Source organism: Leopardus geoffroyi, chromosome A1 (assembly GCF_018350155.1).
Source record: "Leopardus geoffroyi isolate Oge1 chromosome A1, O.geoffroyi_Oge1_pat1.0, whole genome shotgun sequence".
In the NCBI taxonomy this organism is placed as follows: domain Eukaryota; kingdom Metazoa; phylum Chordata; class Mammalia; order Carnivora; family Felidae; genus Leopardus; species Leopardus geoffroyi.
This window is the reverse complement of record NC_059326.1, coordinates 69243271-69315359: the sequence shown is the minus strand read 5'-3', so window position 1 is coordinate 69315359 and position 72089 is coordinate 69243271. Positions and strand designations below refer to the sequence as shown.

Below are 72089 nucleotides of genomic sequence, written 5' to 3'. Positions count from 1 at the left end.
AGCCCCCCAGGCGCCCCAGAAATTGTATTTTAAATTAAAAGTTAAGATCTGTACATATTTTAGAGAATTATTTCCACTTAAATTCTCTAAGCAACTACTAGTCTCCATTGTGTTGGAAAATAGGATTTTTATACTAAATGAATTTTTTAAATCTGTAAGAGGGGTTCTGGGGCGGGCATGGGAATATAATGTAAAATTTAAGATGTCAGCACTTAAAGACCAGAGCTACAGATGAAATCTGCCCAACTGAAAACTCTAATGTGTCTAGAGACCTAGAGGCATTTTTCTCATTACTTATAGGCATGACTCTATAATAGAAATTAATGTTGTCTTTGTAATCATAAGCTTGCCTTGCTCAAATAGTGAGTTTGCCTCCTGAGCCTGAATGCAGCCTGACAGAGAGGGTTTTCCGGCTTTGGGCTCCTTGAATCTGATTTTTGGCTTTCCAGATACCAGGACCACATTGGTACATCAGCTAGTGGTCGTTTGACTAGAAGTCTGCCAGAATTGACAGTAATAATCTAACTTGAGTTCTGTCATGTTTGTTTGATTTTTAAAAATCTTCCTGTATGTTCAAAAATTTCTAAAAGGGGGATTTTGATTTTAGTAACCAGAAAATAAGTTTTTTAAATAATAAATAACCTCTACAGACTTGGAAACGCTCTGCTGTTTGCAAAGTGCTTTTAGAACCGCCATCTCCGGTGACGGCCACAACTACCTGTCCGCTCCGTGTACTTTCTCTCTCTGTCCGCCTTCTAATACTTTGGTCTCCAGCTTACGGTCTTTTTCTTACTGACCCTCTTACTCGACTATAGACCCGAACAGTTAAAACCAGAAATACAGAAGACTGCTTACATCGTGCTCTGAGACCCATTGCATTTATTCTTTACTACGCTTTGAGTCACTGAAGGTGGTTTGCAACAACCCAGAACATACCAAACAGCCGACCAGAAAAGCCCGGACAGCCACGGAATGCCTAGAAGACCACATCCCCCACGTCACCTTCTCTGACCTTGATCACGGGCTGCATGCACTGACTCCCACCCTTGATCATGTGCTCCCTGCCTCCTCTCCTGCACGAACCTGCCTGAACCTTTCTGTAAAACTCTGGGTGTCTACCTTGCGGAATCAGAGGTGGGTTATTAAGGCTTGGGCCTGCCACCTCCCTCGCTGCCGGCACCTGGGATACATTTCTCCCTTTCTCTTGTCCAAACCCTCCTCTCTTGAGTTTTTGGCTTCTCTTGCGAGGAGTTTACCAGAGTTTGTTTGGCCACAGTGTTGGCAGACAGAGTCAGCAGCTGTGCTTTTGATCAGTCCGGCCCCCTGGGGTTCCCTCGGATGGAGCTCACCTGTTCTTTTCCTGAGTCAGCGGTGGTGATAGATGGTTGGGTAACATTTTTTTCCGTGTGTCCTGCTCCATGGTTCTCTGACCTCCTCAAACCCAGACACCTTCACCTCTGCTCCAGTTCTATCAGTCTCTTCTGCCGTGGACTCTTAATCAGTTACGGGTCGCAAGCTCTTTTGGAATTTAGATGAAAGTTGTGAATGGTCTCTCAGGGAAATATGCTCTTTTGGAGAGCACATGATATTTTGCATTCAGGGTCAAGGGGTTCTGGGAACCCGTGGAGCCCATCCATTCGCTCCTGCCCTAGCCTGGAATTTCTCTAACTCTGAGATCTCATTGGTTGATCGATCACTCTGAAGCCACGACTTATGGTTACAAGCCTCCCTTACTAGCTTACTACACATTTACACATGGTCTTCGACTTCATCACGATTTCCAGGCTCTTGCTTCTGCCTTTGCTATCCGTGTATCGGAACACACCGGTCTTAATTTCCTTCCCCAAGTAGTTTAGACACCCCTTAAAGGGTGTTCTGCACGTCCAGTTCCAATGTGTGGGGTGTTGGTGGTGTGGGTTTCCCCTGCACCAAAAGCGATTCTCTGATACCAGCCAGGTGTCCGACAATTCACCTCAATTCTGACGCTATCCAGACAGATTGTCAGATCAGGCGAAGGGTTCAGCCCTACCAGACTGCCTTTCCTTCACATGCCAATTGCAAGCCTGGGTTATCACCTGTGGATCTGAACAATGGGTTACAGAGTGGAGATTCCCATGAATGCCCTTTGGGTTCGATTAACTTGCTAGAGTGGCTCGCAGAACTCAGGAAACCCGTTTACTCACTGGATTACTAGTCTGTATTACAAGATATTTAAAAGCTATGAATCAACAGCCAGATCAAGAGATACAGAGGGTGAGGTCCTGAGGAAAGGAGCTTCTGCTCTGGGTCTTGGAAGCTCTGGTTCCCCAAACGGGAAGCTCTCAGACACCCCTCATTTTGGGTTTTTATAAAGGCTTTATTACATAGGCATGATGGATTAACTCATTGGGTATTGATGATGGATTCAACCTCCAACCTCTCTCCTCATCAGGAAATCAGAGGGTGGGACTGAAAGTTCCAATTCTCTATCCAGGGTTGGTTGTTTTTTAATTAATTAATTGATTGATTATTTTAAGTGCGTTCTGTGCCCAGCGTGGGGCTTGAACTCATGACCCCGAGATCAAGATTGCACACTCCACTAACTGAGCCAGCCAGGTGCCCCCCGGGGTTGATTCTTCCGCCAGCCCTCCTGCTTAAAAGCTTTCCAAAAGTCACCTCATTAACATAAACCCAGTTGTAGTGGAAAGGCACGTGTTACCAGTACCACGATACACATTGCACCTTTAAGGCTCTGGAGCTTCTCAGGCACTGAGGAAAAGAGACGAGATTGTGAGGAAAGATGTTCCCATTACTCTTCTTGCTCAAGATAGTCCGAGGATGTTGGGAGCTGTGAGCCAGGAATCACGACAAAGACCAAATATATATGAGAAATATACTTTGGTCATCTGAGTGATCAAATATGGATTTCTTGTAATCCAAAATAGCACACCACTGTCCCACATTTCACCTCCTTTTGCTCTCCTTCTTTTTATTCAACGATTAGGAAAAGTCTAATCCTTGACCTAAACCACTGTTCCCATTCTCTGTTATGCCCGCACTTCCTCGTCCTGCTAGGGAGAATCAGACAACTGGAAACATTTTGCCACCACAAAGGTATCATCTCCAATCTCATCCACATTCTTTTTTTTTTTATTTTATTTAAATTTTTTTTTTCAACGTTTATTTATTTTTGGGACAGAGAGAGACAGAGCATGAACGGGGGAGGGGCAGAGAGAGAGACACAGAATCGGAAACAGGCTCCAGGCTTTGAGCCATCAGCCCAGAGCCCGACGCGGGGCTCGAACTCACGGACCGCGAGATCGTGACCTGGCTGAAGTCGGACGCTTAACCGACTGCGCCACCCAGGCGCCCCTCATCCACATTCTTAAAATAACCAGCCATGCGCCCATGAACCCCTAGTCTGGGTTTTCTCTTCTTTTCTACCACAACTATTTCATGGTTTTGTTTGCTTGTTTGAGAGAGAGAGAGTGTGCGAGTCGGGGAGGGGCAGAGAGAGAGGGACACACAGAATCCGAAGCAGGCTCCAGGCTCCGAGCTGTCAGCACAGAGCCCAGAGTGGGGCTCAAACCCGTGAACTGTGAGATCGTGACCTGAGCCGAAGTTAGACGTCTGACCGACTGAGCCACCCAGGGCTCCAAAAGTATTCCCCCTACCAAAAGTATTTCAAAATGTCTTCACTCTCAAGGCCTCACACGCCCTCCTGACCCTCAGTCACAGCCTTAGCTCTCTACAGACACCACGTGCTTCTCACTGCATCCACAGCTTACCTCCAGAAGCCTTCCATTTCTTTCCATTATCCAAGGCATTGAGGACGACGAAGAAAGATCTGAGAACAGTGATTTTCAAAGTCCGGGGAACCAACAGCATCAGCATCTCCTGGAACCTTGTAGCCTAATGCTCATGCCCCACCCCAGATGCATTAAATCAGAAACCCTGGGGGTTGGCCCCAGGGCTCTGGGTTTCAAGAAGCCCTCCAGGTGATGCAGGTGCACGCTAAATTACTGCGACAATGATTGTCTTAAGAGGCAGCTTCTGCTGACTTCTTCGGCCTTCTGTCTTGTCAACCTTGGCAGCTCCATTTTGTTGTACCTTTGTGGTGTTAATCATTGCCTAATCTGACCAAGCTTTCTCTTCGTTCAGGGATTTGCAAAAGCTGTCACCTCAGCTTGGAAGAGCCTGCTGCTCTGTAGTCTCCATTACCCCTCGTCTCTCAACATTAGGAACTTTAGGGACTTCCCACATCTTAGAGCTAATCTAGATGTGTGTGTCTTTTCCTTATTGTTTTGCAATAAAGGAAAGCTAAGTTATAACCCAGTCCGCATTTCAAATGTCATTCTGTGGAATTCTTGCGTATTTGTTTGGCTCTTGTTACACGGATGGGTCGTCAGCTTGGTGGGACACGGGAGAGCTTCGAGTCAGCGGGAGGGAAGGCAAGGCAAGCTTTGTGTTCAGGTGACGTGGTAGCCCCTGTGTTTCCAGCTTAGGATTTCACAAAGTAGCTGTCACAAATGCATTGGGCCTTCCTAGGCTGGATGGCCGACTTGTGTCATTCAAATCAATTCTAGGAGGAAGAGGTCTGAAGGAAGAAATTAATTTGAGAAAAATGACTCACCTCTTTTGGGTAAAATTGCCCCTATTATGAAGCCAAGCAATCAGCTAGAGCTAAGAAAATTACTTCCATGTGAGTACGTCACTTTGGAATAATGTGTTTTCTTCTGTAGGGAATTCGTTTCACCTGGTTGCACTGGAAAACCAGGTTCATCCATTTTCAATGGTCATTCACCAGGAATTTTTAACTTGATTAATTTCCTTATGGTTTCTACCCAATAAGCTAGCCCATTTTTGTTGTTGTTGTTGTTGTTTGTCTCGAACATATTTTGGTTCCCTGTAAATAGGAGACATACCTATGTTAGAACCTGATGGAATTCTTTAGTATTTTCTGTGCAATTTTCAAGGCTGGTGGTGAAGTTGCCTGAGACCTGGATACTAAATGAACACACATGCATCATATAGCCACTACAACCCATCAATTTGAGTTGAACTCACGATTTTCCAGTTGTTCCAAGCTACAATCACATGATCTTTCCACTCTGGTATTATCCTATAAGGATATTTCAGAATTTTCACAATAATGTTATCTATAAACTACAGACATAGAAGAAGAACCCATGGGGTTTCATATTTCGAAGCTTCCTGAATACTTAGTATGTAGCCTTTTCCAATTCTTCTTAAAAATGTTGCTTTTGTATCAAGATATGCTCCTGGATTTCTTTAAGCATAATCTCACAATTTCCTTTTGTTTAAGATTAAAGCTTACTTGAGTAAATCAAGTTCAATGGTTTCTACTTGTACTGTTAACATTGTAATTGCATGTTCAGATTTTCTCATCCTACTTTTTGTCTGCTTAATCTATCAGTTATTGAGAAGTTTCTTAAATTTTCCTCTCAGTGATTCCTTAAAAATTTTTTTAGATGTTTGTTTTTTCTTGAGAGAGAAAGAGAGAGAGAGAGAGAGAGAGAGAGAGAGAGAGAGAGAGAGATTGAGAGAGAGCATGAGCAGGGGAGGGGCAGAGCAAAAGAGGGACACAGAATCTGAAGCAGGCTCCAGGCTCTGAGCTGTCAGCACAGAGCCTGACTCAGGGCTCGAACTCACAGACCGTGAGATCATCACCTACACCCAAGTCAGATGCTTAACCAACTAAACCACCCAGGTGCCCCACTCAGTGATTCTTTTATGTTTGCTTTACGTATATTAAGGCAATGTTATTCAAGGACACACAGGTGCAGAATTTTTATAACATTGGAGTTACTGTTAGGTGTTAACCAGTTTATCCTTACTAATTTAGTTGGATACAAAGGATATTTAACTTTATATTGATGTAGTTGTATTAGTTTTGTTTTGGTGTTGCAACAAATCACTATAAATTTAGTGGCTTAAAACAACATAACTTATTATCTGAAAAATCTGACCTGGGTATCTAGAGGCTACGATTGAAGTGTTGACAGGGCTGTATCCCTTTTTGGAGGCCCCAGCAGTGAATCCATTTTCTTGCCCTTTTGGGCTCCTGAAGGCCACTTACATTCTTCAGCTCACGTCTCCCTTCTTCCACCTTTGAAATTAGCAATGTCACATTTCTTTGTGCAGGTATGTTCACAGTCACATGTTTCTCTGACAGGCCCTCTTCCACTTTTCAGGTCCCTTGTGATTACACTGCGCCCACTTGAATAATCCAGGATAATCTCCCTATTTAAGGGGTGGGAGATTAGCAACCTAAATTCCATTTGCAACCTAATTTGCGTTTGCCATGCAACCCAGCATATTCACAGGTCCTGGCGATTAGGACATGGCTATTTTCGGGGGGCCATCATTCCTTCCCAAAACAGTTGTGATGGTTTCTTTTTAGTATGTGTATAGTAAATATCTTCAGTTGTAATCATCGTGAGTCCTCATGTTGTAGGTGTGTCTCTTGAAAAAAGCATATAACTGGATTGAGTCCCTCCTCCTCTGCTTAAATAACAGATTTATTGTCTCACAGCTGTGGACCCTGAAAGTCCAAGATCAAGGCAGGATTGTTCCTTCTAGTGGCTGTGAGAGAAACTTTTCCATGCTTCTCGCCAGCTTCTGGTGGCTTTCTGCCAAGCTTTGGTGTTCCTTGGTTTGCAAAGGCATCATCCTGGTCTCTGCCTTTACCTTCACATGGTCTTCTCCCTGTGTGCCTGTCACTGTGTCCAAATTTCCCCCTCTTACGAGGACATCAGTCATTTTGAGTTAGGGTGTGCTGTAATGACCTCATTTTAATCTAACAAATTCCATCTGCAATGACTCTGTCCAAATAAGGTCACATTCTGAGGTGCTGAGGGTTAGGGACTCCAACATATGAAATTTGGGGAGACACAATTCACTCCGTAACAGCTCACTTTCTTATTTTTGCACACTTGAAGTCAGTCCTTATGTTAGCTTTATTTATTTGCTTTCTCAGTATTGTGTTCTCCTTTACTTCTTGAAGCTTACTCTCTACTTCTGCCTTCAATTTTCTTCTACCTCAACTACACCCAGTCTTGACTTGTTTGAAAATGTCTTTATTATGTCCTCACTCTTGGACGGCCTTTTAGCTGGGTCTAGAATCCCAGGTTGACGGTTAGTTTCGTGTAATAATTTGAAGATATCATTTCAGTGTCTTATAGTTTCTTTCGTTCCCATTGGGAAGTCTCCATCTCATTGGGTTCCCATTGGGAAATAATCCATCTCAGTGTGGTTTCTTTGTAGACGATGTTTCTTTTTTTCTTGCCGGGGGCTTTAAAGATCCCTCTGTTGTTTGCTGCAGGTTTACTACACTGGGTCCACGTGTGGATTTTGTATTACTCTGCTTGGGATCCACTGTCCTGAGTCTGTAGCATCATGCCTTCCGTCATTTCCTGAGAAATGTCAGCCTTTACATTCAAGAATATTGCTTTTTCCCATTTTCTCTATTCTATCTCAAGGTTTTTCCCCCCTCCCTACACACGTAAATTTTATGAAAGTACCAAATACATGCAAAATGCATGTGTCATAAGTGTTCAGTTTGATAAATATTCACTAGTTGAACACCTGTTTCACCAGCACCTTGATCAAGAAACAGAACAGTCCCAGGATTTCAAGTGCCCCCTCAGGCTCCTTTCAGTCACTGTGTACCTCTGTGATCAAGAATAAACCCTATCTTCACATCTATCTGTGTAGATTAGTTTTTCCCAGTTTTGACCTTTAGAAAAATGGAACTATATGATATATACACTTCTGTTTCTCTTTCACTCAATGATGTTTATGAAATTCATCTATATTGTTGTATGGAGTTGCCATTTTTTGTTTAAATATATCTATCGATATAGATATAGATATAGATATAGATATAGATATAGATATAGATACAGATATAGAGAGAGCAAGTGGGGAAGAGGGGCAGAGGGAGAGAGAGAGAGAATCAATTTTAAGCAGGCTCCACACTCAGCGCTGAGCCTGATTTGGGGTTAGATCCCATGACCCTGGGATCACGACATGAGCCAAAATCAAGAGTCAGACGCTTAACCGACTGAGCCACCGAGGCCCCCTGAGGTTGTCATTTTATACATTCTTGTCACAGGATGGTACTCCATTGTGTGAGTTCCATTTAGAATTTTTATTAGAAACATGTTGGACCATCCTTCCTGTCCTTCACGTCTTTTAACCTCTCTCTTCCATTTTCCATCTTTTCAATTCTTTGTGTTTCATGCTATGTAAATTTCTCAGGTTTCTCTTCCTGTTCTCTAAGTCTCTACTCAGCCACATTGAATTTGCTGCTTAGCCCTTCAACTGAATTTTGTATTTCAATGACAGTCTTTTTCCTAACTTTAAAAGCTCTATTTGGCCCTTTTAAAAATATGCCCGTTCTTTTTTTTTTTTCCAGAGTGTTTATGTGTTTAATTTTTCTTCTGTGTTTTATTCATCTTAAGCATACTTATTTAAATTCATGCGACTCTTAAATAAAGCTTCAGAGTATCTAATGTTGGTATTTGTTGCATATGCTTACTTTTGTTTTTGGTGCATTTTTTCCCTTATCAATAATTTTGGATTGAGAACTGATCGTTCAGGGGGGTCTTATGTGTGGGACTGTAGTGCACTCTTGGAGGATTTGTTCTTCAGAATGATTTCGTGTATGCTTCTGCCGGGAGTCTCAGAGGAATCATAAGGTCAGGGCTAGTTTTCATATTAATTTCTGGGCTTGGAGGTTTCTGGATTATAAAGGCAATATACATTAGAATATATATATATATATATATATATATATATATATATATATATATATATATATATATGGCTTGAGTAAGGTCCAAACTGTGGTTCTGAATTCTCGGGAGAGATTCTTTTCCTGCCCAGAGTCCAATGCTGAGACAGATGACAACCTTTGCCCAATAAACTATGTGTGATCGAGGGAAGTTTACACAACGAGGCAGCCTTACAGCTGGGTCAGCAACTCCATGACAGAAGAGGTAGACTTGGAGTCTAAGGCTGAGTTCCAAGACTGGGATTTCAGTGAATCCTGTTGGAGAAATGGGGGTAGGTGGGAGAGAAACTGGAAATTGAGCAAGGATTCGTAATGGGATATCAGAGAGGCAGAACAACATATGAGTAGGTGAAATCATCAGGAAGGGGTGGTCCTGGGGCTAACTTTCAGTAATCTGATTTTAGTCCTGGTGTTACATAAAAACCATCTTTTTGCTTAGCTTGAACCCTTCTCTGGACTGAGGCAGGTTCTTAATGGCACACTGGCTGACCAGTCTCATTTTCAAAATGCTGAATTATGGCAAGTTATCTTTAGTACTATCCTGTCATCCCGACTCTCCCCATCCTACCTGCTGGAGCCACTCTCCTTCCTCTCCCAGTTCAAGGCCTCTAGGACCAGGTTCTTAACCACAAATGTCTATGGGGAGTGGGTGATGAGGCAGCTCGCTCACGCTAATAAAATGAGATGGAACGGTGGCTGCAGAGAAGACGTGGGGTGGGGGTGGGGCATGGCTTCTCAGCTCCAGCTTATTGTTGTTAAGTGGAAATGCACAGGCTGGACCAGAAATTTGGATTTTTTCAAAAAGAAAACATTAAAAAATGTGAGCAATTCATTCGATTATAAAAATATTCTGTGCTAACCAAAAACACATCCGTGGGCCATCGGTTTGCAACTGCTACCCTGAGCTGCCTTCCAGAATCTTCCAATTGCCTGAATTCCCTCATCCCATGGCAACCCCTATTCTCCCTCCAGGCTTACTTGTCAAATACTCTGTCTTTCCAAATTATCTGCATTCTCAATTCTCCACCGAATACCACATTCCTTGAATGACCATATTTGAACAAATTCTCAGTAGTGCGTGAAAGATGGATGGTTCCTCCCAAAGTATGTTGCACCAAATCAGGGCATGTACCCCTGGCAGTGGAGCCCAAGGAGCAGTGTCTTTGTGCATGACTGATACAGGAATATGGGGTATCAACGAGCGTGGGCTTTGTAGCCAGATGTTCCTGCCTCCTGGCTCTCCACTTACAAATGGAGTGATCCTGTCAAAGAGGGTTCATCCCTCTGGACCTTGGTTTTCTTATCTGTACAATTGGAATAAGAATACCTGGCAGCGTTGTTGCAAGGCTGTTTTAATTTCTGTTTTATACTCAATGCTTATTTTTGTTCAGATTATGGGAATCCTGCAGTTGTGGGAGCCTCAAGTGAAGCCCCTCACTGTGCTGATTTTGTAGACATGGAAGATTTGGGTTCAAGGGATCTGCCCAAGGTCTCAGCTAGCCAAACTGGGAATTCATTTGCAATATTTATTTTTAATTACTGTTTTTATAATGGAGTTGACTGTAATATCCCATAGTTCAGCTGTGAGGCAATATGAATTAATTATTAAAGCAAGACTATGGCTCCAAAACATATCAGGTTAAAGTATTGGGAAAAGGACCGGGTGCCTCTAGTCCTTTCATTTATTGTCTGTGTAATAACACAGTCCTTTCATTTATTGTCTGTGTAACAGTTACTTAATCTCTTTAAGCCTCAGTGTGTCACAAGGAAAAAGGCATAGCAGTATCTGCTTTGCCCAACGGAGTATTATTCTGAGTGTTAATGGTATGACTTACTTCCCAAACCGGGGGTGCAAACACGGTCGCATCTTTTTCAAGTATTAAAACTAACCCAAGATCATATGTTCCTGACTCACAGAAAGGTCAGTATTTCCTTCTCGACCCCTCTCCAAATTGTTTAAGAACCCGAGAATTATAGAGTCCTAAGGTTGGGGTGGGGGTAGGTGGTTGGGGGCAAAACCGAAGTTTAATCAGTTTGCTGTGGCCGCTGCTCCTTTTTGCTGCACGTTATCACCATCAGAGCCACGTCCAAGCCCCGCAGAGACTTTCTGCCATCCAGGAAAGGATGCCTCCTTTGGGAAGACACAGCCCTGTGGACGCTTCAGCCCTCACATGCATTCCCGTGGCTGCCCTGGTCAGTGAGGACACCGGGTCCTGCACCTCCTGAGAGAGGGATGCTGGAGTGATACTAGCTGAGGTCCGCGACCATCACCGTGGATCGCTGTGGGAGGCTGGCCCCCGCCTTCCTTGGGTTTGTCGGGACACGACTACTTGCTGCTCAGCTAATTCAACTCTCGTGGCTGCCGTTCGAGGAGGCACCTGGGGAGCACTTGGGTGATCTCCTCCTTCTCTCTGGACAGCCACACACTTCACTCGCAGAATGCAGAAGGTCAGAGATCTGCCCTTTTTGTGAACACCAGGAGAATCTGCCCTCCTCACTCCTGCCCTTATTTTAGAGCCCTGCTGGTGACTTAGCCAGCCATTCTTGAATCAAGAATTTCAAGAACGTGCTATGATTGAATGACACAAAAATGCAAGTTAATGGGAAAAAGACAGTCTCTTGAACAAATGGCACTGGGAAAATTGGGCAGCTACATGCAGAAGAATGAAACTAGACCACACACAAAAATAAACTCAAAATGCATTAAAGACCTAAATATGAGACACGAAACCATAAAATTCCAAGAGGAGAATGTAGGCATCTCTATGACATTAGCCATAGAAACATTTTTTAAAGATATGTCCCCTTTGGCAAAGTTAAGCTATTGGGAATATTTCAAAATAAAAAGCTTTTGCACAGCATGGAAAATCATCAATAAAACAAAAAGATAACCCACCGAATGAAGAAGATATTTGCAAATGATACATCCAATAAGGGGTTAACACCCCAAGTATATAAAGAACTTGTACAACTCATCACCAAAAAATCAAATAATCCAGTTAAAAAATGGGCAGAAGACATGAACATTTTCTCAAAGAAGACATACGGAAGACCAACAGACACCTGAAAAGATGTTCAGCATCACTCATCATCAGGGATGCAAATCAAAACCACAAGGAGGTATCACCTCACACTTGTCAGAATGGCTAAAATCAAGAGCATAAGAAAAAAACAAGTGTTGGTGAGGATGTGGAGAAAAAGGAACCCTTGTACACTGTTGATGGAAATGCAAACTGGAACAGCCACTGTGGAAGACTGTATGGAGGTTCCTCAAAGACTTAAAAATGGAATTACCATATGATCCAGTAATTCCTCTAGTGGGTATTTACCCAAAGAAAATGAAAACACTAATTCAAAAAGATATATGCACCTCTCTGCGTTTTGCAGCATTATTTACAATAGCTATGATCTAGAAGCAGCCCAGGTGTCCACTGATAGATTAATGGATAAAGAAGATTTGGTGTATACATACAATAGGATGTTAGCCATATAAAAAGTGAAATCTTGCCATTTGCAACAACCTGGATGGATCCAGAGAGTATATTGCTAAACGAAGTAAGTCAGTCAGAGAAAGATAAATGCCATATGATTTCACTCATATGTGGAATTTAAGAAACAAAACAAATGAGCAAAGAAGAAAAGGGACAAACCAGAAAACAAACTCTGTAACTATGGAGAACAAACAGATGGTTACCAGAGGGGAGGTGGGTGGGGGGATGGGTGAAATACATAAAGAGGATTAAAAGTGCACTTATTGTGATGAGCAGTGGGGAATGTACAGAATTGTTCAATGACTACATTGTACACCTGAAACTAACATCACACTGTATGTTAATTATACTGGAGTAATAAAAAAAGAACAAGTTAGAGTTCCCTAGAGACGTCTTGAGACATGTGTGCATCGTATTGTATTATGATCTATTTCTTTAACTTGCAGTTATGCTATAAATCAGATTGATTGTGAAATAAGCTGATGGCTGCATAATCTTTAGCAGAAGCCTCCAAAGATCCGGACCTTTCAGGAAACTCAGCCGGGTGGATTAGCCTCGGCTGTCATTTGCATATGAACTTGAGGCGCTGACTCACTCTCCCAGTCTCCGGTAGCAGGAACCGGTTGCCGCAACTCTCAGCTGGCCTCCCTTGTGACATATGACTTAGGCAATCAGATGCTGAGACTTAGGGCCCAGCCTGGGGTCACGGACTGGAATTGCTACACCTCCCACCTGCCGGTCTTTCCTTCCTTGGCATTAGCTGCTTTCTACTCGTCTGAGCTAAGCAGCCCCCACGAGCCAGTGCCCCTGTCAGAATCCACAGAGCCACTGGCCCCACCTCGGATGATGATAAACAAGCAGGCTTATATTTCTTTGTTTAGAATTCTAGCAAGACAGACCAGTTTTTTTGTTTTTTTGTTTTTTTTTTTTTAATTACCAAAGCTCAGTTAAATCAAACCGAGGATTAAGTGAAAATATCAGCCAACAAGATCAATAAATCATTAACTCGAGTGGCCCTTAGAGACCCGTTGCCTGGTTTGCTTTGCCACATGACAGGGGTTTCAGCGACCTCTGACGTGGAAGGAAGGTTGGTAATGGTTTAGCTGAGCGTGAATGCATGTGTTTTCCGCGTGCTCGGGTGGGGAAGGGCCGAGAGCGATACTGTACCACCACCTAGTGCTAAATACACGCACATCACCCACAATGCACACATGTGCTTCCGGAAGGTCGGGACAGCCTCCAAATAACATAGCGCTGGGTGATGAAACCTAAGGGCAACAGATCTCGTTATTCCTCATGCATGCCTTTTGCTTATTACTTCTGGGGTTTCCCTGTCGTGGCTGAGGCACAAAAAGTTTCAGGACTTTGCGGGCATTTTGGCGTGTCCTTGGCTTACCCGGCCTGGCCTGAGATATCACTGGCAACAGGTAACTTTTAGGAAGTGCCCCTGGCTCATGCTGCCAGGGGTCATGCTGCCATGACCACGGTGGGAGCTGGCTTCTTAGTGGCTCCCCGGCGGTGACGTGAGCCACGGTGTAAAGGTCTACTGTCCCATGGGATGAAATTTGGCTGGTGAGAAACAGGAGATCGGAGGGAGCTGGTGGTGAGTTATCACCCCGCCTCCTCCCTGATGGACTGTTATGACGCACAGTGTCCACACCGTGTCTCCGAAGATGCCCTTCATGACAACCAGAGTTTTGGTGGCGCTGTGGCCAGCTCGGTACCGGACCACCTTCTTTTTGCCTTTCTTCCTTTTGAGTCCTATTCTCTTTTTCCCCCTCCTCTTGGGCTTTGGGATTGCATTCCTTATCAGTGTGTTCACATCTGTGTTTTGCCTCAGGCTCTTTTTCCTCAGGGCCTTGAGCTAAGACATGCCCATCTCCGAACCAATTACCGTGTCCAGGGTTTCTAGGTGTCTATTCGTTTGCCAGTGGGGAGTGAGGTGCTGTGATTGAGGTTCCCACCGAGATCAGATGTAAAGGGGGTGGAGGTCCCCAGAGGAACGAGCAGAAGGATGGGAAAGAATGCTGGGTGGATGGAAATACACGTGCCGTGGTCTGCTTCCCATTCCTCTTACCACCTGGATGGTGTTCATGAAGCGGCCAAACAATTTTTAGGTCGTTAAAGACACATTGTCCTACCTTAACCATGAGATCCAACTTAGTATCACCACGGAGGGACCACCTGACATCATGCGCCTTCGATGTGATACGGTATGAGGCACACAGAAGCATCCATGAAAGAGTCTCAGCAAAAATCTTTGGTTTAATTTCACTTGAGCCTTTAGATGTAACTTGCAAGTTATAGGAAATATAGGAGAAAGAGGGGCAAGTTAAACAACATCACAAAGAAAACACTTTCAAATCTACACTGTGGAATATTCTACAAGACAACTGGCCTGCTGTATTCATTTTCTAGGGCAGTAGTAACAAAGCATCACAAACTTGGTGGCTAAAATGACAGAAATGTGTTGTTCACAGTAAGTACTAGTTGGATTTCAGAATTTTGTTATTTTTAAACAATTTATAACAGAACCAATTTCAGTTATGCTTTTTGATACAATATGTCGTAGGAAGAATATTCAACTTATGACACAGAGGAGGTGTGAAATGTGTTCTATGAATAAATTGGAAACTTGTCTGCTTGATCTGAAGACAGATTGGGACATCCATCAATAACACTAGAGAAAAATTTCTCCCTGGCCTTATAAGCAAGTAAAGTTTTCTAATTTATCTCTCCAGGATGTGGAGGCTGTCAATTCTGACAGATTCGTGAAAATCAGTATTTCATACAGAGTTTGAGTTGAGGTCCTGAATGATTATATTTTTGAATTTTTGAGAGCCATTAGGATTTTGACTGTGTTAAAAATAGGTTGAGGCATAACTTAAACATGTGTTGAAGGGAGATTAAATTTACATGTAAAATATTCTCAAAGACCAAAGCATCTTTGGATCCTATGCATAAATCACTTAGATCTCACTTCAACAGCCTTTTATATTTTCCAACAACTGAAAAGTAACTCATTACTTTCTTTAATATCATGCAATTACTGTGGAGTGGAACGTAGTGAAACTAATAGCCCCTCAAAAACTTTGACGGCAGGTACGCATAAAGTTTATGAGCCCAGAAGTCACATTTCAAGTAATGTTAATCACAGTGTTTGAATAAAAACACCCAGACAATTAAAACACCATTTGGTCTGCCTTTGCTTTGGAGTGCCCTTAAAAGAAGACTTCTGTCACGGCTTTATCTCCCTAATCATACTTGGATTGGGTGGACGCGAAACACATCAGTCATTTTCCTTCTGCAGATTCTTATAAGATAGATGCTAAATGCGACATTGTCTTGGTGTGTTTCAGACACATTAATTGCATTTCTCCAACTCTCGGGAAAGTTAGGTAGGTTTCCTGTGGGCCACGTTTCTATTACTCCTTGTAACCTCACATGGTACTAGGTATCATTTCACTCACTTATGGAATAAACATTTATTGGGCACCCATGGAGCGGAACACTGAAATCTCAAGGAGCTGACAGTTTGATGGAAAGACAGACAAAGGAACTTCCAATGACAGCCCAGTTGCAAGAGTGTTCTGTTATGTAAAAAAGCCATATTGAGAAACAGCTAGTGCCTGGCTTCAAGGCTTAAAAACCTCTCCAAGCCTCAGTTTTGCCACCTGTAACATGGGAATAATTGCCTTCTCATAGAACTGTGGCACAGATGAACTTATAGATTGTGATCATCCACTGTTTCTGAATTTATCTTACAGTTTGGTTACATGGAAAGACAGAATCAATCAATCATCAATCAACCAATTAATATCTATCACTGTCTTTCTGCTAAGTTTTAATTCTTGGTGAAGGAATTTGATTCACTCAGTTTGAGCCAGGTGGCCACTCCTGGGTCCATGGTTTGTGGCTACTTCCGTACAATGTGGCTGTCAGAAGCCCACCCCTATGACTTGGGGGATTAAAAGGAGTCATCATGGGAGCAAATCCAAACCTTGTCTACTGAACTTACGGGAAAATTTTGTTGTGATTACCAAAATGCATGTCGCTCTAAGTGTTGTATTGAATTAACAGTTTATTTTTGCATGTGTCAAGGGCATGGCTATTATCCTGCGGGGTTCTGTGAGCTTTTTTCATATTAAGAAAATGTTTTTGAATTTGAAAAATCTAGACACTCCTATTCTAGGGAAGAGGCATTTACACAAGTGTTTCTAGTGCTGCAGGATTACTACAAAATGAGAAGACACAAGAGTTTTGGGGATTAGTTGCATAGCAATGTAAATGTTCTTTTTTTTTTAATTTTTAAAAAAATGTTTATTTATTTTTGGAAGAGAGAGAGAGACAGAATGTGAGTGGGGGAGGGGCAGAGATAGAGGGAGACGCAGAATCTGAAACAGGCTCCAGGCTCCGAGCTGTCAGCACAGAGCCTGATGCGGGGCTGGAACTCATGAACTGTGAGATCATGACCTGAGCCGAAGTCGGTCGCTTAACCGACTGAGCCACCCAGGCGCCCCTAAATGTTAACATTACTGAACTATACACTTAAAATATGATTAAAATTGTAAATTTTGTTACGTGTATTTTACCACCCTAAAAAATTAAAAAAAAAAAAGAGAGAGAGAACACACAGACACCAGATAGACTCACTGAAACATTTCAAATTTCATAGTTTCTTGTTTAATATCCATAGTTGTTGATAAAAAGGCATTAATTAATGCCATCAGTCCAAAGTGTGGTTCCATCAGGCTAGATAATGTAGATATTCAACTGACGTCTGCAGATTGAAGAAAACAAGAACAGACACATACCCTCGTACATAGTGTTAAACCCATAAAGACACCCAAGACATTTAAAGTGTAGAGTACAAGAGATTATTCGTTATCACTGGCGGAGCAACTCCATGAGGGACGATTTTTAGAATATTCATTCATTTTATTAGCATTAGAGACCTAAGAGTTGCCAGGTCCTGGGCTAGGCGTGGGGTACAGCGGTAAGCAAGAAACCCAGGATCCCTGTCCCCATTGACTTTATACTATAGCAAAGGAGACCATTAGACCAGAAATTACCGGTCAGTGTAATACATGTTCTGGTAGCTGTGGGAACACATAGGAGAGATTCTAGGGCTTCCTGGAGGACGTGACTCGTAAGCCCAGATATGAAGAAGAAATAAGAGTTAGCTGGACAAAGAGGTGGAGGAAGGAGTGATTCAGGTGGAAATAATATGGTGCTCAGAGATCCAGACGTGAGACGGAAGATGGTGAATTCAGGAAATCCAAAATGTTTGGGGAGTGGGGTTTGACATTAGTCTGGCTGTTTTCAGGGTTGAGATCTGCTGAGTGGTTGACGTGCAATGAAAGCAAAGGATTTAGGAGGTTGGTAAGAGATTGTTTGAAGTGAAGAATCATGACGTGGTAGTTGAATTGGAGAGGAAGAGAAGATTCCAGGAGCTGAGGAACTCAAGAACTGACCAATAACAAAGGATCCACTGAAAAATGGGAAATTAAGGGCCGTTTCCTAAGACATAAAGCTGCAAAATGGGAAGCAGTGTAGTATATATAACGGTTAAAGAATGAGATCTGAAAGCCAACAGACCTGGTTTGGGCCCTGCTCTTTTTTTCTTATCTATATAAAAGGGTTATTATAATACCTATTTATAGGGTTGTTACAGAGTAAACTTTAAAATTTTTGTTTCAATGTTCATTTTTTGAGAGAGACAGACACAAGTGCGGGAGGGGCAGAGAGAGAGAGGGAGACACAGAATCAGAAGCAGGCTCCAGGCTCCGTCCGAGCTGTCAGCACAGAGCCCCACGCGGGACTCGAACTCACAGACTGCGAGATCATGACCTGAGCCAAAGTTGGACGCTTAACCAACTGAGCCTCCCAGGAGCCTCACAAAGTAAACGTTTTTGAATGCATATGACCAACTCTATAAACACACTTACCTATAGGAGCCATCAATGCATATTAAGCACCTACTGCCATCAACTCGGCTCGGTAAGGGCTGGCTCAGTCCTGGGTGCAGTGGGAAAATGTTCTTGAGGATGGCTGGAAGTAAAGGAAAATTCAAGTCCGTCTTTTTTTTTTTTTTTTTTTTAATTTTTTTTTTCAACGTTTATTTATTTTTGGGACAGAGAGAGAGCATGAACGGGGGAGGGGCAGCGAGAGAGGGAGACACAGAATTGGAAACAGGCTCCAGGCTCTGAGCCATCGCCCAGAGCCCGACGCGGGGCTCGAACTCACGGACCGCGAGATCGTGACCTGGCTGAAGTCGGACGCTTAACCGACTGCGCCACCCAGGCGCCCCTCAAGTCTGCCTTTTTAACTGTTATTCCCAGACTCTAGATAGTGCCTGCATATAGTAGATGCGGAATAAAACTTTGTTAAATGAATTAATGGAATTTCAGTATGGTTTTTTGGAGAACGTTTTGGAAACACGTAGCTTAGAAATGTTGATACTCTTCGACAGATTTAATTTATGGGATCCCAAATAAATACGTCTAAATACGTCAAAGGCTGAAAGCACAAAGGTGTACATTGCAGTGCTAAAGATAATAGTGAAAAACTGGAAATAAGAGAAATGCTCAGTAATAGGGAACAGATAAAGTAAGCTTTGGCATATGCATTGTAAGGGATGTCAAATGTTTACGACAAATTTATTTGTGATGCATATATACTATTATGGAAAATGCTTAAGAAATAAGGCTAAGTAAAAAAGATTTAAACTGTGGTATTATAACACAATGGAAATATATGATATTCCCTGGGAATATAAAAATCTATGCATAGGAAAATGTTAGAAAATACACCAAAATATTGGTGGTAGGACGATAGATAAGTTTTTCTTTTTTCCCTTTACCCTCCCCTCTTTCTTTTTTCTTTTTTTTAAATTCAAAATTAGACGACTTCTCTGTAGGAAATTGAGCAAATAGCTTTATGTAAATGAGACATCTGCCCATCAAATGAGAAAGAGGGTCTGGGTGGAAAGGTGTTATCTACTTTAGTGGCTCTAGCATTTTGTCCTAGATGTCAGCAGCAGTGGGAAGTGTTGCTGAAGACAGGGTGGGAGAAGAAAGGGAAAGGAAATGAGGGTGGGAAGGGAAGAGGAAAAGTGGAGAAAAGGGGTCCATAGGATGGGGAGAAGGGGTGCCCTTGCTTTCTGACTCTGGTGATACACTCCGTAATACAGTTAGTAAAAGGACTGTACAAGGTGACAGAATGTTTGCAGCAGATCTGGGTTGATTCTCTTTGTATAGTCTTGACAAGCTGGTCTTTGCTGTGCTCTGTTCTTGGAGACTTGCTGGCTGGCTTCTTAAGGCTACTCAGCGATCTCTTCTAGGGGATCTCAAATTTGAACTTAACACCTGGGAGTGGTCAGACCAGAAGCTGAGTGCAAGAGGAATGCAGAAAAGGTGAAAGTCTTCTCCCTTTCCACTCTTCCTGGAGAGTAAATGTTTCTCACTTAGATGATGATGATGATAATGATGATGATGATGGTTAATTCTTATGGAGAACTTACTAAGTGCCAGGGCTTATTTTAAATGTTTTTATATACTAACTCACTTAATTCTCTTAACGTTTTAGTGCAGATGAGGAAACTGAGGCACAGAGAAGTGGAGAAATTAAGTGGCTGAGGTCACTTTACTAAAAAGTAACTAAGTGAGAACTGGAACCAGAGTCAGATCAAGAATCCATGCTCCTATTATTTAAAACATGGAGGGAGAAAGAGAAAAACAGAGAGAGAGTGAGAGAGGAATAAGTGACAGAGAAAGGAGAGGGGACAGAAGGGTGATAGGGAGAGGGAATTGAAGAAAAGAGAGATTGAAGCTTACTAGAGATGTGCCCACTGGAAAATACACGTCTCCTTGAAGAAATTAGTTGGTCCAGAGAAAACTGTTCTTTGGCCAAATTTCTTCTTGGCAAGCACATGTTTGCAGAAAAACGATCCCAAGACTTTCTACTTACAATGGTTCCTTCATGCCCCCAACTCTCGGTAATATGTTACTATGTCATCACGATTTAGGAACATTAATTCTTAAGTCTGGAACCTTTGGCTGATGAAAGTCTTGCCAAGACCATGGAATTGGTGGGTTTCCAATCTCTTCCTGTGCTGTGTGTTGGAGTCCAGGCAGATGGAAGAGTGGGAGTGGGTAAAAGGCATGGTAAGAGAGAAGGAGGCTTTGTATTTATTGGCTTTCTTTGCAAATCTGTATGATTTATAGCAAAAAGAGTTTATTTTAAAACTTCCTGATGAATAAACAATACTGTTCATAGGAAGATGTTTGATAAAATTTCCTTTAGTTTTAACTTTGTTGTATTTCTATTACATATTTGATCTGGTCCCTGAAAAAGTAAGAGGCCTACATGATACTAAAAATAATAGCTGAAAAAATGAAAAGAGAATACACATTCAAATAACCATTTGTTTAGCCAATGTAGTAACAGCAATGGCTTGATGGCTTTTTGGAATTAGCTGATTTTTGAACTAACTAGTTATATCCATAAGAAAGTTATGGTCTGACATTCTCTTCACCTTATTTGATTCTTGGGTCTTTTAAGTGCAAAGATGAATGCTCAGAATGTACAGTTTAGCATTTTCAATCTGGACAATCTGGTGGGAAAACTGATGGGAATTCTCAAACCATTAGCCTTTGGGTAGGATTGCCTTGTCAAAAGTTCAAAATAGGTAATGTCTTTTTCATTTCGTTTATCCCTTGATGCTGTGTTTGCTCACCTAGAACTGTCAAGTTTTCTTCCACATTTTTCATCAAAATTTGTTCAGGTGCTTCATTCTGAACAACATTTTAGCAAGGCCATTCCACCATGATATTAAAGGGATAATGCACCATGACCAAGTGGGGCTTATCCCCGGAGGGTAACATTGGTTTCATATTTGAAGATCAATTAATCATATAACCAGAATAAAAAGAAAATGGAGAATCTGTGTATCTTCCACTCAATTTTCATGTGAACCTAAAATTGCCCTTAAAAAAATAAAGTCTATTAAAAAGAAAGGAATTGTATAGCCATTTCAATAGGTAGAGAAAAAGGCATGTGACAAGATGCAGTATTTTTTCTTGATCAAAACTCTTAGAAACTAGGAATTGAAGGGAACGTTGTCTTCCTGATGGGGGACATTTTGAAAAACCTGTAGTTAATGTCATATTTAATGGTGAAAGAGTGAATGCTTCCCCCCTAAGATGAGGAACACGGCAACGATATCCTCTCTCACTGCCTTTATTCAGCATCCTGTTGGAGGGTCTAGTGAGTAAAACAAGGCTAGGAAAAGAAATAAAAGGTCAAGGGATGGAAAAGGAAGAGATAAAATCAGGTCTTATCCAAACACTGAAAATACCAGTGTTGGCAAGGATTTGGAGCAACTGAAATGCATACCTTGGTGGTGGGGATGCAAAACGGTGCCATTTGGAAAACAGGCAGTATACAAATACCAACCACACAAACCGTAATTCCATTGCTGGGAATTTACCTACGAGAAAAGAAAGTAGGTGTCTGTACAAAGACTTATACAAATACATTTGCAGCAGCTTTATTTATTTATTATTTATTTATTTATTTATTCCCAATATCGGAAATAATCCAAATCTCCTTCAAAAGGTGAATGGATCAACAGAGTGTGGCATATCCCTATAATGGAACAGTATGTATCAACAAAAAGCAAAAAAAAATATTGATACACGTAACAATATGGAAGGATTTCAAAATCACTAGGCTGAGCGAAAAAGCCAGACAAGAGTACATACTATATGAGTTCGTTTTTATAAAATTCTAGAAAATGCCAAGCAATATATAATGACAGGAAGCAGGGCAGTGGTTACCTGGAGATGAGAAAGGGGAGGAGAAGATGAGAGATGGATTTCCAAGGGGCATGATGACATTTTGGGGGTAATTAAATACTCATTATTTTGATTGAGGTGTTGGGTTTTTGTGTGCGCATGTGCTGAAACTAATGGGCTTGCACAGTTTATTAAATATATGCAGTTTATACTATGTCAGTTACATCCCAATAGAGCTGCTATGAAATTAGCAAGCATGAAACAGAAGGTAGAGGAAGCTATTTGGGGACCTTTCCTGACGTTCCTGGAATTTCATCAAGTAGACTGTTACCTGCACTGCCTATATCCAAGTTTGGCCCTATTTTGGTGTAGGAAAAGATCTAATTATAATCCAGGTTTCCTGTTTAGGAGGCTTCTGAAATGTAATGTATTTATTTCAAATGGACTGACTGTTTCTGTGTTACCTTGCGGTACCCAGTCCCCAAGAAGGAACCGGTAGGAATTGGAAGCTAAGTTCCTTGTTCCAAAATACCAGGGAATCAGGAGGGAGGCAGCTGAAAGAGCTCTTGTTTTTAATCTTATTTCTCCCCCAAATGAAATATATACCCTGTGTTGATGCTTCAGAACACTGAGAATGAACACAGATGGTAAATCAAATTTAGGGAGGAGGGATGTTCTATATAACTCCTAAATGCCAACTTCAAAACGCTAGATGGCTCCCCTAATGTATTTTAGATTGGAGTTAAAAATAGGGCTCCTCATCAGAATTATTGAGAAAGATGACAATCATTTTTCAAGCAGTGGACGGTTGCATCTATATGGGCTCTAGCCGCTGAAGAAAAGGAAAATGCTATGCAGACTGAATAAAGCACTTTTAGAGATTGGAACTTTCGGCTATTTCGTCTGCGATGGGGCTAATACACACCACGGAGGGCCAGCTTAATGGGCTGTCGCTATTGAAGGATTCAGGAATACATTATACAAAATGGTCGTGTATTGTTTCAGAAAAGAAACAGTAAGTGTTTTTTAAAACTAATTTAAAAACATGTACTTGACAGTTGGTGTTGGAGGGTTGCAGAATATGACACCCCAAAATATGCCTGTAGGAGCTCAGGACATGCCTCCTTGAAATATGCCTCATTGGTCTAGATTATTCTGAGCTGTTGAAAAACAGCAAATGCAGGGAGAAGCTTCAGCTCCTCCAAAAAGAGCTCGATTGTCATGGATGGGTTCTCTGGGAGTTTTCTCAACCAGGAAAGATTGACTCTTGTCACAGGAAGGCAGAGTAGACATCGACCCTAAACCCAGACAGACTTTGTCACAAACTATGGTACCTCCCATCTTTTCCTCTAAGGTCCCCCTCGTCTTTCCTAAAAATCGTTTCCTCTCCCTGAAGAGGCCTTGCATCCCCCTCCCCTCTCCCTATCATAAAGATGGTATTTAAGCCTGAATTCTAAGCCACCTTGAGGAGTTACTCATTTTCCCCTGGCTCTTTCCCATCTTTATATGACGTTATGTGATAATAAACTTCTGTTTCTTTATCTCTTGTTAATCTGTCTTTTATTATAGGGTCTCAGAGAAGAACTTGGAAGGGTAGAGGGAGAATTATTTTCCCTCCCCTGCAGTGTCACAACACTACTAACAGCAGTAAAAGCTGAAATGACCGACCTCAACTTGTACTGAGCCCCTGAGGATGTTTTGGAAGCAGGAGGGGTGGAGCTGAATTTTCTGAGAGGCTGGGCACATGCATTGGCTGAAAGGTTAGAGAAATTGATGAAGACATAAAAAATGCAGGCTGTTGAATTGGTCGTTCTCAAATGTTCCTAGATGTGTGAATTTACCTCATTTTTCTCATCTGTAAGATGGATATTCAGTGAATGTTGGTCTGCCCATCCCTGCTAATGAGCAGATTTCATTCTCTTTGTGTGTATATAGTAGAAAAATCTATATCTATATTTGCATAGTACCTTATAGTTTGTAAAACACTTTCATATTTATGAGTGATTTGCAAACTTAAAAAAAAAAGGAATGAGTTTTTTCTTGAAATGAAACACTACATGGGTATGCAGGATGTAAGAAAATATAAAGGTGGGTTTCCTCTGGTTGAACGAGGTTGAAAATTTCAACCTTTGCAATGCCCCCAACTGTTCCTACACCTTCTTCCCCTCTATATGAGAACTTCTGTATGCAGTACAGTTGAAAACCTCTGCTATTCATTATATCATTTGAGCAAATACAGGACTTAGATGGACACTGATATGATAGAGAATCTTAGAAAGCGGGAGATTACGTTTACATTAAAATCACATATTTACTTCCTTAGGGCTTTATTCTAAGAGACAGCATGGTCTCCGGGGAAGTTCCTTGCAGGAAAGATGCTCTGCTGATGGGTGAAGGGATATTTTCTCCAGCTGGTCTGTCAGTTCACTGAGGGGATCACTTCTCTGTTTCCATTTCCCTGTCTCTACAATGGTTATATTAATTAATAGCAACCTCCCTTCTGTTTTCAAGGTTACTAAGAAAGGGATCCAAGTTCACTGAATGAATCATACACAAAGCCGGAGAGAAATAATGAACCAATTTGAACACGGATATGGGTGAAGAAATTTCCTTTTATCTTAGGCAAGCCAACATTTTCCATGATGCCAATTTTAATATAAATCTTGGTTAATGACTAATAACCAAAAGTCTTGGCTAGTGACTAATAAAATTGACTTAGTCTACTTTTTGGATTACAAAAAAAGGCAATTGCTAGCTGAGTGGCCCACAGGGGATTCTTCTGAAGCAAATGAACCCTTGTCTTCCAAGTAGGGGTAATGTTCTCCCCTCAAGCCCTGTGAGATGGTCTTCCGGGAAAATAGTCTCAGCCCAATCTTCCCAAAGTTCCACAGGGACAAGCAGATCTTGTACAAGCTATGATATTTAAAGCCACACTAAGCCTGCAGGGTGCTATGCTATGAGAAGTAGGTTATTCCTATGACAGACCTTTGGTGATCTGATTCGGTATTTCAGGCCTGGTTTGTAAGGTTCTGAATGGGCACCGAACCTAACTGTGAGGTGGGCTACAGAGAAACCTTACTTTTAAGCATCTGATTGTCCAGGAGATGAATGAGTCATTACTATGGGTCTCAAGCTCCTTCCTTCTGTTGCCAGTTTTTAGTCAACAAGGAGAGGACTGGAAGAAGCACAGAAAAGTCTGTCTGGGTGAGCAACTCTGCAGAAGATTTGGTGCAAGAGGGAGGTGCTGGAACCTTTTGGTTGTATCTAATTTCCGGCTTAGGCAGTGATTTCAAATATCCATTTTTTTCCCCTATACATTCAGACTCTTGGAGGAAGAAAGGTGATCAGTTACTCATCCAGGACTGTGAATCCCCAGACTTTCAGATTCTTCATGGATCAGAAGAATTAAAAAAAAAAAAAACAAAAAAAACCAAAAAAACAACAACAACAACAACAAAAAACACTTTGGGGACAAACAGAAGCTTGGTGACTTTCTATTTAGCTAAATGAGGCCTTTTAAAAAGTGACTTTCGTCTTGTCACCATCATTTCATTAACAAACTGGCATTTAACTCCCTTTACCTCTCCCTACATGGAGGGCAGATTTAATCTCCAACAAAAGGCAATCTTTCACATTTGAGGTTTGGCTTTGTGAAAAAATGCATTGCACAATCTTTGTTTTTCTTGTTTTGCTGTGGAATTACAAGAGCCTTGCCACGGACCAGCACTTGGGAATCCTAGTGCCGGAACACCCTGGAATACTAGGGCAGAGTCTTTAGGAGTCTCTTTCATGTAGAATCAATGATCCCCAAAGGAAAAACAGTTTCAAGGGCTTTGAAGTGCTAACTATGAAGCGCTCAGGACCTTGTCATTGAGACATTAGACCCGCCGTGTGTTTGGCGACCGGGAGATATCAGGGATAGGAAGAAAGTAGAGGGCCTAATTTTCCTCCTCGATCATTGCCTTAGTGCCGGCACAAAGGGATATTTTGTCTGTGATTCTGTTTAGCATCACTCATATGACAGCGTAGTTCATCTCAAGGGTAGCTTGTTAATGGCTAAAGCCTAATAAAAGAGTATCAAAGACTTCAGTAGGAAATTAGGGCCTCCCATTCAGTCACTATTATTATCGTATTCTTGGTGGGAGAGAATCATTGTCAGTGGCCAGGGTGGCAGCCGTGGACATGGGGGTAGGGTTGCCCGCATGACAGCATTATAATTCAGACAGAGTCGGGGCACCTGGGTGGCTCAGCCGGTTAAGCGTCCGACTTCGGCTCAGGTCATGATCTCGAGGTTCGTGAGTTCAAGCCCCATGTTGGGCTCTGTGCTGAGAGCTCAGAGCCTGGAGCCTGTTTCCGATTCTGTGTCTCCCTCTCTCTCTCTGACCCTCCCCCGTTCATGCTCTGTCTCTGTCTCAAAAATAAATAAAAGTTAAAAAAAAATAATAATAATTCAGACAGAGTCAAGGCGAGGTCAGTTGGTGCTGGGCCAATATGAGGTCTAGAGGCAGCTGGGGTTGGCAGGGCAAAGGCACCAGGGGTCGTGAGGGGGACTCTAGTGACCACTAAAAGAGCAGTGACCTGACCACCCAAAGAAGGAAGAAGCTTTGGAAAGCTCCCATTTCCAGGATTCCTCTGGTTGGGACACAGGTTGAAAGACTTAAAAAAATAATAATAAACTTAATTTTTTAAGAGCAGTTTTAGGTTACAGAGAGCTCAGAAATTATAGGGAGTTTCTGTGTAAACCCATCCCCCCAATCAACAATTTCCCTATTAATAGGAATTATTGCATTGGTGTGTACTGTGGTCTGAAAGTTTGTGGCCCCTCCCCCCCCGAAATTCATATGTTGAAAACCTGATGCCCAAGGTGATGGAAGCAGAAGACGGAGACTTTAGGAGGTGACTGATTGTCATGAAGGGTTGGATGAAATGCCCTTATGAAAGAGGCCCCAGAGAGATACCTGTCCCCTTCTACCCTGCAAAGATACAACCAGAAGTCTGCAACCAGAAGAAGGCCCTTACCGGACCGTGGTGGCACAATGATCTGGGACTTTCAGCTTCCAGAACAGTGAGCAATAAATTTCTGTTGTTTATAAACCACTCAGTCTGTGGTATTTTGTCAAGCCGGAACTGACTGAGACACCGTGGTTCATTCATTACAACTGATGAACAAGTATTTATACATTATCATTAATGAAAGTCTATAGTTTACATTGGAGTTCACTTTTTGTGTTATAGAGCTCCGCGGGTTAAAACCACTGTGTAACATGATGTGTCTGCCATTATGACTTCATACAGGCTAATAGTTTCACTGCCATTAATGGTATTAAGTATGTTAGTGGTATTAAGTACATTCTCATTGTTACACAAACATCACCACCATCCCTCTCCCCTTTTTTATTTTACAAAACTAAAACTCTGTACCCATGGAACTAGAACTCCCCATTCCCCACTCCTCACCAGCCTGGCAAGCACCACCCTACTTTCTCTCTCTATTAATTGGACTACTCTATGCACTTCATGTAGGTGGAACCAGAGTATTTGTCCTTTTGTGTCTGGCTTAGTTCACTTAGCCTGATGTCCTCAAGGTTCATCCGTGTCATAGCGTGTGTCACAATCTTCTTCCTTTTGCAGACTGAATGATGTTCTACCCTATGGTTATGCCGCATGTTGTCGGAATGTTATTCACCTGCCCATGGGTGCTTGGGTGGCTCCCTTCCTTTGGCTAATGTGAAAAATGCTATATACATGAATATGCAAATATTTCCTTAAGACCCTGATCCTGGGTCATATTGTAGTCTTATTTTTATTTTTTTAAGTTTAAAAAAATTTTTTAAATGTTTATTTTTGAGAGAGAGAGAGACATAACATGAATGGGAGAGAGACAGAGAGAGAGGGAGACACAGAGTCCAAAGCAGGCTCCAGGCTCTGAGCTGTCAGGGCAGAGCCCGACGCGGGGCTCGAACTCACTCACAAACTATGAGATCATGACGCGAGCTGAAGTCGACGCTTAACTGACTGAGCCACCCAGGTGCCCTTATATTTAATTTTGAAAGGAACCACCACGCTGTTTTCCATAGTCCTGCACCACTTTACACAGCCACAGACAGTAAACAAATGTTCCAATCTTCTGCATCCTTACAAACACTTGTTATTTTCTGGTAAAATACTTTTTTTTTAATAGTAGCCATAATGGTATCTCGTGGCTCATGGCTCACTTCTTTTTATCTAATAATATTCCACTGTGTATAGAAGTGCCCTAGGTTTTGATCCACTCACCTACTGAAGGACTTCTTGGTTGCTTCCAAGTTTTGGCAGTTATGAATAAGGCTGCTGTAAACATTTGTGTGCAGGTGTTCGTGTGGACATACATTTTAAATTCATTTGGATAAATACCAAGGAGCACGACTGCTGAAGCATATGGTAAGACTATGTTTAGCTTCATAAGAAACCCCTCGACTCTCGTCCATACAGGCGGTACCATGTTGTACTTCCAGCAAAGACGATTTTTGGTGTTCGTCGTTATTGTTACCCACATCCCTTAACGGTCCTTGCTCTTGGTTGGTGTGCCCTGGGAAGGAAAAATGCAGATGGACCATTGACAACCGGCAGAATCTTATTTTTATGTTCCTTCAATTCAGCCTTCAATCGACTAGCCCTCTAGAGAATGAATTTGGACTGAACCGAGGCAAAAGCTGCTTGGGTTTGGGTTCTGGCTGCCAGAATTCATTTTCCATAGAGATTAAAGTATATTAAGAAAGCCAGGATCTGAATACTCCCCAAAATAAAACTCACAGTGCTGCACCTAGGGTACAAATCACTTAAGTGCTAATATTTTTTTCTACTACACTTCCTGTGCTATTGATACTTGGGATACATTTCAATGTTGGGGACTCTCTGTTCCACAGAAATCTGTTTACTTTTCAGATCAGGGAAGGTGGTAAAGGACTCTTCCTGAAAGTTTGAATCTGGAACTCAGAATTTAAAATACCAGCTTCCTTGAGAATATTCAGAGTTGTTTTTATAGGTAGAATTTCTAAATTAAAATGACCCTTACCAGATACAGTCACAACAGAAATGAATACATAGGTTCACCAAAAGACGTATAAGACAGTGTCCTCAGATGACTGTGTGTAATCCACAGTGAGCAGCAATCCTGATGTCCACCAACGGTAGGATGGATAAATCAAACGTGGTATGTTCATACAATGGAATCCTCTGTGGCAACAGGAATGACTGAACTACAAACACACAATGCAAATGGATACCATTCTGTTTTAATTACTATGGCTTCATTCTATGCATCTTCCAGGACAAACCGACCCTCGTTATTCTGCTTTATGGATAAAAGTATAAAGTAGGCAGTTAACTATCTTAGTACACTTTAGTCCTTGACGTTTGCACTGTCTCTGGCCACGTCTGTGTGTGTGCTATGCATGACTTATTTTGCTGGGTGTTGGGGATATAAAGGAGTTTAACACAAAATACCAGCTCTGGTGGGCTTTACGCTCCTGAGCAGAAAAGACGTATTGTCAGGAGGGTAAAGAATTGCATGTGGTAAAGCACACAGCAAAACAATGATAAGAAAGATGTGTCATAAGGCAATGACCTTTTGTCAAAGTACTAAGTCCAATGAGTTCAACATAAAAATCCCTATACATTGGAATGCTCTGGTTTCGCTCCTCAGATAACGATGAATTTGAAAAATAGTTTGGGTGGAGCGTCCTAGAATTTGGGGGCTTTACACAATATCATTTATATTCATGGGTTAGTAAGGAGACCTAACTAGTAAGGGCATAAGCTTGAAAAGTGAGAAATAATATTTGAAAGGTGGGTTGGTATTGGATCACTTAAAGGCTTTATTCACTGTATTAGTTTTCTTTTGGGGCTGTAAGAGTGCCAAGAACTTAGTGCCTTAAAACAACACAGATTTATTGTCTCATAGTCCTGGAGGTCAGAAGTCTGAAATGAGTCTCACTGGGCTAGAATCAAGGTCGCAGCAGTGCTGTATCATATTCTGGAGACTTTAGGGGAGAATCCATTTTCTTGCCTTTTCCAGCTTCTAGAAGTTTCTTACATTTTCTGACTATGGCTCCTGACGTCATCAAAGCCAGCAATGTCTTCTGGTGTCATTCTGAAATCATTCATTCCAACGCTGACTTTTTTGCCTCCCTCTTCCACATTTAATGATCCCATCTATATTATCCAGGATAATTTCCTTATTTTTAGGTCAGCTGATTAACAGCCTTAATTCCATCTGAAACCTTAATTCTTCCTTGCCACGGGTGTGATGGTTAGTTTTATGTGTCAGCTTGGCCTGGCTATAGTGCCCTGTTATTTAATCAAAACACTATTCGAGGGAAGGGGGAAAACAAACGTTACAGAGAGGGAGGGAGGCAAACCATAACAGACTCTTGGATACTGAGGGCTGGTGGGGGGTGGGGGAGTGGGGAAAGTGGGTGATGGGCCTTGAGGAGGGCACCTGCTGGGATGAGCACTGGGTGTTGTATGGAAACCAATTTGTCAATAAATTATATTTAAAAAAAAAACCACTATTCAAGGTGTTGCTGTGAAGGTATTTTGTGGATGTGGTTAACATCTAGAATCAGTTGATCTTACGATTACCTCAGATAATTTGGGTGGGGCCTCACCCAATCAATTGAAAACGCTGAGGTTTCCCTGGAGAAGAAATGCTGCCTCACGATTGCAGTAACAACTTCAGCCTGAGAGTTTCAGACTGTTGGCTTGCCCTACAGATTTGGGACTTGCTACCCCTGACAACTGTGTGAATCAATATATAACATATACATTATAATATATATAATAATATATGCTATATATTATATATAACATATACAATAAAATTACATTAAATATATAATTATAATATGTAGAATATATATATTATATATTATATTTATATTCATGGGTTAGTATTTATATGGGTTATTATATATATATATATATTTTTTTTTTTTTTCCTCCTGTATTAGGCAGAATAATGGACCCCAAAGACATGGCTGTACATGTGTTATGTCACATCCAGCTACCAAGTTTGATTATTCTTCTACATTCAAGGAGACTTCATTGAAGAGATTTGAATGGGAAGCAACGTGGTAAAAGATTACTTTTACGATGGTGTGTCAGGTATATGGAAAGAGAGACACCAGAAAAAGGTAGAGACACATCCAGGTATGAGGCGATGTGGTTCTGGGTCAGAGTAGGTGGTCCTGCGAATGAAAAATAGAGTAAGGTTTTTCCAGGGCTTTGGAAATAAGAATGAGTAAACATGCAGTTAATTTTACACGGAGGTAAAGGGTAGGACAGAAAAAGGATTTTGAGCCAGCGTCACACTGAAAGATATTCAGCTAAGGGACAGCAACCGTGCCAGTCATTTAAACCCATAACATTTAATATAAAGAAGTGTTACCTAATATAATTTAATTTAATATAAAGAACGTGTTACCTAGTGGAAGGCGGTTCACTAGCTGAAATTAAGTCCTAGGGGGTACAAAGAGCAAACGCAGAAAGCAGCTACCTACAGCTGTGATGGAGGGAATGTGAACAAGAAAAGAACTTAGAAATTTAGAAGAGGGGAGCCTGGGTATCTCAGTCTTTTAAGCCTCACACTTCAGCTCGGGTCATGATCTCAGTTCATGATCTCGCGGTTTGTGAGTTCGAGCCCCATGTTGGGCTCTGTGCTGACAGCTCAGAGCCTGGAGCCTGCTTTGGATTCTGTGTCTCCTTCTCTCTCTCTGCCCTCCTTCCCCCCGCTCCTTCTCTCTCTCTCTCTCTCTCTCTCTCTCCCTCAAAAAGAAACAAACATGAAAAAAAAAAAAAAAAAGAAATTTAAAAGAGATCCCAGCCCTCCACCAGTTTGGATCAGGTCCTCTTTGGTGACGGGGAAGGTAGTCTCAAAACAGGCGTCCTGCTGGTGATGGATGACACGCGCTGGGGGCCTGGGTGCAACTGGGCTGAAACTGCCCAGGTGAGCGCTGCAGAGGAGGGGACAGTCCCCGCCTGCTGTTTCGCCCGGCCAACGCCCCCTGTTGGCAAAAACAAGCATCAAGCTAACTGGCAAAGGAGACCGGTCCACAGGGTCCGGTTCCACTGTTACCAAGCAGGGCAGAGAAAGATGGATTTGGAGCCTAGGCCATCAATGAGGAACCAGCACAACCCCCATTAGATAAAACCTTGGTAATAAGATGGTAAATAATAGAGAATACTGGCGATATTTCTTTGTTCACGTGTCCTGCTTTTCACTAAAAAGTGGCAATACTGCGCCACAGTCAAATCCTTACTTGCACACACCTCTGGGGACAGAGTAGAAAACGAAAGTAGGTCGACTTTACTAAGAGAATTGGAGCCGGAAGAAGGCAAGCTGGCTAGAAGCACTTCGCCAGTCACGGGCAAAGCCGGATGCAGCTCACGGTGTAAAACCTCTTTCACCATTTCCTACGTCACTTATGCTGTTTGCGTGACGCGAGGAGGGAGCAAGTGTGAGTTGACTGAATATGTGACGAGAGGAGGAAAAAGCTGCCATGCTTTTGCCTTGACCGCCTTTCTGGTCGTTGGTGATCTGTCTGGCGACGTCTCCTCTTCTCTGAGTCAGATAGTCCAACTGTCCTTAATACTGGTGTCACCTGTGCAAGCATGGGTCCCAACTCTGCTGTTCAGTGTGTGGCCTCAGCCCAAACTGCTCCCTTCTCTGAAGCACTGTTTCTATATTTGTAGAATAAAGGGGGTGAGCTAGAGAGTTCTAAGAGTCTCTTGTCTCCCTCCCCTTTTTCTAGTCCTTTCGCCTTCATGAGTGAGCTTTGTTATGCATGTAAGTGCCTCATAGCATGATGTCTGAACTGAGCTCCTTCATATGGGACCAGAGTGAGGCATGCCTGAGACTCCCAGGGAAGGTGTTTTCAAAGACGTTTTGGAATACCCAACACACTTTTTGAGCATATTGGATTCAGCTCTATTTAGCTTATTTTGCCCATAATATATACAGAAAAGGAAAACAAATGGTGATAATACCGAATTGAAAATGGAGATGCCGATCGATCAGTCTCCATCATAGAGTGTACATTTTGAAGGCAGAGCCCAGATAATTTTCTTCTTCTTTTCAGGCATCCAGCTCAGTGCTATGGCCATCTGTGTACTCAGGAGATACTGGGTGAAGTTAAGTGGATTATGTATGTTTCCATTTCTGGTAGTTCCATGGTTTTTTAAAAAGACTATTTAGAAAAGTTAGATGGTGTTTTGGCTTTGAGCCTCATAACTTTTGTAACTTGACGGAAGTCACCATAAACTCTAGATCATATGTGTTAATTTTCAGATTCAAAACTTCTATTTTACTCCATACAACTAAAAGGAGTAGGGTTTGATTCAACTCACAGGCTCTACAAGCAATTAATGGACAATGCAGAGTACCGATCTGCAAATTGTAAGAAGGAAAGTATTGGTTGGACAGTCAGGTCACAGAATGTCTACCATGTGCATGATCCCCTTTGGAGGGAATCCTCTGCCCACAGTCACTGATGAGGGGGGAGGTTGGTGGGCACGGCATGATCATATCCCCACTTCCCACCCTGCTCCTTTTATGGACCAAGAATGGGAATTTGACCCAAGGACTGCCATTCAAGGCTGGCCAAATTTTCCCTCATCCCCCGCTCAGGTTGGCTGATCAGTTTCTCTCTTTTGAAAATTTAGTTTTGAAATATAGGAAAAGTTGGCTGAAACCCAAAGATTATTATGAAGAAAGAGGTAAGAGAAACCCATGATATTCTGCATTCCAGGTAAAGTCAAGAGGGAGTAGTGGATATGGTGAGTCAAGAGAAGTCTAGTGGTAGAGAAAGGACATACAGAGTAAATACAAAGAACCATCCAGTGGTCCAGAGGGAAGAGAAACGGACATGTAGAGAGCCACTTGGAACTGAGCAGAGGTCCCAAGATTCAAAGCATCCCCCAAAACGTGATGGTACAGCTGTGCTGTATCTGCTATAAATACTATAAAGGCTGCACTTAGCCGAACTCCAGTGTTAAATCTTGCTACACAGCTGATACTTGCAGGAACCAGATAAATGTGGTGTCTCTCTTTTTCTCCTCCTTTTGCTCAATCCTATCTCACATATACTTACAAGGTATATATGAAGTTTAATATGTATATGTGTTTGGGGCCTCTGGGTGACTCAGTCGGTTAAGTGTCTGACTCTTGGTTTTGGCTCAGGTCCACGATAGCAGAATCCGTAAGTTCAAGCCCTGCATGGGGCTCTGCGATGACGGTGCAGAGCCTGCTTGGGATTTTCTCTCTCTCCCTCTCTCTCTGCCCCTCTCCCACTTTCTCTCTGTCTCTCAAAATAAATAAACTTTAAAAATATGTTTTAATATTATAAATTCAATAATTTATAAGGCATACACATCACACGTAATATTTAATTTATGCTGGGATCCAATTATGTGATTAAATTATATAACCTCTCTACTTTGTTACAATATGTCCTTTTGGAATGTTAGTCTCCATATAATGTTTAACATATAAAGAACTGTGTTAATCACTCTCTGTTTCTCTAGGACAAGAGAGAGGGGATGGGCCAATGCTGGAAGGACAGTCCACCGTTCAGACAGAAGGAAATACACACCGAATGGAAAATGAAGACACAGAGATCAACATCCAAATCCTAAAAGCAGTAACAGTGCAGTGCTCAGTAAACGGCTTGGTAAAAAAATTTCATTTTATCTCCTGGATCAACATCAAATCCACCAGATGGGGCTCTAATATTCTTTTAGTTCAATGACAGAAAATTCCAAGCATTTACTATTATCTTTAGAGACAGAAAATATATTTCCCATATTAAAAGAATTTGCTTGAGATAGGACTGTGCCTTAATAAGCATTATCATTGTTTAGTATCTTTTAATGCTATAAGGTGATTTATATAGAGAGTGGCCACTTTGCTGGGAATCCAGGCATCCAAATAGTTGAATTAAATCAATTCAAGTAATTCTGAGTTAAATCCTTTTGCAAACGTTCTTTTAAGGAAATAAGGACATATTTCACACACAAATAGATGCATATTGCTACAGGACTGTTCTGTCTTTGGAGTCACTGACATAATTTAAAATGTGAATTGTTTAAAATTATATTAAATCATTGTGAAATTTGTCACAGCTGCAATATACTCAGCCCAATCCAGCTATTTTGACAGGTTGTGCTTTAAGAGTTAGAAATTGAGATTTTTTTTTTTTTTCAGGGCAGGGATGTGGGTTCTCCAAAGAAAACATTTTGCTTCTATTTTTCTGAGGCTTAGATTTGGAAATCTGAGTCTCTTCTTGGACTCCTTTCTCCGTGACTCATAACTTTTGTTCAGTCTGGAAAGAATGCCAACTTGGGAACTACATCTGAATTTTGATTGAGAGAGTGGGTGGGTCAAAATCACAGACTTGAGACTGAGCTGGGTCGGACCCATAATGTCATCCAGTGGAAAAGTCCTGAGTTAGAACCAGGAGCCAGGCTTTAATGATGTCTCAGGTCAGCCTGTCATGAAGGACCACCACCACCGGTAATGAAGGTGATTTCTAACACTCACCCAAAGTGTCTATGTGTTGACCATTTTGTCCTCCTTCCATTGGCCTCCTGGGCCTGGCTGAGGCTCCCTTTGGGAAAGACAGTTCTCCAGAGAAGGTGGTAGCTGAGGTCCCAGCAGCCGACATGCACGGGAGCTGGGGGATGGGTGCACATCTGTCCTTCTTGTCGCTCAGGTCACCAGCTGCACAGCCCCATGTAGACTCACTTGGCAACGATACCTCCTGGAGCTGAGCAACGCCACAGCCCTATTTGTACTAATCTTCCTAAAAGGGAAAGTTTTGTAGATTGTAAAGATTAGTGAACTTTTATTTCCAGGAAAACTGGAAGTACATAAACAGTCTAAATTGGCCCCAGTGGAGTTAGTCACCTTCCTGCCCCTTCCCCCCCCCCCCCCTGCCCCAACCACATTTGTAGCTAAAACATGAAAAGTATCAAATAGACATGCTTGCTTAAGCCATTAGATGTATTTGGTGCTGTGGCCAGTGATGGCAAGGATTTCTGAGGAGGCTACGGGGGTTAGAACCCACAGCAACACCCTGCATCCCCGTCTTTGGAGTGGGGCTGGCTCAATCTACTGCTGGTTAGAGGCCAGCCAGGAAAGCAAAAAGCAAGTTCTGGAAGGCATGATGAAAACTAGTGTCAAGTGTCTCTTAAGAGGCTGGAGGCTCTGGGAGAAATACTTTCCAGGGATTCTCTCTTGTGTGTCCACCATCAGAGCTGGCAGGCATCATCATCAAACCCAGTTTTGTACAAGCGAAGACGTGACTTGCCCCAGGCCATGCTGCATAGGCAGTAGAGAGGCATTCAGCACTCTTGGGCTTGATTTGGGAAATAAGAGGGCGCTCACGAGCAATGAAGAGTGGAGGAACAGACAGCACTCGGAGATCTTCCAAGAAGGCAGACAACCTCAGGGAACTCATCAGGGAATCACATTTATTGAGTACTTATTATGTACCAGCCTCTGACACACATAGAGTGCAGCTCCTGGGTAGTGAGGAAGGACATAGGTTTCGGGATCAGATGACCAGAATTCACATCCGGAGTCAGCCATTTCCCAGGCGAACAGCTCCTCTTGAAACCTATACACTTCAGTTTTTAACCTTCACAGTGGAAATACTGGTCCCTGTGTCACAGAGCATTTCAAAATTTCAACTGACATCACTTGCATAAAGTGTTTATTTTACAGGTAGGAGGGAACTACTTCTCAAAGGCACCAAGTGGGTGCAGGTGTAAAGGGAATACTGGTACAGGTCTCTCTGACTTCTGGCCCCTCTGACTGAATACCCCGCGGGCATGAAGCAGAGACTAGGTTGAAGGGGCGGGCTCATGTCTTGCAATAGCTCCACCCCTCTGGCATCATCAGCAAGGGCTCTTCTCTGGCTGTTGACTCTGCCTTTTGAACGTGCCAAACTCTCCCCAGCCTTAGAGTGTTGGCCTTGGTTTGAATGCAGTTTGGGATTCCATTGCCCTGGCCACTGCTGGACTCACTCCCTCACCCTCTTTACGTTCTTGCTGAGATTTTTACCTTCTTGTGAGGCCTCTCCCGCACAGCCTGACCACCAGTGTAATTCCCAGTACGCTTTTTCTTCTTTCCAAATGCTCCAAGAGGGCAAGGATCTGCGTCTGTTTTCTCCCCCCACCGCTGATGCATGCCCAGTGCCTAGAATGGTGCCTGAGACTTAGTAACCAGTTAATAGACGTCTGATGAATGCATGTTGAATGAATGAGTAGATGCAGAGGGAGGGCTGAAGGAAGGCAAGAGAAGGATAAGGCCTCAACCAGGAGTTTTGAGTACTGAATTTTGAGCCTAAAGGTAGTAGGGTGGTATTAAGCTCAGTTACTTACCCTATAGCTCAAGGTCAGATTGACCAGGGGCAAGCTTGAATTTCTGTAGAGTTGTGTAATATTGAACTAGGACTTCTTGCCCCCGTGTGGGTCAGGGCTGGTTGCAGGTTTCAGACATCAGCCTGCATCTTTTCATTCAGCCTGTAAGTCAACAATAAAGTAAGTGACATATTCCCAGTAAACAGAACACGCAATATTTTGTTTAATGTATAGTTGGCTGCAATTGCATACGTAGGCCAAAAATAGCAAACAGAGACAGGCTGGGTCTCGTGAGAAGTGTTTGTTTTAATTCTCACTTACGAATGCTGTTTAATTTGATGGGAGCGAACAATGTACATTTCACGAATTAATACATAACTGGACACCGTCATTGACTGCCACCATGTCTGCAGCTGTTTTGATGGGCCTTTATCGAATACGTTCTGGGCTGCAGCCTGGCTGATCCATCATTATGCCACATCTTCCCTGAGCCTCAGTTTTTTTGCCTGTAAAGTGGGTTTATATATAACTCTAGGGGTTATTCAGAGATCAAAGTACTGTTTGTGCCAGTTTTTAAGTTTTCTTTACAAGTTGTAGTAGAGGCTCCTGCGTGGCTCAGTCGGTTAAGCATCCAACTCTTGATTTCAGCTCAGGTCATGATCTTATGGTTCGTGGGTTCAAGCCCCGTATCGGGCTCTATGCTGACAGGAGCCTACTTGGGATTCTCTCTCTCTCCTTCTTTCTCTGTTCCTCCCCTGCTTGTACTCTCTCTCTCCCTCTCTCTCTCTCTATCAAAATATAAAAATAAACTTTAAAAAAATAAACATAAAAGCATATAACATAAAATTTGCCATTTTAACCATTTTTAAGTGTACAGCTCAGTAGCGTTAAATAGATTCACACTGTTGTGGAACATCTTCGGAACTTTCTCATCTTGCAAAACTGAAACTCGGTCCCCATTAAATAACAGCTCCCCATTTCTCTTTCCCTCAGCCCCTGGCAACCACCATCTGCTTTTAGTCTCTATAAATTTGATTACTTTAGATATCTAAGATTAGTGGAATCACACAGTGTTTGTCTTTTCAAGACAGGTTTAGTTCACTGAGCATAATGTCGTCAAGCTTCATCCGTGTTGTAGCACGTCGTGGGATTTCCCTCCTTTTTAAGGCTGGGTAATAACCCATTGTATGTATACACCGGGTTTTATTTATCTGCTCCTCTGTTGATAGACATTTGGGTTGCTTCCACCTTTTGGTGGTTGTGCCCAGAGCTGCTGTGAATGTGGCATACAAATGTCTCCTTGAGACCCTGCTCTCATACTCCTTTGGGGGCATCCCCAGCAGCGGCATTGCTGGGTCATAAGGTAGTTCTATCATCAGTTTTGTTGAGGAACTACCTGCTGGTTTCCATAGTGCTTGCATTATTGTGTATTCCCACCAGCAGTGCACAAGGTTTTAATTTCTTCACATCCTCACCAGCGCTTACTTTCTTTCTTTAAGACAATAGTTTTTGTTTGTGCCGGTTTTAGAAATCATGCTAAGTTATTAGCGTGAGATAATTCTAAAAGGAGTGCAGATGTTTGCACAAACTTATTTTATAAAAATATAAACGTAGGGGAGGCTGGGTGGCTCAGTCAGTTAAGCATCTGACTCGTGGTTTGGGCTCAGGTCATGATCTCATGGTTTGTGAGTTCAAGTCCCTCATTGGGCTCTGTGCTGACAGTGTGGAACCTGCTTGGAATTCTCTCTCTCCTCTCTCTCTGCCCCTCCCCTGCTTTCTCTCTCTCTTTAAAAATAAATGAATAGGGGCGCCTGGGTGGCGCAGTCGGTTAAGCGTCCGACTTCAGCCAGGTCACGATCTCGCGGTCCGTGAGTTCGAGCCCTGCGTCAGGCTCTGGGCTGATGGCTCAGAGCCTGGAGCCTGTTTCCGATTCTGTGTCTCCCTCTCTCTCTCTCTGCCCCTCCCCCGTTCATGCTCTGTCTCTCTCTGTCCCAAAAATAAATAAACGTTGAAAAAAAAAAATTAAAAAAAAAAAAAAAAGAACATTTAAGATCAAATGTCTTAGCAAATTGCAAGTATACACTATTGCGTTGTTAATGATGGGTCACCGTGCTGCACGTCACATCCCCAGAACTTATTTATCTTACAACTGGAAGTCTGTGCCCCACGACCAGCATCTCCCCATTTTCCCCATCCCCCCCCACCCCCACCCTGGCTATCACCGTTCTACTCTTTAGGTTTGGCTTTGGGAGATCCCACATATAAGTGAGATCATACAATATTTGTCTTTCTTTGTCTGACTTAATCATTAAATTTAAAATGTGAGTATTTTATCCACTTGAAATGATTTCTTGGTGGCCGCAGTGGTTGTCTCTGTTATATCCAACGTAAAAGTATTATTGCAGACAGGACTATTCACGTTAGCATTTGACTTTATACGGTTGCTGAAATCTTGTGAAAGGGTCACACCTTCCTGTGAGAAGTCGTGACATGCCTTGACAATCGAGAGCAGTCAGACAGAATGGTCCTCCAAGAGTCATTTCCAGCATCTTTTTTTTTTTTTTAAGTTTCTTTATTTATCTTGAGGTGGGGGGGGCGCAGAAAGAGAGGGACAGAGAATTCTAAGCAGACTCTGTGCAGTCAGCACAGAGCCCGACGCAGGGTCACATGAACTGTGAGATCATGACCTGAGCTGACAACAAGAGTCTGATGCTCCACCAACTGAGCCACCCAGGCCATCCAACACCTTTTGTTTTTTATCATGTGGAGTGGTTAGGATAGGTTGTTTCCTGCCAGACGTGCAGTTCTTGTTTTAGTGAGTACTGTGGTTAAGAGTTTAAGTTTAGGGGTAGAGTTAGGGTTCAAGTGTTGGTTCTCTTTAATGTGTTTGGATCACATTTTCATTCATTCATTCATTCATTCATTCATAAGTGCCTGCTATGTACAGGGCACTGTTTGTTGCTCTGAAGATACCGTAACGAGGAGCACAGAAGTAAAATCTCTTTACCCGTAGGCCTTACATGCTTGTATGGGGAGACAAACTATAAACATAATACAAATTCATTTTTAAACCGTAAAACAGTATTTGAATGCCACTTTTCATGTTTGACTCTGGCTTTGATGGAGGCTTCTGTCTTCCTGGCACAGCATAAAAGCAATATCTCCCGCACATGCATCATTCACCTCTTGGGTTAGCAATGCTTCATCGCACTGTGTCGAAACCAGCCTCTGCTTTACTTGACTATGGCAAAAATAATCATGTCACTATTTAGTTTTCTGATATGACTAGAAAACTGATTATAAAATATCAGATTCATGATCCAGCGTGTACCTTTGTAATTCTATGAATTCTCTGGCATTTCAGCTGTTTTTTGAAAAATGGGTAGCAAGGTAATTCCAAATAAAAATGCATTTTTATGGCAAAAGTTGATTGAGTCTCCCTGATTAGTCATTGAGGTTGCTTCCATTTAAATCAAACCTATTGCAAAATGCACGAAAATTCTTTGAAGAAATGTAAAATGCAATACACAAATACAAAGTGTTGTCAAGGGTTTTAATAAAGAATTTGGCTCTATTTTTTGATGTATGACTGCTGGCAGCCCTAAAGCCTCACCCTCTCTCTTCCTCTTGTGCCTTATATTTAGGCAAGCTGATAAGAAAGCCTGGGTGCTACATCCTTTGGCACTGGAAGAAGGTTCAAACTGGGCCAGCACAACCCTACCCCCAACCACAATAAAAACTCAATCTCCTTTCCCTGCTCTCAGGCCACTTTTCAGACCAGCTTGGGAATCCTATTTTGCTCTCCCCAGAAAGCCTTGTGATGTGAGTAATAAACCTTTTTATACTCTCTTGGGCATGCGTGCAGGTGTGTGTGTGTGTGTGTGTGTGATCATTAACCTTGATGGCTCAATCAAATCTTGAGTCAGAGTCCCTCTGATTCTAAAGAGCGGCCACAAGAAGAATGGTTTTCCAGAAAACATCAGGGGAAACACCCTTCCCCTTGTTTATACCTTTTGACCATCAGTAAATATTTTGCTCAGTTGGTTTATTTAAAACAACCCTGGTGGAACAATAGTTATTAGCAACATCCAGTTGTCTGTCAGAGCTTGTCTGGTCAGCCCCAACCAGTTCTGGCACCAGCCCTGAACTTCCAGAGATCAGGAATCAGGAGTGTCTTTGTACCATTGTGTTTGGCTGAGCCACGGACACACATGTATCTGAGTCCCAGCCTTCTCTTTAGTCCAATCTATACTCTGTCTCAGTCTCTCTCCTGAGCCAGGAGTCTTGACCTAAACCTTACTTCTATTGAGGAAGAGAACCTTAACATTTTCCCCAGCTGTGCACTGCTCTGTTGTTCTCAGCACTGACCAGATAGACTGTTGATGGACTGATTGCCTAAGACCTGACCAGCTGTTGAGGTGCCACCATTCAGATAAAACGTCCCCAGATACTGATCTCTGCCCCAAGCAAGCAGATTTTTCATGCTCCTTTGGGCACAGTGGGCTGGCCTTTTTAGTTCTCTTAGGCAGGGATTGGCCCTACAGCATTGGCAATTTCCCCAGCCCCATCGTTCTCAGGCTTGGTTTTTATATTTATCCTTCTCTTACATCCCTGACGCCTCACCCCTTTGAATGCATCCATAAACAAAGATACATTCATTCTAGATGTGTTACTTTTGTCTTAGTATGCCTTATGGCCAAGACTGCCAAGTATTTTACATATGAATTAAAGTTTTGTGTTTTCCTTGACTAATTTCTTTTTTTTTTTAAGTTTATTTATTTATTTTGAAAGACACAGAGACAGTGTGAATGGGAGAGGGGCAGAGAGAGAGGAGACAGAGAATTCCAAGCAGACTCCATGCTCCTAGCACAGAGCCCGATGTGGGGCTTGAACTCACAAAATGGTGAGATCATGACCTGAACAGAAACCAAGAGTCTGATGCTTAACTGACTGAGTCACCCAGGTGCCTCTCCTTGACTAATTTCTTATGTCATAATTCTACATTATGTTTATTTACAAAATTGGTCAGAGAATTACCAACATTTCTTTTCTAGTCATATTTGCCTCCATACGTTGCTATTTATAACTATCCTGTGAGAACTTCTAGACCTTTTTTTTTTCAAGTTTTTTTAAATGTTTGTTTATTTTTGAGAGACAGAGAGAGACAAGAGTGTGAGTGGGGCAGAGAGAGAGAGAGAGAGAGACAGAATCTGAAGCAGGCTTCAGGGTCCGAGCTGTCAGCACAGAGCCCGACACAGGGCTCGAACTCACGAACGGTGAGATCATGACCTGAGTCCAAGTCGGACGCTTAACCAACTGAGCCACCCAGGTGCCCCTAGACCTTCTTGTTTAGTGCATACAGGTGAGACTGACCTCAGGAGGGCCATAGTATATCAGAACTTCTCAAAGTCCCAAATATTCCCCAAATGCCATAAAGGATGCCTTAAGGGCTTCGTCTCTTGTATATTGCTGTGTAACGCAATATTACCTCATAACTTTGTGGCTTCGAGAGATAAACCCTCGTTATCTTGTACAGTTTCTGTTGGCCAGGTACTCAGGGCAGGCTAGCTGAGTGTTTCAGGTTGAGGGACACTCATGAGGATGCAGTCAGGACATTGACCAGGGCTGTGGTCACCTTAGGTACTCGACTATGGGTTGAGGATCCTCTTCTAGGACGGCTCACCCACATGGCTATTGGCAGGAGGACTCAGTTCCTTGCCACGTGGACCTCTGTCCACAGGCTTCCTGAGTATCCTCAAGACATTGCAAAGACAGCTGGCTTTTCCCACCCACAGGGGGTGATCCAAAAGCAAGCAAGATGGCAGCGGCCCTCTGTTACAACCTAGCCTCAGAAGTCACACTCCACCATTTTTGCGATATCCTGTTGCTTCCACAGGTCAGCCCTGGTTGGTGTGTGAGGGGAGGACACAAAGGCATGCACGTCAGGAAGTGGGGATCCACGGGGACATCCCGGGAGCGGACTACATACCACTTTCGCTCCCGATTGGATCAATTTAGATACCGAACTCTAGACCATCCAGATCTTCTTTTTTCTCCACTCGTCCCATGGACTGGCTGCTGAGTGGTTTGAAGATTAGCTGCTCTTGATTTGCCAGTCAGCTGCAGTGAGTGTGTGTGAAGGGGTGTCTTGTGGTATAAACCTACCTGTTGTAGGGAGAGGGTAGAGATGAGGCCACCCGTGAAGGACATCTTCCAGATTCACTTGATTTCAACAAAAACTCCGAGAAGGGAGAAAATAAGACAAAGGGGATGGGAAAGAGAAGCAAACTAGGTTTCTCAGTACCCCAGCCTACCCCCAGACACCTTTACTTTTCCACTAGGTGGCTGTCAGGATTGCAGCTCTGGGATACGGCCAGCAGAGGGCAGGCTTCTGTGAGCCGGAGACTGCCAGCTAACGTCTTCAGATTAAAGGACCAGCAGAATCTTAATATTTCTGAGTTAGAAGTAACCTGAAAAAAAAAAAATCATTTATTAAGACCTCCTTATTTCACAGATAATAAAACGGAGGCCCACGGAAGAGAAAGCAGCTTCCGACAAGGACTGTCAGCTTTCAAGTGGCATAGTTGGGATCTGAACTGGTTCCTTGACCATTTTTCCTTTGATTATTCTAAAATTCTTCCCTTTTAGTTAGAATCGCTTGAAAAATGACCCTTCGCATTTTCGGCAAATGTAAAGGATCAGGCATATTTCATTATTTCTCAAATTTGAGCAAAAAGGATAATAAAATTTTTGAGATTTTAATTTTTGACTTAAATCATTTTTATATTGTTTTACTGATACTCATACCAACATAAAACTAGGATTAAAAGCCCTTATATTTATAGCTCTTGTAAAATGATTCATTAAAATCAAATTATATATAGTTAATACAAATAAAAATTTAAAAACTAAGTTGACAACATTAACTGGGTGTGGGATACCTTGTCATTTCTTGAGTTTGGCTAGAATAGAATTGTTATTTACTACCTGAATGTGGTAACAAGGTTGCTCTGCCTATCCCCCCATGGGCTGTGTGGTTAATCAATTTCCCCACCCCCTCTTTTTTCCTATTTAAAGTGGGACAAACCTTCATTTGCGTAGTGGGCCATTTTAGCCTTAGTGTCTTCTCGTTTAGTGAAAATGCTTCCTTTATGGATTAATATCACTTCTTTTCTCATTAGCTTGGATGGGTCTACTTTTCTCCAACATAACCAATCATGACTGCAAACATGGGCAACGAAATCTGGGAAGATAATTGGTTATAGGTTATAAGGTGATTACCCAGAAGTTATATTTATATTAATAAGAGCATCGAAATGAAAAATACTCCAAAAAAAAAAAAAAATCAGAGAACTTGCCACTCCCTGAAAATGTGAATACAAACCCTTGAGTGTCCTCATGCTGGAATTAGAGGAGACATTGCATAATGTAGTTTGTTTTTAGTCCTGATGGTATGTTCTAGACATGGGTTTGTCTGGAGTTATCAAGAGTTGTCTTGAGTTATCAAGAGTTATCTTGATTTCAAAGGAAACGAGAAGAACCATGAACATTTGTTCAGTTATCGATGACAATGTCTCAGTTGCAGAACTAGTTAATGAACACACAGAGAAGAACACAGGCATCATTTGCCTTTTCTTGCAACATGCAGATGAAAGGTGGGCCCTGGGAGAAGTGCCCGAGTGGGGGCAGAAGGCTGGGTCTCCGGGACAGTTCACTGGTGGGCTCTGTTCTGTTCCTGGGCACTTGCTTTGACCTTGTGGGGTACCTGAATACCCGTAAGGTGCGACTACAACCCGATGCTGTGAGTGACCTGTGCTCCAGACATGAGGAGCTGCAGCTGACAAATGAAAGCGATGCCTTTGGGAATAATCGAAACATAAGAGGGTCCTGCCAGAACAGTCTCGCAAAACTTACTTGGCTTAGGCATATTTTTGGTTTAAAAACATCAGTGCTGCTCTATTTTCTGAGACTGGGGAGCAGCACTCCACAACCAGGGCCACATGTCAAGAGTGGAGTCCGTGACTAACCCTGTCAACATTGCCCCTTCTGTTTGCCACTTCTACGAACCAGTGGGAGGAAGCAGGAACACATTGTTCCCATTCCACTGCAGTTTACAGAGAGAGAAAAGAGGCAAATGAGGGGTTTAGACTGAATTAATTAAGCCCAACACATTTCAGTGGAAAATTTAAAGGTGTGAATGTTTGAGAAGTTTAGATGAACATTTTCTATTCACACCCCCATTTCCACCTGTTGAAATATGTCTCCTCCTTTTAGGCTTCTTTCCAGAGCTACTTTTCCCTGGAGACTTTCTGGATTCCCATAAGAGGGGGTTCAGCCACCCCCAAGGCTCATGGCCATTTTGTTGGGGGGGGGGCGCTGCTTAAAACATTGCTTTGTCCAAGGTTATACATTTCCTTCAAGACAAGTTATCCTCAGAGGGCTTTGTAGATGGTATGAACTTGATAAGAGCTGGTTAGTGCATAGAACGTTCTGAATAACAACCAAACTTTTCCAGTGTAATGGCTTTGCCAGGGCTACTTTAGTTTTCTTAGTCAGGTTCAAGACCAAAATATCCCACATGGTGGTGGGCTCATAGAAAAAGCAAAAGAGAGAATGGAGAGCTTCAACCTTAGCCTCATCATCAAGATGCAGTCAGACAGCTGCTTCCAAGAACAGTCAAAATCCTGCTAGGGAAGCTGAAAGCTTACTTTAATTTCGGGAGGAAAGTGTGCCTTGGTAAGAACACACGGAATCATTGATGGTGGGCACGGAAGTGCTGATTTTCCCCTCTTCATCACTAACATGTTGAACTGAGAAGGAATCCCTCCTGCCTGACCAGGTTCATTCTTGGCTTTGCTTGCTTTTTGTATGGGATCCTTCTTGGTGATAGCCTCTCCCCTGGGAACAGTGGTTGGCAGTGAGGCTCACAGCAGAAAAATCTCTGAGAGGGAAGGCACGTGACAGGAGAGTAAGAATCCCGGCATGTAATCACTTAGGGACTAACAAGAAATGAAATAGTTGCTCGGTCCAAGTTACAGAGATATAAATGATTGTTACCCTCTGATTCCCCTACTCTTTCTGCCTCCTCCTCATTGCTGACCTTACAGGACTGTGAATGGACTTAATCAAGGCTCTTGATTGTAGGAGAAGTCTGTGATTAAGATTTAATAGTAAATCATGGCTAAGGAACTCCTTGCCATCAGACGCTGGGCCTGCCAAGGTTAGCTTTAGATGTATGGTGCTGGCTTTGTACATGTGATGAAGGATGGGTAAGTGATTTTCTTGGGTAGGAGTGGAGAAAGGGAGGAAGGAGAAGAAGGAAGTGCCCAAATATAGACTCACCAATATTTAATTTTAACAATGTTCAGAACCTTTAGAGCTCACAGGGTTTAACCTCCCATCTGATTATCTGACTGATTCATTCGTTCATTCAACTAATATTTACAAGTGTTTACCATGTGCAGTGGATACAATAGTGAACAAATCAGATAAAACAAAACAAAATAAAAATAACCCTGCCTACACAGAGTTTACATCTAGTAAAGGAGGACCAATAATAAGCATATGCACAATTAAGTTATGCACTATAGTAGAAAGTGATATGTGCTGTGGAAAAAAAAATGAAATAGGGAGGGAGCTATTGATAGTGGGGTGAATGGGAGCAGTGTTGTTTTAAATAGAGTGGTCCTCCTTGACAAGGGGTTACATCACATTTGTTGAACACTTATATCAAGGAACTCACTACTTCCTAAAGGAGTCTCTTTCATTTTTAGAGTGACTTCCTTTTTCATGTATTGAGTTGAGTGTCTTTTTTAATATATTGAGTTTAATCTGCATTTCTGAAAAATGAAAAAAAAAATGAAAGAAGTAAAAAAGAATCCATAAAAATGTAGCTAAAGAGAAAAAAAGAAACAGAGTCAATAGGACACACGGAGCAAATGGCGAGATAACAGATTTAAGTATAACTGTATAAATAATCACATTAAATATAAATGGTCTAAACACTCAATTAAAAAGCAGATATTTTTAGATTAGATTTAAAAAAGACCCAATTTTACACTGCTCACAAGAAACACACTTTAAACCCATTTTAAATATAAAAACACAAACACGTTTAAACTAAGTGTGGAAAAGGATAGAGCATGTTAACAATCTGAAGGAAGAAGTGGCTACAATATCTGACAAAGCAGATTTTGAGCAAAAAAAGATAACAGAGACAGAGAGCTGTCATTTCATAATGGAAAGGGGTCAAAAGAAACTATAGAATAATATTCCTTATGGATGCAAAAAAAATCAGGACGAAGTTTTAGCAAATAAAATCCATCAATACACAAAAGGAGATTTATCTAGGTGGAGTTGATCCAATGAATGCAAGCTAGGTTTAACATATGAAAGTCAATGTCATTTACCATATTAACAAAATAATAAAAGACAAACCATCTTATCATCTCAGTAGGTGCAGAAGAAGCACTTAATGAAATTCAACATTCATTCCTGATATGAACTCCCAGAAAACTAAGATTAGAAAGGAACTTTCTTAACATGATAGAAGGCATCTGTGAAAAATCTATAGCTAATATTCTTAACAGTGAAAGACTCAATGTTTTCTCCGTAAGATCAGGAATAATGCAAGGAGGTCTGCTTTCATCACTTGTATTCAACATTATGCTGGAAGTCTAGGCAGTGTAGCTGGTAAGAAAAAGAAATAAATGGAATCCAGATTGTGAGGGAAGAAGTAAAAATGTATTTGCCTATGATATAATCATTTGTGAAGGAAATTTGATGAAATGCACAAAAGAGCTACTAGGTTAATTAGTGTGTTTAGGAAAATTTCATAGTACAAGGTCAATATATGAAAATTAATTGCATTTCTATAAACTAGGAATGAATAATCCAAAAATGAAGTATAATATGAATAAGCACTGAAAACATAAAATACTTAGGGATAAATCTGCCAAAAGATACACAATGCATGTATGCTGAAAGCTATAAGACACAGTTGGGAGAAATGAAAGAATACCTGAATAAATGTGTTTATGGGTCAGAAGATAAAATATTGTTAACATGTCAGTTCTCCCCAAATTGATCTAGGGATTCAGCACAGTTTCAAAGAAATTCCAGCAGGAATTTTTGTACAAATACAAAACCTAATTTTACAATTCTTATGGAACTGCAAGGAACCTAAAATAGGCAAGGGGACTTTGACAAAGAACCAAAAGTACTAGCTGATTCAAAAATTATTACAATATTTTTAGTAATAAAGATAATATAGTGTTACAGTAAAGAGAGACGTATCAAAGAAATAGAATAGAAAATCCAGAAATAGATCTATCTATCTATCTATCTATCTATCGACTTTTAGTTTGCAATAAAAGATCAAACCTGTATCAGAGGAGAAAGGATAACTTGGTAAGAACACTTAACAGGAGATCTACCCTCTCAAACAGTTTTTAAGTATATGGCACTGGTATCGTTAACTGTAGGCACTCTGGCACTATGTTTGCACAGCATTTCTCTAGAACTTACTCATCTTGCATACACAAAACTATACCTGTTGAAGAAGCCTGCATGCCCCCCCTCCCCAGCCCCTGACAACCACTATTCTATTCTCTGCTTCTATGAGTTTGACTATTTCAGATTTCATGTAAATGGAATCCTACAGTATTTGTCCTGAGACTGGCTTATTTCACTTGGCGTAATGTCTTTCGTGTTCATTAGGATTACTTTTTTTACAAGAAAAGTAACTTATGTGAGTGGCTAATTCATAGCCATTGGCCTGGGAAAGTGGTTGATGGCAACTTTTATTTTACATTACTTAGCAAACCAGAGAGCTGAGGGAAGAATCTCCTGGGGGCTGTTGGTCTCGGTGGCCTCACTCACATGTCTGGTGGTTGGCTGTGGTAATGCAGGCCACTGGGTCGTGTTTGTCCAGCATCTATCTACCAGTCAATCTCAGGCTTCTGCACTTGGGAGCTATGTCTAAAAGCCGTAAGAGAAGAGAAGCCCAAATGAGCAGGCACTTTTCAGGTTCTCCATGTGTTATGTTGGCCAAATCATGGCCAAAGCCAGATTCCAGAGTTAGAAACATGCAGATTCCACTTCTCCTTGAGAAGAGATGGCAAAGTTTTGTGACCGATCTTTGAAATGTAACCGGAGGTGGTTTAACAGAACGAATTGCTGAGGAGTGAAGCCTGGACCAGTGCAAGTTTGGAGTTCTCATGACCAAAGATAACACTGGGGAAGAGGCTGGGATTGCAACATTGAGTACTAATGACCAAGGTAGTTCAAATGAAGCTATTTAGGGAAAGATGGGTACCACCCCTCCGAGATCTTTCCGGTCTCCCTGTTCTCTTGGGATTCTGTGAACATTTAGTGTACGGATATGTGCCACTTGCGGAATCACCATAACTAGTCCCGCATCTGCCATCTTGGGGGACTTTGTCCATCCTTCTAAGCCAGGCCACTCTGATTTTGCTGCTCTCTGAAGCCACAGCTCTTTTCATTGGTGGGTGCTTGGCAGCTTTGACTGTAGGTGTCAAAATGAGATACTGTTAATAACACAGGCAAAGGAGTCCACATTCAGAACATGCCTACCTTCTTGCCTGGGAGAAGGACAATTCCTTCCCATCTTGCCAGGCTCTTATAGGACCAAGAAAAAAAAATCACAGATTAATATCTCAATAAATTATCCTGCCACATCTGTTTACCCATTAAATGTTGGAACTGTTTATCTTTCTTTAAAATTACTCCTGAACTCCATAGAGCAGAGTATTTTGTCTTATAAAATTTATCATTGTGAAATTACTTGTCGCTGCTCCTCCACAAATGTCAGGTTTCTGAATTAGTAAAATGGAGCACCACAATAGAGCAACTTTTCTTTATGAGTTATGTAGAGCTCTGTCATTTGGATTAAGAAGAAATACCCATTAGCATGCACAGGGGCTTAGATAGACATCTAAAACATTAACAAAAAATTCTTTTATCATCTGGAACCTTCAGTTGGCGTTTTGAAAAAAAAGATTACAAAGGAATATTCAGTCTCTAACCTTCTTTTTTTTTTCTCTATAAATTAACAGACAACATACCCAGCGATGCTACCATATGTGCCCTGCAGAATCCAGGGTAAACCCCAAATCCTCTCCCCTTGGACTCTAGACATCTAGAGTGTGCATAGCGAACATGCCCACCATGAACCATTGTGTAGACTCCCTGGAGCCTGTAGGGCTTATCTACCCGGAGAGATCGACACTCTTTTCTAATTCTCCAGTAATGAGAAGTGGAAATTGGGGCTGAAAAGTGCGTGTTTGAGTGTGTATGAATTTATATTTGTGTGTTTGAATAGAACTGGGGTATTTTTAGGTTCCCGTCAATGCCCATCTCTCTTCCCCTCCCGTGAACTTCGTGGGAGTTGGAACAGTGTGTCATTGGGCACAGTGCCTGCAGGGTGCTCAGTGAATGAACTGCCATTCAGAACACTACACTGGGCCCTGTGTGGGATTTGGGGGAGGTGCAGTGTGAATAGAGCAGCTGTCACCTCACAGGCCAATGACAATCTATTGATTGATGTCAAAATCATAGCTGGCCACGCACATCACCCTCATTTCCAATGTGCGCCTTCAGCCTTCTGATCAAAGACCAACCTCCTCCTTTCTTCCTCCCTCTCTCCCATCCTTTCCCATACCCCACTCTGTCCCTTCCTCCCTCTTCCCCCATTTCTTCCTCCCTCCCTCCATTTGTCTTCCCTCAGCCGCCCCCCTCCCTGCCCCTGCAAAGGACAACATCAAAGCAGATTCTCTTGAAGAAACTATTGGAGCTTCTTCTATTGGGGTTTTTGATCCAGTGGGGGTTATTTGAGCCTGTTAGCTTCCATCAGTATCCAAGAACATTAGGAAGACAGAATATGCCATTGCATTTCTGAAGGCGGACCCAAGGTATTGTGTCTTCGGGCTTGTGTTAGTGAACAAAACAAAATAAAAATATTAATATGTACAGATGCATAGTCTAACCTGAATCATGGACTCATTGTTTTGGGGTTTGGGCAGAATATTTAGAATTTTCTTTATGGGCTGTTGTAAAATAGCAATTTGTGTATTTTGGGCCTTAGTGTATATGTGTGTACATGAGAGAGGAGTATGAAAAACTTGTCTACTGATTTTTAAAACACTTCTTCCCTTCTTGTGAGTATGTTCAATTTCCTAAGGAATATTCCCTTCCTCACCCTTTTCTTTCCCTTTATTGCCTTTATTTCTTTTTCTTTCTTCTCATTTCTTACCTGCTCTTTCCCTAACTCCCAACTTTTTCTTTTATTGCCATTCCTTATAAAGGCCAGAATGTGGAACATACTGGGGGTACGATCAGAGGTGCAAATGGTGCCTGGGGTGGGTGGTAGTCGTGGGGGTGGTGGGGGTGAGCCCCACCTATGCATTTTCCCATCAGAATGTGGAACGTACTGGGGGTACGATCAGAGGTGCCCGGGGTGGGTGGTAGTCGTGCGGATGGTGGGGGTGAGCCCCACCTATGCATTTTCCCACCTTAAGAAGAGTGCACGGAGTAGCTTGCCGAAGGCCCCACGGCTAAGAAGTGGCAGAGAAAAGGTTGGAACCTCACACCTGCTAAGCACGATCTCCGGAGACAGCCTGAGGTTAAGTCACTGAAAGGATCAGCTCAGCTAGTCCTTATGTAAGTCAGGAACAGGTTTCCAAATGGACTGATGCTTCCCCTCCTAGGAACACTGAGAGCCACACTAGCACTCCTGGCACGAGTTTTATTCTTGAACTTTAATGTAAGTGTGTATGTTAATTAAAAGTATTTGTAGGACTCAGGTCAGTATGTAATTAAAAAAAACAAAGACATGTGCACGTATGTTATATCTTCTTTCCTGCACTTGACAATATTGTGTTGGGTGCCGGGCCCTTGTGATAGACAGGTAAGAAAGGCTTCTAGAGGGGTAAATAGCACAGAATGATGAAGAAGGGACCAGAGCAAACTCAAATTTGGAGACTGCCCAGAGCTTTTGAAAAACATTCTAAGCATTTTAACACAAATGCCATGGTAGTGAAACAGCCCGAGAGTTTGTCTGCATCTGAGGGCCAGCTAAGCTGCCATTTCCCCAGAGTGGCTGGGTCTGAGGTCTCTGTATTTGCTGTGCAAATATTTGCAGTGAGAATTGGGAAATAGTTAGGAAATCAACAATCTCTAAGTGATGTGGGGGTGGGACTGTCTTCTGGGCAGCATTTTGCCTGGGGCCCTGCCCTTCCCTTCCCGACCAGACCTCCCCCAGTGGAGGAACTAGCCAAGCAAGAAGTGCCGGAGGGCAGCACAAAGGAAGGCCAAGGTCATTGCATGGAGTCGTGCAAAGACAACAGGAACAGAAATAGCGATGGAAACAGGATCAGCATGGGGAGCACCGAGAAGTGCCCTGCATTTACTAAACGGGCCTGGTTCAGAGAAACCACTTATTGGGGTGGGAAAGAGGAAGGCTTCAGAAGAAGCCTTCTCTTGGTGATAAAACCAGAAAGGCAAAAGGAAAGGCAAGGCCCTGGTTCAGAGCTGAGAAAAACTTTATAAATACACAACTGAGGAGGGGTTGGTGGTTAAAGCTCACGAATTACACCCGCATGTGTTGTGATGTACAATTTCGTATCTATAAACAAACACAAAATTGCACAATTAACTTGGCTCTGAAGTGAATCTGCACATAGCTTATTCATAATGTTTTGGTTTTTCTCAATGGCCCTGTTGGCTCATTCATTCATTCACTCATTCATTCCTTCATCCATCCATTTGGCTCCTACGTTGTGCCATTGGGCGTTGGGTGTATAAAGATCACATAACACAGTACCTTCTGCAAAGAAGCTCACAGTCCGGTGGGGAAAATAGTCCTTTGGTTGTACAGTTATAAAGTGGTGATAGGGATGTATCAAGAGCTTTATGGAAATAAAAATAATGGAGTCTGTTATAGGTTAAAACGTGTGCCCACCCCCCCCCCCCAGCTCCACCCAATTCGTATGTTGAATCTCAGTACCTCAGAATGTGACTGTATTTGGATATAAGGTCTTTAGTGAGGTAATCAAGTTAAAATGAGGTCATTGGGGAGGGCCCTCGTCTAGTACGACTGGTGTCTCTGTAACAAGGGGGGCCCTGGAAACACACAAGCAGACAAGGAGAACACCATGTGAAAGATGGAGACGGAGCCTGGGGCAATGCTTCTACAAGCCAACGAACACCAGAAACTGCCAGAAAACCACCAGAAGCTGCAACAGGCGTGGAGCAGATTCTTCCTCATAGCCCTCACAAAGCCCCTTAGCTCAGCTGTAGGGAGGAGAGTCAGAGAAGGCTTCCTGGAAGAGGTGATGGAGCTAAATTTTAAGACTTCAACAGCAAGTTGTCAGGTGAAGGGGCCAGGGTGGGATATCAAAATGGCATTCCAGGTAATGGAGGAGCACAGGCAGAAGTATTAAGATGGGAAGCAACAGGGGCCCCAGGGAGGCCCTGGTGTGGTGGGAGAGCTGCGTTGGAAGCCGGAAGCAGGAAGAGAGAAACGCACTAGGGGCAGACAGGCCTGGGGCTTGGGGGTGCGCACCAACATGTAAAGACAAATGACGCATTTCCTGCCTCTGGAAAAGCCCCTTGGAGCACCCAAGCCCGTGTCAGTCCCCTGGTCTCGATCACAGCTGAGCCCTGATTGGTTTCACAAAGCTGGTATCTTAATGGGGACAAAGCCTCCTTCAGCCCTGAGAGAAGGCCCGGGTCTCCAGCCTGTTCAAGTCCTGGGTGTTGGAAGGCCTAGCTGTGCCCTGCTTGATATTCCTCATCGCAGGGACAACGATTTTCTCCTTTGCGTCAGGAAGCAAAACCTCCCAGATGATGTGAAGCATAGGGAATATTTAAGCGTCATCTAAGGTCATGGAAATGTTCTGATTCCTGAACGTTTTTGTGTCTTTCAATTTCCTCACAATAGGAAGAGTGCTAACAAAAAAGGGCTTTCACACAGCTGCTTCGCTCAAGAAAATCCGGCTTAGTAGGTGAGAAGCAGTTCCTGTAAAGGCTGCCTGGCGATCTGTGATCCGTCCTCTCACATGACTCCGTGTGATTTTGTCTGAATTTCCCACCTCGGGTACGCATTTCAAAGGGTTCTGTTCTGGGAGCATATGGCCAGAAATGCACAATGATTTATTCTGGCTAATTAAGAAGATTTTTTGTTTGTTTGTTTAAATGTCAACCCACCTTTTATATAAAATTAAAAATTCTGGGGCAGAGATCAAGCCGTTCACCCCAGGGGAGCTTTGAACTGAGGGCATTTGTAACCTTTTCCTTTTAGGTTTCTTTAGAATGTAGCCTAAAATAAGTACTATAGGTAGGTGATACGAAAATATAATGGCCCTTGCCTTTATGTACTAGACTTAAAATTGTATTTGAATCATACATGAAGTATCCTAGTAAGGAGTAACATACATTTCTTTTGGGAATGGAAAGAGTTGCCTTGTAATCTGGGTGGTCTTGATTTTTTAAAAATTAGCGTTGTTTTAAAAACATAAGAGGAATGCTTAAAGTCTAATACTCTGTGTCCAGAATGAAATGATCCACACAAATGCATAATCGAAAATATTAAAGATTTACTTTTTAACTGAGAAAAGTCAAGAACAAAGGCTGTAAAGCATCCCTGCCCTTGACATCCCTACAACACACTCTGCTTCCACTTACATTTATCAAATAACTTATTATGGGTGGAGCTCAGGTGCTCAGCATCAAAGGACATTCTGTCATTACTCATGAGGGACTGCTGTATAATTATGGAAAATCCTGCAACAGGGTATATTGGGTAGCTAAGTGGAGGGGTTGAGAAATGATTCTTGGGTGTCACAGACTCTGAGTCTGGAGTTCTCTCTTGTCCAGCAAGAGAGTGGATGTGGAATTGAATACAAGAGAGGCTAATGCCTGGGAGGAGACAAGAGCCCTGAATAGGGGTTTTGTCTCCGTATTTATTGAGCTCTCAAGGTCTTACACACGTAGCGAATGTGCAGAAAACAATCCGATAGTAATCACTAACTTGTGTGTGTAAGAAGCAAAGGGTCTGGGGGCAAGTGGAGTTTGAAGTTGTGATCAAAGTACATTGGCACCAGATGGAAAGTAGTTTCCTGCAGGTGATATAACAAGTTACTTGTGATCCCATTATAATATCTTGCTAACTAACCTTGGGTGCTTTCGCCCTGTGGTGGCAGCTTTCTGCCCTAAGCCTTTTTTTTCTTTCTTTTTTTTATTTTTTAAAATTTACATCCAAATTAGTTAGCATATAGTGAAACAATGATTTCAGGAGTAGATTCCTTAATGCTCCTTAATCATTTAGCCCATCCCCCCTCCCACAAACCCTCCAGTAACCCTCAGTTTGTTCTCCATATTTATGAGTCTCTTCTGTTTTGTCCCCCCCTCCCTGGTTTTATATTATTTTTGTTTCCCTTCCCTTATGTTCATCTGTTTTGTCTCTTAAAGTCCTCATATGAGTAAAGTCATATGATTTTTGTCTTTCTCTGACTATTTCACTTAGCATAATATCCTCCAGTTCCATCCACGTAGTTGCAAATGGCAAGATTTCATTCTTGTTGATTGCCGAGTAATACTCCATTGTGTGTGTGTGTGTATATATATATATATATATATATATATATATATATACCACATTTTATTTATCCAATCATCCATTGATAGACATTTGTGCTCTTTCAATACTTTGGCTATTGTTGATAGTGTTGCTATAAACATAGGGGTGCATGTATCCCTTTGAAACAGCACACCTGTATCCCACGGATAAATGCCTAGTAGTGCAATTGCTGGGTTGTAGGTTCTATTTTTAGTTTTTTGAGGAAACTCCGTACTGTTTTCCACAGTGGCTGCACCAGTTTGCATTCCCACCAGCAGTGCAAAAGAGATCCTCTTTCTCTGCATCCTTGCCAACAGCTGTTGTTGCCTGAGTTGTTAACATTAGCCATTTTGACAGGTGTAAGGTGATATCTCATTGTGGTTTTGATTTGTATTTCCCTGATGACGAGTGATGTTGAGCAGTTTTTCATGTATCGGTTGGACATCTGGATGTCTTCCTTGGAGAAATGTCTATTTATGTCTTTTTCCCATTTCTTCACCAGATTATTTGTTTTTTGGGTGTTGAGTTTGATAAGTTCTTTATAGATTTTGGATACTAACCCTTTATCTGATATGTCGTTTGCAAATATCTTCTCCCATTCTGTCGGTCGTCTTTTAGTTTTACTGATTGTTTCCTTCGGTGTGCAGAAGCTTTTTATTTTGATGAGGTCCCAGTAGTTCATTTTTGCTTTTGTTTCCCTTGCCTCTGGAGATGTTGCTGTGGGAAAGATCAAAGAGGTTTTTGCCTGCTTTCTGCTCGAGGATTTTGATGGCTTCCTGTGTTACACTGAGGTCTTTCATCCATTTTGAGTTTATTTTTGTGTCTGGTGTAAAAAAGTGGTCCAGATTCATTCTTCTGCATGTCGCTGTCCAGTTTTCCCAGCATCACTTGCTGAAGAGACTGTCTTTATTTCACTGGATATTCTTTCCTGCTTTGTCAAAGATTAGTTGGCCATACACTTATGGGTCCATTTTTGGGTTCTCTATTCTGTTCCATTGATCTGAGTGTCTGTTCTTGTGCCAGTACCCTACTGTCTTGATGATTACAGCTTTGTACTCTGGGAATTGAAGTCTGGGATTATGATGCCTCCCGCTTTGGTTTTCTTTTTCAAGATTGCTTTGGCTTTTCGGGGTCTTTTCTGGTTCCATACAAATTTTAGGATTATTTGTTCTAGCTCTGTGGAGAATGCTGGTATTACTTTGATAGGGATTGCATTGAATATGTAGATTGCTTTGGGTAGTATCGACATTTCAACAACATTTGTTCTTCCTATCAAGGAGCATGGAATATTTTTCCATTTTTTTGTGTCTTCTTCAATTTATTTCATAAGCTTTCTATAGTTTTCAGTGTTTAGATTTTTCACCTCTTTGGTTAGATTTATTCCTAGGTATCTTATGGTTTTTTGTGCAACTGTAAATGGGATCAATTCCTTGATTTCTCTTTCTGTTCCTTCATTTTTGGTGTATAGGAATGCAACCGATTTCTGTGCATTTTTATATCCTGCGACTTTGCTGAATTCATGATTCAGTTCTAGCAGCTTTTTGGTGGAATCTTTTGGGTTTTCCATATAGAGTATCATGTCATCTGCAAAGAGTGAAAGTTTGACCTCCTTCTGGCCGATTTGGTTGCCTTTTATTTCTTTGCGTTGTCTGATTGCAGAGGCTGAGACTTCCAATACTATGTTGAATAACAGTGGTGAGAGTGGACATCCCTGTGTTGTTCTTGACCTTAGGGGGAAAGCTCTCAGTTTTTCCCCATTGAGGATGATATTACCATTGGGTCATTCATATATGGCTTTTATGATCTCAAGATGTGCTCCTTCTATCCCTACTTTCTTGAGGGTTTCTATCAAGAAATGATGCTGTATTTTGTCAAATGCTTTCTCTGCATCTATTGAGAGGATCATATGGTTCCTGTCCTTTCTTTTATTGATGTGATGAATCATGCTAATTGTTTTGTGGATATTGAACCAGCCCTGCATCCCAGGTATAAATCCCACTTGGTCGTGGTGGATAATTTTTTTAATGTATTGTTGAAGCCAGTTGGCTAATATCTTGTTGAGGATTTTTGCATCCATGTTCATCAGGGAAATTGGTCTATAGTTCTCCTTTTTAGTGAGGTCTCTGTCTGGTTTTTGGAATCAAGGTAATGCTGGATTCATAGAATGAGTTTGGAAGTTTTCCTTACATTTCTATTTTTTGGAACAGTTTCAAGAGAATAGGTGTTAACTCTTCCTTAAATGTTTGGTAGAATTCCCTTGGAAAGCCATCTGGCCCTGGACTCTTGTTTTTTGGCAGATTTTTGATTACTGATTCAATTTCCTTACTGGTTATGGGTCTGTTCAAATTTTCTATTTCTTCCTGTTTCAGTTTTGGTAGTGTATATGTTTCTAGGAATTTGTCCATTTCTTCCAGATTACCCATTTTATTGGCATATAATTGCTCATAATATTCTCTTATTATTGTTTTTATTTCTGTTGTGTTGGTTGTGATCTCTCCTCTTTCATTCTTGATTTTATTTATTTGGGTCCTTTCCTTTTTCTTCTTGATCAAACTGGCTAATGGTTTATCAATTTTGTTAATTCTTTCAAAGAACCAGCTTCTGGTTTCATTGATCTGTTCTACTGTTTTTTTGGTTTCAATAGCATTAATTTCTGCTCTAAACCTTATTATTTCCTGTCTTCTGCTGGTTTGGTATTTTATTTGCTGTTCTTTTTTCAGCTCCTTAAAGTGTAAGGTTAGGTTATGTATCTGAGATCTTTCTTCCTTCTTTAGGAAGGCCTGGACTGCTATATACTTTCCTCTTATGACCGCCCTTGCTGCGTCCCAAAGGTTTGGGGCTGTGGTGTTATCATTTTCATTGGCTTCCATATACTTTTTAATTTCCTCTTTAACTGCTTGGTTAGCCCATTCATTCTTCAGTAGGATGTTCTTCAGTCTCCAAGTATTTGTTCCCTTTCCAAATATTTTCTTGTGGTTGATTTCGAGTTTCGTAGCGTTGTGGTCTGAAAATATGCATTGTATGATCTCGATCTTTTTGTACTTACTTAGGGCTGATTTGTGGCCCAGTATATGGTCTATTCTGGAGAACATTCCATGTGCACTGGAGAAGAATGTATATTCTGCTGCTTTAGGATGAAATGTTCTGAATATATCTGTTAAGTCCATCTGGTCCAGTGTGTCATTCAAAGCCATTGTTTCCTTGTTGATTTTTTGATTAGATGATCTATCCATTGCTGGGAGTGGGGTGTTGATGTCTCCTACTATTATGGTATTACTATCAATGAGTTTCTTTATGTTTGTGATTAATTGATATATATATATATATATATAAATTTATATATTTATATATATTATATATGTGCTCTCACATTTGGTGCATAAATGTTTACAATTGTTAGGTCTTCTTGGTGGATAGACCCGTTAATTATGATATAATGCCTTTCTGCATCTCTTGATACAGTCTTTATTTTAAAGTCTGGATTGTCCAGGGGCGCCTGGGTGGCTCAGTCCATTAAGTGGCCAACTTTGGCTCAGGTCATGATCTCACAGTCGGTGAGTTCAAGCCCTGCATCAGTCTCTGTGCTGACAGCTCGGAGCCTGGAGCCTGTTTCAGATTCTGTGTCTCCCTCTCTCTGACCCTCTCCCATTCATGCTCTGTCTCTCTCTGTCTCAAAAATAAATAAATGTTAAAAAATATTAAAAAAAATAAAAGAAAATAAAATCTAGATTTTTTGATGTAAGTATGGCTACTCTGGCTTTCTTTTGTTGATCATTAGCATGATAGATGGTTCTCCATCCCCTTATTTTCAATCTGAAGGTGTCTTTAGGTCTAAAGGGGTCTCTTGTAAACAGCATATAGGTGGATTTTGTTTTCTTATCTATTTTGTTACCATATGTCTTTTGATTGGAGCATTGAGTCCATTGACATTTAGAGTGAGTACTGAAAGATATCAATTTATTGTCATTATGATGCTTGTAGAGTTGGAGTTTCTGGTGGTGTTCTCTGGTCCTTTCTAATCTTTTGTTGCTGTTGGTATATATATATATATTTTTTTTTTTAATTTTTTTTTTCCAGCTTTTATCCCCTCAGAGATTCCCCCTTAAAATTTCTTGCAAGCCTGGTTTAGTGGTCACAAACTCCTTTAATTGTTGTTTGTCTGGGAAACTTTTGATCTCTCCTTCTATTTTGAATGACAGCCTTGCTGGATAAAGATTTCTTGGCTGCATATTTTTTCTGATTCAGCACACTGAATATATCCCACCACTCCTTTCTGACCTGCCAAGTTTCTGTGGATAGGTCTTCTGCAAACCCGATCTGTCTTCCCTTGTAGGTTAGGGACTTTTTTTCCCTTGCTGCTTTCATGATTCTATCCTTGTCTGAGTATTTTGTGAATTTCACTATGATATGCCTTGTTAATGGTCAGTTTTTGTTGAATCCAAAGGGGGTCCTCTGTGCTTCCTGGATTTTGATGTCTGTGTCTTTCCCCAGGTTAGGAAAGTTTTCTCCTATGATTTGCTCACATAATCCTTCTACCCCTATTTCTCTCTCTTCCTCTTCTGGGACCCCTGTGATTCTGATGTTGTTCCTTTTTAATGAGTCACTGACTTCCCTAATTCTTAAATTGTGCTTTTTTGCCTAAATCTCCCTCTTTTTTTTCTGCTTCGTTATTCTCTGTAAGTTTGTCCTTTATTTTATTTTATTAAAAAAAATTTTTTTTAACGTTTATTTATTTTTGAGACAGAGAGAGACAGAGCATGAATGGGGGAGGGGCAGAGAGAGAGGGAGGCACAGAATCGGAAGCAGGCTCCAGGCTCTGAGCCATCAGCCCAGAGCCTGACGCGGGGCTTGAACTCACGGACTGCGAGATTGTGACCTGAGCTGAAGTCGGATGCTTAACCGACTGAGCCACCCAGGCACCCCTAAGTTTGTCCTTTATATCACTGATTCTCTGTTCTGCCTCATCCATCCTTGCCGCTGCTGTATCCATCCGTGATTGCAGCTCAGTTATAGCATTTTTAATTTCATTCTGGCTATTTTTTACTTCTTTTATCTCTGCAGAAAGGGATTCAAATCTATTTTTGACTCCAGCTAATATTCTTATTATCGTGATTCTAAATTCTAGTTCAGACATCTTGCTTGTATATGTGTTGGCTAAATCCCTGGCTGTTGTTTCTTCATGCTCTTTCTTTTGGGGTTGAATTCCTTGTTTCATCTATTTGAAGGGAGAAAAGGAATTAATGAGGCAGAAAAATTGAAATTAAAAAAATTAAAATAAAAAAATTATTAGAATTAAGAATTACACACACACACACACACACACACACACACAAATCAAATAGATGATGCTAGATCCTAGGTGTGTTTTAGTCTGGGTGTTGAAAGTGGTTTGACAGATTAGGGTAAAAAAAGAAAAAAAGGGGGGATAAAAAAAGGAACTCATTTGAGAATTTGAAAAAATGAATACAGTGAAGTAGACTAACATGACATGATGGGAGTAAAATAGAATTTGAAAAAATACACAAAAGTAAAGAATATAGTAGAAAAAAGCTAAAGAAAAATATTTTTAATAAAAATTAAAAATAAATATGAATTTTTTCATTTTCTGTGTTTAAGAGAAAAGAAAAGAAATGAAAAAGAGAAAAAAGATTAAAAAATAGAAAAAAAGAAAAAAGAAATCGTTTGAAAATTTGAAAAAGTGAATGTACTGTAGTAGACTAAAACAAAATGATGGAAGTAAAATAGAATTTGAAAAAATTTACATAAAAGCAAAATATATAGTAATGCAAGTTAAATAAGAATATTTTTAATAGAAATTGAAAGTAGAAACGAAGTTTTCCATTTTCTGCATTCAAGAAAAAAAAAAGAAACAAAAAGAAAAAAAGGAAAAGAAAGAAAAAAAATTTGTTTGAAAATTTGAAAAGGTGAATACACTGAAGTAGACTAAAATAAAATGATGGAGGTAAAGTAGAATTTGAAAAAATTGACACAAAAGTTAAAAATATAGTAATACAAATTAAAGAAAGATATTTTTAATAAAAATTCAAAATAAAAATGAATTTTTTCTTTCTGTATTCATGAAAAAGAAGTGTAAAAGAGAAGAAAAATGAAAGACAATTGAGTAGATGAACCTGCTAACAGATTGCAGTAGGACTGAAATTGCTTCGTTTTCCCCTAGAAGTCAGTCTATGTAGCTCTTTACAGTCCATAAGTTAAGCTGGCGGTGAGACTTGTGTTCCTGAAGAGTGAAGTTGGCCCAGTTGGGCGGGGCTCAGTGTAACAGCTCCGCTCTCCACTAGATGGCGCTGCTAGCCTACTGGGGTGGATCATTGCGGAGCGCGTAGGTGCGTAAGCGCATGCGCAGAAGCTGTGACCGTGGTGTCACCCCGCCACCCAGTCTCCAGTATTGGAAGGAACTCTGTTCTTCCCGATCAGCAATCTTGCACCTGTCCTGTCTTCAGCCTTCATCCACTCCCCGCTTCTTCACTGTCCGTGACCAAGCCCCAGGCAGTACCTCTCTCCCGAGTTTTCTCTCAGATGCGGCTGTTTTCCCCGGCCTCTTACTATTGAAGGACTGTGGCTTTGGCCCCTTCCGCCCCTCTGCGGGAGGGTCTCACTGACCAATGGCTGAATGTCAGCCGCACCCAGGAACGCCCGCTGAACCCTGCTGCTGCCGGTGCCCCGAGACTGCGGCCAGGTGCCAGCCCGCCCCAGAAAAAGTTCGCGAGACAGTGTAGCAGCAGCGTTTCAGGGATTATGGAAAGTCGCAACACACATCTGGCACCAGGCTTTACCCTCAACGACCTTGCCCCAGCACCAGCAAATGTGGCCGCCTTCCGGGGTCTGCTGGGACCAGGTGGCTTCAACAGTCTCTACCAAATGTCCTTCCAGCAGTGGAACCGCTTTTCCCCGTGTGGCCCGAGAACCTTCCGGACCCCACTCTGTTCTTGGAGATTCGTCCTTCCCACCAGAGCACCGCCAGGTACTGAGCTGCGGAGTTGCAGAGTTTGCGCTCCCCTTGTTTATAGTCTTAATGGAATTTAAACCCTCTCCTTTCTCCTTTCTCCCTTTTTAGTTTAGTCCCTGCGGCTGTTTCCAATTTTCCACTTTCTCTCCAGCTGCTTTTGGGGAGGGGTGCTTTTCCCGAATTCGCCCCCCCAAGTCTCTGTCCTCTCTCTGCCCACTAAAGTGGTTCCCTACATTTCACCGCTTCTCGCTCCCCAAGTTCAGTACCTGCTGAATTCTATGGTTCAGGTTGTGCAGATTGTTGTATTAATCCTCCAATCAGCTTTCTAGGTGTGTAGGATGGTTTAGTGTTGGTCTGGCTGTATTTCATGCACACGAGACACACAAAAAACTTCCATGCCGTTCCACCATCTTGGCTCCTTTCCTCTGCCCTAAGCTTTTTAAACCCATTTATGTAAGTACAAGGAATTCTTGAACCTATTTCCCCACACTCGGGCCCCATATTTAACCCGAGGCCTGTAAGATGGGTATACCTGACCAAGTAAAGGAGGAAGGGAGGCACATTTCAAATAGAGGAAAATTCTGTACAAACAGTGGAAGGAAAAGAAGTGTGAAGGTGAGACAGAAGCCCAGTGTGACCAGAGTGTGATGTGTGGGGACAATGACTAAGGAACGAGATGAGACCAGAGTGGTTAGATGGCACTTACAGACTGTTCATGGGACATTTTTTGGGCATCCTGATCAGATCTGTGATTTTGGATGCTGAAAGATGGAGGGAGGGGGAGGAGAGGAGCAGGAGCACCAAAGGATGTGGTCCAGGCAAGGCACAAGGGGGCCTGAAGTGGAAGTATATAGGTAGATGTGGAAGGAAGGAATGGGCTAGAGAGAAATTAATGGCTGGCCACCTATGAATTGGGATGTCCAGCTGGATATGGGGGAGAGGAAGACTCAAAACAAGACCTACCTTGGAACATGGAAACTGCTGTGGACTGAACTGTGTTCCCTGCAAATTTATATGTTGAAGTCCTGACTCCTAGTGTGACTGTATTTGGAAATAGGGACTTTAGAAGGCAATTAAGGCAAAATGAGGTCATAAGGGTGGGGCCCTGATCCAATAGGATTAGGGTCCTTATGAGAAGAGGCATAAGAGAGCTAGCTCTCTTTCTCTCTCCTTCGTGTGAGCACACAGTGAGGAGACAGGTGCCTGCCAGCCAGGAAGAAAGCTCTCACCAGAAACTGAATTTGCTGCCATTAACTCATATTAAGAAAGAATACAAGGGACAGAGATTTTTGTTTTATCTATCTATTTATCATCTATTATCTATCATCTATCTAACTACCTATGTATCTTTTATCTATCTATCTATCTATCTATCTATTGTCTATCATTTATCTATTATCTATCTATCTATCTGCCCATCTTTGTTTGGTTTTAGGCACGTCAAGTACAAGATGCTAATGAGGTAGAGAAGAAGAGATGTCCAGGAGGCAGTTGGAGATATAGAATAAAAACAATGGGGAGCAGTCAGGTCAGGGGATAGTTTGAGGGTTTTCAGTGTAGAAGCAGAAGCGAAGAGTGGAGGTTGTCTAAGGAAAGAATGTAGAATAAATGAGAAGAAGGCCAGGAAAGAAGCTGGGGAATTCAGACACTTAAGGGCAAAACATAAGCAGCCAGAGAAAGAGTTGTGAGAGATGTTTTAGGAGCTAAGGGTGTGTGTGTGTGTGTGTGTGTGTGTGTGTGTGTGTGTGTGTGTGTTAAAGTTATTTGTCAATAACGTCATGTGCTGTAGAGGGTTCAGCTCGGCTGAAAACCAAAAACGAAAGCACTGGGCCGGTAATGAGGAGATAATTATTAGGAGCCATGTCAGTGCAGTGCTATGGAATGAAGCCAGGCTGTGATGGGTCGAGAAATGCCTGGCACTTAAGAGAAATGAGGATAGACTATGGTTTTAAGACACTTGCTTGTGGAATGCACGGGCAGATGTGGAGGTAGCTTGAGGACGAGGCAAATGTGAGACACAGTTATTTTCCGTCTTTGTTTCTGAAACTCCACATTATTCCCTATTTTTATGTTAAGGGACTGTGGACAGCTAAAAAAACAAAATCTTACTCTCCTTTTAAGCAAATGAACCCCTTTCATTATTTTAGATTTTTGATGTCTCTTTGCTGCCCAAATCCCATGTCCTCTGCCCTTACTGACTCATCATCTCGTTGGCTCATTTCTATTGACCTTCCAAAGATCATCATGTTTTAATGAGGTGTCAGGATCCCCAAAGTGAGGATAAGTGTGTGCACATGTTTGTGACTGTGTGTGTGTGTGTGTGTGTGTTAGGGGACAGAATGTGAACGTGCAAGATGATGTCAGAGACCGACCGCTATTCTGTGAAGAGGAGCAGATATTATTAATGGTAAATTTCATGTTATGTAATGTTACCATGATAAAAAAAAAAAAAACAAGACAGAAGAAAACTTGTCCACCAAACAATTATGGCCACTCTTCCTCCCACTGCAGATTACGATTGGAACGAAAAATGCTAAAGAAAATATTTGTGCTTTCTTGTTTCCTCTATCTCAAACTTATAGAGAGCTACTTAGATATGCTTGCGTGAATCTATCTATCTTGGAGATTGACAGTCCAGTGGGATGTGATGGAGGCCTCTGTTTTAAATTGCTTAATAGTTGAAGCGAAAGAAAATACGTATTAGAAAATTCTTCCCGGAACATCAAAATAATGCATTAATTTAGGAAAAAAGTGATTCATACGTGACCTTGTGTAATATTTGACTTTTTAAATGCCACACATAGCACTTATCTGGTTTTTAACTTTGCTGGGAAATGGCTGTATCCAGCAAGGATAAAAGGCTTCCAGCTGGGATAACTATCCTATAATTAGTGATGCATTTTTTAAAAAGAAAACCAGAAATTATTGGAGACAGTTGATGTAAAAATCTCTACATTGCTGAAGTATGTGTGTTAATAGCATGACAGTTTTAGCCCTATTGATGCAATGTTATACACACACAGACACGCGCGCGCGCACACACACACACACACACACACACACAAACATACACAAACACCCCAGAGAGGTCCCCCAGTGGCCACACTTCTGTCCAGCTGACAATAGATTTGGGGGTTCCCAAACCCCCTCTCCAGGCCTGATGATTCACCAGAGCGACTCAAAGGGCTCAGGAAAAGCTCTACTCATAATTACAGCTTTATTGTAAGGACAGAGCTGAGAAACAGCCAAGCGGAAGAGACGTACAGGGCGCTGTACCAGGATATCTGAGGAGGTCAGTTTCCTTTCTAGTGATTTCAGTAGGATTCACTGGAAATCAGATGTGTGAATTTGTGTGATGTTTTGATATAATATGAAATATACATTTGGTTTTTGTTTCCGGTTCCTGGCACACAGCCCCTAACACTCTTGTACTTTCCGGAGGAGCATCTTTTGTTATAACGTTTGGTCTTTGTTCCCAGTTTCTTTACACAAGGACTTCTAAAACTCCCAGAGTTTTCCAAGTGACAGGGGTGAAAAGGAGCATCTTTGTTATTCATAATCAGCCCCTTTGACCATACCTGAGTTGATGCTAATGGGGTGACTCTTGGTGGGCCCCTAGATAGCTTCAGGGTGCGGTCTTGTTGCCCGAGGAACCAACCATGTGATGGAGAATGAGAACTTTCAGTCCCACTCTCAGTGTCTGGGGAAGAGAGAGGGGTTGGAGATTGTGTTAATCAACAAAGGCCGATGATTTGATCAATCATGTCCGAGTAATGAAACTTCCATACAAACCTGTAAATGAGAGTTTGGAAAGCTCCCGGGTTGGTGAGCACACCAAGGTGTTAGGCGAGCAGCACACATGGAAAGGGCATGGAAGTTTCCAGCACTCACCCCCATGCCTCACCCTATGCATCTCCTTCTACTTGGTGTTCGTAAGTTACATTCTTTATACGAAACCAGTGATGGCAGCTGAAGGCTTTTCCCGAGTTCTGTGAGCCATTCTAGCAAATTATTGAATCTGAGGAGGGGGTTATGGGATGCTGGATTTATAGTTGGTCAGTCAGAAGCACAGGTGACAAGCAACCTGGGCTCTGAGCCAGCGTCTGAAATGGGGGCAGTTTTGTGGGACTGAATTTTTCACCTGTGGAGTCAATGCTAACCTAAGTAGTTAATATTAGTTAGTGGTATTAGTTATTAGTTATTAGTTAGAATTTGAATTGAATTGTCCGACACCCTGTTGGTGTCCAGAGAGTGAGAGAATTGGTTGGTGTGGACCCCCGCCAACCCCAAAAATGTTTGGTGGCCAGGAGTGTGGTGAGTAAAACATCTCTAAATTTATGTCCACAACACATGCTGATTTTTTCACAGTGGTGTGATACAATGAGAAAAACAGTAGGAATTCTCTACTTAGAGCTCAAGAGATAAGACTGTTGTCTCTCAGCACTGGAAGCTGAAATCATCTTCTACATCACCAGGGCAGTTCTGTCTCTCTTCCTCAGTATTTCCAGAACATTCAGCTCCTATCTTTATTGCTGTGTTTTCCATGTGGCACTGTAATTAGGAGTTTGCACGTTGGTCTCTGCATTGGACCATGGGCAGGCACATTGGTAGTTAGCTCGCGGGGACGGTGATTCTCAAACATGGCTGATTTCACAATCACCTCAGGAGATTTTAAAAACACTGATAAGTGCATTTCTGGGTCCTCTGAGAATCAGATGCTAAAACAGGAGTGGATAAGCAAGAGATTTACTGGGGGCAATGCCTGCGAAAGGGGAGGGAGGGGTGGGCAGGAGGTGGGGGAGGGCTGTGGGACCACGGGATCACAGGAGGGGGCTGACACCTGTGAAGGGAGAAGGGCTGGGTGGAAAGATCTCAGACAGCAGTGTGGTTCTGAGACCCCTGAGGCCAGGCTGATGGGAAGTGTCCAATCAAAAGCGGCCTGTGGGAAGTTTTCTATCCAGCAGGAGTGAGGCAGAACTAATACCCCACAGTGAGCAATCACAATCTCTGGCTGACGCAGTGTGTGTGTGTGTGTGTGTGTGTGTGTGTGTGTGCGCGCGTGCGTGCGTGCATGCATGTACATCATAGAATAACCAACTGCCAAGGACTGAAGAGGTTACTAGGACCTGGGACCTTCTGTGCTAAAATTGGGAACATCCTGGGCACATCCTGATGAGCTGGTAATCTGAGTGTGGGCTCAGCACGAATGCAGGGTGGTATCCAAAGGGACAGCAGGGGGACCCCCAGACAACTGGGATATTCTCCCCTTTGCAGGGTCTTCTGAAAGAGAGCAGAATGGCACACTTCGCAGCTGCCACTGGCCCTGTGGTTTTTCCTGACACTAACCATTTCTCCAGTTCTCCGCACGCCAGCTGAGTGTCCAACAATTCAGTTCAACCCTGACTTACCTATCTGGGTTTGGCCTGATAACCCACAAGTCAAGGGCTCAGTCCCAGCAGACTGCCTCCATGTCAGACACCAGCCGCCAGAGAGGTCCCCAGGCCGCCGCACTTCTGCCCAGCTGACTAAGGATTTGGGGGTTCCCACACCCCCTCTTTAGGCCTGATGATTCACTGGAGTGACTCAAAGGGCTCAGGAAAGACTCTACTCATAATTACAGCTTTACTGTAAGGATAGAGCTGAGAACAGCCAAGCAGAAGAGACATACAGGGCACAGCCTGGGGGGGAGGGGTGGCAGCTTCCGGGCCCTCTCCAGGTGAACCCCCCTCAGGAGTTCTCCAAATCTCAAGTCTTTATTGGACTCAGTCTCCAGCCTCCCTCTTCTCCCCAGACGTTGGTGGGTGGGAGTTCCCACCCTCTAATCAGAAGTTTGGTCTTCTGGTGACCACCCCCATCCTGAATGTAGCCAGAATCTATCAAGGCCCCTCCAGCCTGAGTCACCTCCTTACCCTTAAACTCAGATGTGGCCCAAAGAGGCTCGTTATGAATAACAAAACACTCCTGTCACTTAGGAAATTCCAGGAGTTTTCGGATCCCTGTGCCAACCGGGGACAAAGACCAAATACATATATTTGTATTATACTACAGATCCCAACCAACAGCCCTGGTCTGTTTCAAGTGACCAGGGCTAGGGCCCAGACAGTTGCATTTTGAAAAACAAACAAACAAAACACCCAAAGGAGACCAATATACAGCCAGCGTTGAGCACCAGGAGAAGCCGTTCTTTAAATTTATTTTGGGAATGAAATGAGGGGAGGAAAAGAGGCAAGGACTGTGGGAGGAGTCTAGTTTAGGGAAGGCAGCTGCAGGCTGGGACGCAGACTCGAGGCAGCAGCCCTGGGATGGGTCCAGATGAGCGGGCGCTTTTCTGGGTTGGCTGCTGAGCCCAGAGCCCTGCTGCGGGGGAAGGCTCATGCTGCCTCCAGGGTGTGTGCAGGACTGGGCCGGATGGCCTGGGCCAGCCCTACCACCCTCAGCACAAAAGGTTATGCATGATAAAGAGACCTGTGCCTGGAGCTTAGATCTTTATTCCATATCCCCAAGTCTGAGGAGCCAGAGAGACCACTCTTCCCACCATGGAAGGAATGGAAGGCCCTGAGGTCGCTCCTCACACCCTCTTCCTCCTGCCCTTCCGCCTGCCCACAGGCGCACTTAAACTTCGGTCTCCAGATTCACAAGGCATCCTAAGCCACCCAAAAGGCAAAGTAGAAAAACTTCACAAGGAGATTCAGTTTCACACAGACATGACGTAAGTTCTCTTAGTTGACGCTTTATGGGTCTCTTTGCCTGTGAGGGCGGCTGTCGCCAAAGGCCGTGGGCTGGGGGCCTAAATAGCAGAAATGTACACTCACAAGGTTCCAGAGAGGCTGGCAGTGTGAGCTCAAGGTGTTGTCAAGGTTAGTTCCTTCTGAGGCTGTGAGGGAGGATCTGTGGAAGGCCCCTCTCCCTGGCTGGTAGGTGGCCGTCCCTCCCTCCCCTGCCCCGTCTCTTCCCTGTACACCTTACTCCCTCTGTGCCTGTGTCCACATTTCCCCCTTTTATAAGGACAATGGTCTTGCTGGATGAGGGCCCACCCTAATGACCTCATCTTAACTAATTATATCTGTAATGACCCTATTTCCAAATAAGGTCACATTCTGAGGTCCTGGGGTTTAGGACTTTCTAACTTCTGGCTTTTTCCTTAGTGCTCATTAGAAGAACAGCCTGGTAACGGCTATATGGCCCAATTTTCCAGAGCTGGTGCTGAAGTACATAGTTTATGGACAAGACTGACCCTGCTGTCAGGTCCACTGGCCAAAGCAGTTTAGAAAGAGTCTTTCCATGATGATCAAGTGCGGCAACTCAGGTTATTATTAAGATGTAATGTACCTAAGTATATAAATTTTGTGCCTTCCTTCTAGAAAGAACAGTCAATGGCAAGAATTTCATTTTGTTCAAGTATTCCCAAGAGAGAACGAATATTTATGATCCAGCCAAAGGGAATCCAAGAGTAGCAAAGAGTCTGATAATCTCTGGGAAGCACATAAGGCATGGGACACGTTGGCCCTAATGTGGGGGGGCCCTAATGTGGCCCCTAATGTGGGGCCCTAAGGAGGCTCTTGCCATAATAGTCAATACTTTGCTTATACATCACCTTGCAGTGTATAAAGCAGTTTCAAATATATGATCACGTTTCCTTTCTCAGCACTGTTGTTTAAATGAGCAGAAGAGAAATGATCTTTATCGGTAGTGGAGGAAAGAAGGTCTCATAAGGGGAATCGAATTGTCTAAAGTTGTGTAGACAGTAGGAGGTAGAGACAGGCTTCATGTACTCTGATCTGAGGTTCAGTTGTCTTCTTTTTCATTTTTTATAACTATGAAATGTATCCTTTACATTGAAGAATGTGTAAAACACATATGCAAATTAAGGAATAATGATGAAATGAATGCCATACATCCACCCCTTGGGATAAAGGAATGGAATGTTCCCAGTTCCCGTCCTGTGAAAGCCCCTGTTTGCTCCTCCCTAAGTACATTGCCCTCCTTCCCCCAGAAATAACTCAAACTCTTACTTTTGTGTTAATAATGATCTTGGGGCACCTGGGTGGCTCAGTCAGTTAAACGTCTTACTCTTGATTTTGACTCAAGTCATGATCTCACGGTCGTAGGATTGAGCCCCACATTGGTCTCTGCACGGAGCATGGAGCTGGCTTGGGATTCTCTCTCTCCCTCTCTCTCTCTCTCTGCCCCTCCCCTACTCTCATGCATACACACTCTCTCTCTCTCGAAAATAAATAATAAATAAAAATAAAACTTAAAAAATAATGATCTTGCTTCTCTTATAGCTTTATCATGCAAACAAGCATCCTCCATGACCCACTGATTTGGAAAAACTGAGTAGTGAGCACACCCCTGGCTGGAAGGAAGGGGCAGATGAAGGCTCCCAGGAGAGAATGAGCCCATCTCTGGCCCAGAGTTGGGTTTCTTTCTGCTGCCCAAGGAGTTTGAAAAGCCCGTTTGGGGAAGTCCCTGTAAGGCTTGCAGTGAGTTCTGAGCACACAGGGCTCAGGAGAGTCAGGGCTGCCGACTCGGAGGTAGCATGGAGCTAGTGTTGGATCTCCGGCAGCAAGATGTTCTGAGCAGCTTGCTGCTGAGTGTTTTCTGCTCGGAAGCCTCTCACGGGCTGTCTCCCCTCAGGTAGCAGGACACCAAAGCAGGACTCCTTGGAGCAGTGAGTGTCTCTGGGGTCCGCAGGCAGCAGCCCTGCTTTTAATGTGGAGGCCCCCGCACTCTGAAAATTCACACCCTTCAGTTCTGGTTATTTTCTTGCATTATTTCGTTGGTGGAATCCATGTCCTCTCTCCTTCTGAATTTTCTCTTATTTGAAGTTCAACTTCTGGACTTGGAATTTCTCCCTGCTTTTCTTTCACGTTTTCTACATCTCATCTTTCCAGGAGAATTTCATAACTTTCACTCCCAGCACTTTAATGAATTTTTTAATTCGTGCTGCCATGTTTTTAATTTTCAAGAGCCATTTTTGTTTCTTCAATATTCACTCATT

The 72089-nt window shown here is 42.4% G+C and overlaps 1 long non-coding RNA gene across 1 annotated transcript; it reads left to right on the top strand.

Annotated features, from left to right (window-relative positions):
- Positions 1–23664: 23664 nt before the first annotated feature.
- LOC123595930 lies at positions 23665–41283 on the top strand. Its single transcript, XR_006711451.1, has 3 exons — positions 23665–23845; positions 34647–34792; positions 41129–41283. It is a non-coding gene; the product is annotated as an uncharacterized LOC123595930 (long non-coding RNA).
- The last annotated feature ends 30806 nt before the right edge of the window (positions 41284–72089 follow it).